Raw genomic sequence first — 58,349 nt, 5'->3', positions numbered from 1 at the left:
CTTTTCATCAGCTTCTTCAGATCTTACACAGTGGGGAAGGAGAAAAAGCATCGCATTCCAGTAAAGTGAGAAACAATTTATTCAAAATTACGACATACATGCACCACATTTTAAATGAGAGATACACTTGTTTAATCCTCAAGAGACTTAGGTTAACAGAATTTTAACTGTAAAATAAAGTTTTACTTTATTTCTTGTAGGAGGAAAGCTCTTAGAATAGAATCTATCATTGGCAGTAATCTGTCGAAATGGGTTTCACTTATGTACTTCTAAAAATATTCCTATAGACCAAGAATTATCACCCACTGCTGTTCCCCCTCCACCTCTTTGCTGACAACCTTGCACATGTTTCCCCATTGCAAATAACTTTGATTGATAATTTAATCTACATATTTTCAGAATTGTTGTCAGCAAATTCTCTTCTCGAAATGGAACTATAAAACTATAAAACTGGACAAGAAGATCAAAACCAACCATTTCAGCACTCAGGGAAGGACCAAAGGCGTACAACAATCTGAGAAGAAGCGCTTCTGCTTGAAAAACTGCGGAATTCGAGCAACAACAGTGGTGCTCTTGCCTGGAGCTGCTCTAATTCTTTTCCCACCTCCCAACACCCAGTTCGATTGGCATGAAGCTTCTTCCCATTTAGGGCAAGCCATGAAGACTGGCAGAAAAATTACTCAGTTAAAATGAGCTCACTTAATTTGGAGTGAGGAGTGATGTGATGGTGAACTGACAAACTCAGTGGTATGTAAGCGGGAAGGGCCAGAGGCTCTGCCAGTTTGAAGTTGTGGTCATGGCTGCAGCAGGCATATGCTTTGAAGCTGTGTGCATCCTTAGCATAGACACAAAAGAGCCCAAGCTAGCCAAACACTTCTTGTCAACCCTAAGGCTGTGAGCACTTGCAGAGGAGACATGAAAGGACTCAGCAAATGTACAAACTGAGGAAGACTCAAAATGGCTTGAAATTTGAATGTGCTATGCAATTCATACACATATCCATCTGGCAGAGGATGGGAGTCTTAATCAAGGTGCTTGAGCACAATCTCCATCCAATCACTGGCCACCACTAAGTATGCAGACACAGGCGGGAACCCTAGGGAGCTAGGATTAAAAATAAGTGAATTAGTAATTAAAAAAATAAAAAAAGCTGAGACATCGGCAGACACACAGCACAGAGGACATGAATTTTCAGATTTAGCTCACACAATTATCCAAGCGAACAAACAGCAAAAACAGCAACTTTATGGGGGAAAAATCAGAAGCTAGAGTTGCTACAATCTATGTTCAGCAAAATATTTCTTGCTAAAAGTTAGAAGACAGGCAATCAGAAAAGGGTGACTAGTCTTAGGAGAAAAAATAAAGCAAAACTCACAACTTAATATAAACACTTTCTGTATCCAGTTATTTTTTACCAAAGATTTCAAAGCAGTTATTATAAATATGTTCAAGAAATATAGAAAACTATGTTTTAAGAATTACGGGAAAATATAACAAATCAACAAAAAGATTCTCAAGGGCGCAGAAATTACAAAATGAACAGATGAAAGGATAAAATCTAGAATAGAAAAGTACAATAACTGAAGTAAAATATTCACTAGAGGGGGTTAAGAGAATATGCAAGTAATCAGAAGACAAGATCTGTAAATTTGAAAACACAGTAATACAACTTATCCAATTTGAATAACAGAAACCTATGAAAAATTGAATAAAGCTCAGAGACCTATGAGATAACATCAAGCATATCGACCTTCATGTAATGGGACTCTCAGAGTAGAAGAATGAAAAAAAATGAATCAGGAAACATGTTTGAAGAAATAATGGCCAAAACTCCCCAAATTTGTTGAAAAATATTAATCTACACATCTAATAAGCTAAACATTGATTAGGATATATACAAAGATATTCACAAGTAGATACATCATAGGCAACATGTTGAAAACCAAGGAATGCATGAAAACGCAATACGCCAAAATTTCTAAGATGTTGCTCAAGCAATGCTGAGGAAGAAATTTATGGCTTTAAATGCCTATATCAGAAAAGAAGAAAGATCTAAAGTGAATCTTGAAAATAAAGAGCAAGCTAAATCCAACCCAAGCAGAATAAAGGAAATTAAAAAAAATAAGAATGGAAATAATTGAAATGGAAAACAGAAAAATAGGAGAGAAAAATCCATGAAGACAACAACAGTCAGTTCTTTGAAAACATTAATAAATTTGACAACACTCAAGCGAGCAGCACCAAGACGAAATGAGAGGAGACGCAAATTACCAAAATCAAGTATAAAAGGAAGTACATCACCACCACGTCTGCAGAAATTCAAGAGAATACTACAAACAGTTTATGTCAGCAAACTAGATAATTTAGACAAATGGGTGAATTCCTAGAAAGACACAAATTACCAAAACAGATTTAAGAATAAGTAAAAAACTTTGAATACACCTATGTACAATAAGTAAATTAGTAATTCGAAATCTTCTCACAAAGAAAATCTCTGGCCCAGATGGTTTCATTGGGGAAGCTATTGAACATTTGAAGAAGGAATAATATTGATCTTTCACAAAAAGGATTCATTCAGAAAACAGAGGAGTTGGGAACACTCCCCAATGTGTTCCGTGAGGCGAGTATCACTCTGATATCAAAGCCAGAGATGTAAGAAGTTCACCAACCAGTAGGCACAAAATCATGTGCATAGGTAGAAGAATTCTCGAGTAAATATTAGAAAATCAAATCTAGAAACATACATAATCGATTATAAATATGATCGAGTGAGATTTGTCCTAGAAGTAAACAGTTTATTTAATATCCAAAAATCAATTAATATCATACACTATATTAACTAAATCTAGGACAAAAATGACATGATCATCTCAACAGATACATAAGAATCGTTTGAAAAACTCAATGCCGGTTAGTGATAAAAACTCTCCACACACTAGGAATAAAATGGGTAAAGGGCATCTGTGAAAACCCACAGCTATAATCACACTTCATGTTGAAAGACTGAATGCTTTTCCCCAAAGACCAGGAAGAAGACAAGGACGTCTGCTCTCACCACTTCTATTCAACAGCGTATTAGAGGATCTAGGCAGTGCAACAAGAAAAAGATGAAATTAAACATACTCAGTAGATTGAAAAGGAAAAGTTCAAGCAGTCATTATCCACAGATGACATGACTTCGTATGTAGAATATTCCATGGGATCCACACACATAAAACCAAAACTAAAACTAATAAACAAGTTTAGCAAAGTCACAAGCTATATATATACACAATATACAGAATATCAAGTGTGTTTCTATATACTAGCAATGAACCATTTGGAAATGGAGGTAAAAAAACCATTACATTCACAATAGGGCCAAAAAGAGTGAAATACCCAGGAATTAATTTAACAAAAGAAGAGCAAATCTTGGATGCTGACAACTACAAAACAATGCAGAGAAAAATTAAAGAATATCTAAATAAATGCATAGAGAGTGTCTGAAATGGATTAGAAGTTTCAGTATTGTCATGATAACAATTCTTCCCAATTTGATCTATAAATTGAATGCAGCAGGATTTTAGGGGAAAAATTATCAAGCTCCTCCTAAAATTTACATGAAAACACAAATAGCTAGAATAGCCAAAATGATCTGACAAAGTTGGAGGACCATTATGGTCACCCTGCAAAAGCAGTGGGGGGAGGGAGCCCCCAAATGAGACTTGGATGTTGAGACTGACGATGCCACACACCCCAGAGGGTCTGACAAGATTCATTACTTACAGAGTTGAGGGCTCAGGGGCCAACAGGGGAGGCCTTTAAGCAAGGCCTTACAGAACCTGATTTCAAAGATACACAAAAATAAAATCACAGTCATCAGGCCAGTGTGGTCCTGGGGCAAGGAGAGCACGAGGGGCACCAAAGAGAACTGAGAGTCCAGAAATAAACCCTTGTTTTATGGTCAATTGATTTTTGAGAAACGTGCTAAATTAATTCAAGGGGGGAAAGGATAGTCTTTTCAGCAAATGGCCCTGCCTCAAAACAATGAATTTAGTTCCTTAAACCTCCTCCATACACAAAAACTCACCCAAAATAACCCAGAGGGAGTCCTAGCAGGTGGTCTAGGTAATTAAATGCAATAAATATACTGTACTTTTTAAGCAGGAAGCAGGGAGCTGAAAAGTAATGGGTAGTATAACTACATCACATTTTGTATTCAAGGGCAACGGCCCATGAGGACAGAAGTTAACCCCTGAATCACGAACAGTCAACCAGGTTACTTAGGGCACAGGCCCTGGAGACGGGCAGACTTGGTTCAAATTCTTGGTGTGCTCTTTATTAGCTAGACAACCATGAGTTAAGTCACTTAACCTCTCTGATCCTTTGTTGCATCTGCAAAATGGGGCTCAGTAACACCTACTTTATGCTTGCAAGGAAGGAATGACTATGTACAATGTTTGAGTTCACTAAAGGGTATTTGTTGTCATTTCATGGATCGACGATTTGTTACGACTTACAAAATTAACTTTTAAAAAAGATTAACTCAATTCAAAAATCCTAGAAGAAACTTCTACTACCTTTTGAGGTCTGCCACTATTAATTGAATGACTGCTCTTCAAGAATATTTTCAGCTCTTTGCTTACTGGCAGGTGAGAGTTATTCTTGAGTTTCTGCAAACTTTCTGAAATTTTATTCATGGTCCTTACACTTTATAGTTTAAGAAGAAATTCTGTATATATATACTGAATTCTATTTATATTGAATGGATGGTGGCACAGGTTTTGGAATTTCTTAGAGTTGGTTTGAATCTAGGCTCCATAGCCTAATTCTTAAGTGATCTGACCAGGTGAAATTTTATAAGATTCCGATGAGCTCATCTTTCAAATGGGGTTGGTTATAACTACTGTGAAGTATTATTATAAAGATTAAATTGTTATAAGAATTATTGTACGTAAGACGGACTTAGACAGCATATATTTTAAAAAGAAACAACTTGACACAATCCCTGGCATGTGGTGGATGATGAATCCAGAGGAAGCGGTATTATTCCCACTTACAGAGACTTTCCCAGGACACATCCTCTGGGTGGCAGTGCTTGGACTCAAGCTGTCATCCTTTTTCAAAGCAATAGATCCTCACAGAGAGTGACAAGGTCTCACACGAAACTCTCCAAAGTGTCCTTTTTGGCAGCTCCATCCTGAGAAGGACCATCTCCCCTCAGCTCACTGTATCAGATTACATCATTGGCTGACAAGGGAGCTGGGTTCCCAGGTTGAGTCCATGACTGGATCATTCACAGAGAAAGGAACTCTGGAAGGCTGGCACCACGTGGAGCGGATCAGAACCTGGAGTTCCCTGAAGACCGCACGCACCTGGCAGCCACAAAGCCTGTGGGAAGAGTAGGCAGGATGCGAAGCTTTGGTTGAGGTTTCTGGGCTACAGTCAGCTTCCCTGGAAACTGTGCCTGCCCAGCCCTGCCCCAGCACTGGCAGGAGATGCTGCTGCTGTCTGGGAAGCTGCAGGGCGGCACAGAGCAGCACAGGGCCCGGGGACAGGAACCGGGCCCCTTTGTCCACCTAGTGTGGCTTCCTCTCTCCTCCACTGTCAACTCCTATTTTAGTTCCCTGCAATGAGGATGATGTGCATTAGAGTCACTGCTTCCCATCCATGTCCCAGCCCAGACTGACTGTATGAAGATGTTGTTTACTGAAAGCTGCTGTTAATCTTCTACGGAAAGAACACAGATTGTATAATTCAGCATGGTGCAAAAAAGACCAGGTAGCCTTCTACTTTGCTGTACACAGGATCACTAGGAGTTAGTGTTGGCTCCAAGGTACCAACAACAAATGTATCTACCTCTCTGTCTACCTATCTACGTATCTGTCTGTCTGTCTATCTATCTATATATCTATCTACCTACCTACCAACCTATCCTATTCCATAAAAATTCTGTATTACAAAGCCCCAAAACTTAGTGGCTTAAAACAAAATCACTTATTAATTCTCACAGTCTCATTGATCGGCTAGGCTGTTCTGCTGATCTGGGTCAGGCCCAGCTGATCTCAGTAGGACTCGGTCATATGCTGGTCAGCTGATGGGTTAGCTGGTCGAGGCAGCCTGGGTGGAATGAATCAGCTCTGTTCCACGTACTATTTCATCCTCCAGGAGGCCAGCCTGGATTTGTTCTCACGACAATGGTGTGGATCCAAGAGAGCTTGCTGAAGTGCATTAGGCCTCGTGAGGTCTAGATTCAGAACTGGAACCCAATACCTTTCTCTTATTCCAAAATGGGGAAATAAAATACACCTCTTGATTGAACAGAAGTGAATTCACACTGCAAGGCGTGAGCTCCAGGCTAGAAAATTTGCACACAGCACATTTGGCCCTGTGTCTCTCATTGAATGCAACTATAACCCCTGACTCTGAGGTCTCTGAGCATGGAGAGAATCCTAGCATCTTTATCCTCTCCCTGCTTGGTCCAGAAGGTAGACACAGTTGCAGGAAATGCACAGCAGAGCAAGTATGCTAAAGCCCTGCTTATCTGACAAGAGGATGGGAAGAGGGACCCCTGTGAATTGGAAAGTGTTGTAGAGATTGCAGAGAGGAGAGATTTTAAGAAAGAAATCTCATACAATAGTGTTTGAACAACTGGGTTTACCCCCTAGCTGCACAGGCATAGATATGACCCTAAACACCCTAACCCTAACCCTACCATTGGCTTTGAAAACTGATCAAGGGGTAAACCACGGCCCGGGTCCTAGACTGGCCACTGGGTGGTGCTCACACAGGGCGGATCTGAGTAGCACTGCTAAGGCTTTGAAAGCTGTGCTGATGGGAACTGCCCACCAAAAGCAGGTGGGAACTTGCAACCCCTAACTGGGTCAATTATCTGAGAAACAAAACACTCAGCATTCCCTATGGGGAATGTACGCACTGCCTAGAGCCCCTAACATAGCATTCAAAATGTGCAGGATACAATCCAAAATTACTCAATATATGGAGAACCAGAGAAACCTCACTATCTCAAAATGAAAAACCCAGTTACCAGATGCCAACCATGAAATGTCATAGATGTTGGAATAAGGGAGAATTTAAAGTAGGTGTTTTGACCATGGGAAGAAAGGGAAAGAGAGGTAGAGATAGAGATAGAATGTAACATAGATAAGAGAGATAGAAAAAGAGAAAGAGAAAAAGAAGAGTAGTAGAGATAGGCAGATAGAGAGATACAGAGGGAGAGATATATAGAGAGAAGCAGAGAGATAGTAAGAAAGAAGAGAGATAAAGAGAGATAGAGAAGGAGAATGAGACAGAGCTGGAAAGGGAGATAGAGATAAAAGCAGAGAGGGATGGAGAACAACAGGAAACAGAAAAAGAAAGGGTGTGGACCTAGAGATCAAGCGATGGAGGGGGGGAGGGACCAGCCCAGTGGCCCATTGGTTAAGTTTGCATGTTCCACTTCTCAGTGGCCCAGGGTTCGCTGGTTCGGATCCCGGGTGCGGACATGGCACTGCTTCACAAGCTATGCTGTGGTAGGCATCCCACATATAAAGTTGAGGAAGATGGGTACGGATGTTAGTTCAGCACCAGGCTTCCTCAGCAAAAAGAGCAGGATTGGCAGTAGTTATCTCAGGGCTAATCTTCCTTAAAAAAATAAAGAGGTGAGGGACATGAAGAGTGATGGAGACAGCAAGGGGGAGACAGAGACATAGAATGGTGGAGAGAGAGCCAGTGCAGGAGGCAGAGCTGCACAGCCATTGATGGTGGTCATCTAGTCCAAGACATCGTTAGGGTTGCAGGATGGTAATTTCCTAATTTAATACTTCTCCTCCATGTATGGTTGTAATACATCCATAAAGAAGAACTTTCATTCATAAGCTTGTGGTATCCTGAAGTACAATTTGTAGAGAAATGCAGAGGTAATATCTTTTCTTTCTTTATTTCTGTTTTTTTGTTTTGTTTTGTTTCTGTTCTCTTAGTGAGAAGTGGTATTTGATGCCACACTATGGATGGGAAGAGAGCTCATTACTTCTGTTTGTTATTGCTTCCTATTTTTCAGTAGATAGCTACCAAAATAAGTACTTTAGGGAAAAAAAGATTCAAATTATAGATCATAAGGTTTTTACTAAACTTCAAAATTTTATATTTGTATTTTCCTTCATACTGAAATCTTGACTCTGTTAGGAATCAAGTTAGGTATCAACATAAATTTATAAAAACATAAATATAAAAATCTTGTAACAACCACTAACAATAGATAATGCAATTTAAGATTTCTTTTTCCTCTTTCTTTCTCCCCTCCATCCTTCCTTCCTCCCTTTCTCTCTCGCTCTCTCAGGATACATTATGTTCTATGAATATATTCTGGTGCCAACAGTGCCCTTTTTTCATTACTTTAGCTCTATATTTCCTTTTAAATTCTGGTGGGGTAGTTTTATTTTATTACTGTTTTAAGAATATTCTATTGACTCTAGTGTGAAGGCATTTTCTCCTCTCTTAGCTGTAAACCATGATTCTGTCCAGCAGGCATGTGCTGGGACTCCGCAGCACCGAGCTGCTTCCTCCATAGGGACCTGGAACGTTCTCTTGCAGAGTTGCTGCTGCGACACCTCATGTCCCTGCATGTGTGGTCCCCGAGGCAGAAGGAAGAGCAGCCCAAGTCCCCTCCCTTCCTCCTTTCCCAGCTGTCTGTTAGGACGGCAGAAAATGAACCACCTGAGAGAGAGGCCGGAACAATGATGGAGAGGGGCATTTTTCTACATTCTACTATGAATACTGTAAACATGTATCCAGACACATTATTAAAAGTGGGGGTGAAATCTCTGTATGTACTTTTCAGTTCTCCCATGATTTCACTATACTTGTTTGATTGCTTATCTGACCATCTGTGAATCCAAGTAAATTGCAGATATGGCTACACTTCCTGAGGGGAGGGCTGCCTGATAAAACACAGGATGCCCAAGGAAATCTGAATTGCAAATAAACACATAATTTTTTAGTTTAAGTGTGTCCAAAATATTGACTAGCACTCTTCACTTTTTTCCCCTAAATTTAGCAACCCTATATTGAGCAGATTTATTACTTGAGGATGAACAGAATCCTCTAACAAACTGATTTGCTGTACGCACACACACACCCACACACATACATATCCTTTGACTTCCAGGAAAGTCAAATGTAGATGAATATGACCAATGCTAATTTCTGTTTTCTTTCTTTCTTTTCTTTTTTCTTTTTCTTTCTTTCTTATATTTTTGGTGAGGAAGACTGGCCCTGAGCTGACATCTGTGGCAAACTTCCTCTATTTTTTGTATGTGAGTTTCCTCCACAGCATGGCATGAGGAGTGGTGCAGAGGTCTGTGTCCCAGATCCAAACCTCAGGCCACCAAAGAAGAAGGCAGTAACTTAACCACTACGCCACTGGGCTTGTCTCCCCTAATTTCTTTTACTAAAGTCAGTTCAGTGCTCTCAGCTATGCTGTCGGTGCCTCAAATTTTACTGACTTATGTGAAAGGAAGGCAGTTCAGGATGAGCACACAGAAGCTGCATTGCAGGTCAAGCCCATGGCAACAGCATGAACACTGAACCCTGAGTTGCAGGGAAGTCCCCAGACTCAGGACCTCTCCCTGCACCAGGGAGCACGGAGCTGCATCCATGGCTCTCCTGCCCCCTCCATGGGCTCAGGCTGTCCCTCCCTCTGCTCTGGGCTCTCAGGGCTCCTGGCTCCTCCTCTTCTGCAGAGGGCCTGCTCTCAGCCTGCCCCAGTAGGCTCTCAGGAAATAGGCTGTGCAGAGAGGCAGGGCTCCTCCCCAGGCCTCCCCCAGCCCCACCCACTCTGGGTCATCAGCTGGGTGGTCTTCTAGGAGAGCCCCTCAGTCACTGCCCGCCTGTGACAGCTGTCCAGAGCTGGCTCTGGTCCCTCCTTGTGTCCTGGGCTCCCTGTCTTTTGAGCCGGACTGGAGTGTGAGAGGGTGTCTGCCCTTCCTGTCGTCTGTCCCTTTCCTTCTAAGGCCCGAGGAGGAAGGCATGCTGTGGGCTCTCACCGTCCTTCTAGCTTTCCTGGCTCCTGGTAAGTGTGCTGCCTCCATGCTCCCAGGATTCTTCTCTTTTTTGGGGGTATTGGGAGGCCATGCTGAGGAATTCCTATTAGCTCTTCCTCATTACTTTTTGTTGTTCCCATTGCAGCCACTCAGGTATCTTCCAACTTGGAAGGAACACAGATGTCAGTCACCAGACAGCCTGGATCATCTGTTGTAATCACTTGTGATATTAAACAAAGCAGTGACTATGTCCACTGGTACCGATACCAGGAGGGGATGGCCCCACAACGCCTTCTCTACTACCAGCTCTCTAGCTCAAAGGTTGTGGTGGACTCAGCATTCAGTTCGTGGAAATATCATGCTTCTAAAGACACAGGGGGGACCTATAAACTTTTAATCAAATTTCTGGATGAAAGTGATTCTGCTGTGTATTACTGCGCTGTCTGGGAGAGGCACAGTGATTCAGACTTCCCCCATCCTGCACTGAAAATTTTGCTTGTGGCTGACAAGAGCAGCCTTGACACCCAGGATAGACCAGCCCCCGCATCCCTTCCTGCCTTGACTTCACTGTGCTCTGATCACAAGAGATCCTGAGCTCAGTGGCCAATTCCCACCCTTATAGCCCACTGGCCTGCCCCCTACTTCAAAGAGACATGGCACATTCTGAAAGACCCACCTCCTATCCCCAGGCCTTAGACAAGCAGTCTGCAGACAGCACGTTCTTTCAGCTCTCCTAGTAGCTGGTAGAGTCCATTCAATCTGCTTCTGGGGACAGACAAGTTCACCTAGAGTTTATGTGTTCGGGGAGACATTTAGGAGAGCATTATGGGAAGGCTAGTGGTACCTAATCATTTATCCAATCATTATCCAGAGAAAATGGCTGGAAAAGGCGCTCCCACCTTACTCAGGAGAATGAGAAATGACGGAATGAAGACTTTGTGCTTCATTTAGCTTTTGGACAAACTGATATTTCCCTCCTCATAACCAACCATGGCACTTTTGAGACAGTGAAAGTGTAGGAATAAAGTGATTATTGTAGAGATGCCAACCATTGTGTTCTACTCACAGCTTCTTTTGAAGTTCAGCCACAGCCAGAACTGTTATGTCCTAAACAAGTGAGGCCAAAATTCCCTTCACCCCTCTTCCAACACTGACACGGCTAAGTCCTAAACTGGAATGAGTCTATCAGGTTTTTTTCCCCTAAATAATTAGATTTAAGGGGCATTTGTGGTAAGGAGTCAGACGTGAATGGTACATATTTGAACTCAAAAGTCATATAGGAAAGTGTTGTGACTACCATATTGGTCCAGGTTTAAGGATGTAAAGCTAATACTGAAGTACAGAAATGCCAGATTCACCTATGTATGGTGTCTTGTCTATTGGATGCTCCGACTTTCTGCCAGAACTCTTAGCCTTGGCGCTAGCTTAGAGTTTAACCTTCTAGAACAGTGTTTCTCAAACTGTGGTCCAGGGACCGCCTGCATCAAAAGCACCGGGGAGGTTTGAACAAAAGTGCAGGTTCTGGGTAACACTCAACAAAATATGTCAGAATCTTGGGATGAAGGCTGAAAATGTGTAGTTTTCAATGCCCTCTGCACTGGTTTTTATTCAGATTGATTTGTAAGAACTGATGTCCCAGCGGGAAGAGATAGGGTGACCTGTCTCCCTCTCAAATGGGCAGGTTCCCAGCCTGGCATAAGAATGCATTCTAGAAAGGTGCCCCTGGGCTTCCTCCCAACACACAAACCCCTCTGTCTTATCACACCCTGGATGCTGCTGCCCTAACAAGTCATAACATTTCTCCAGGAAAATCCCACCAGAACCACACGTGGAAACTCCAGTCCCTTCTCACTGCTGTGACCCCAGGCAAGAAGAATTCTATGCACAATGAACCAGCTGTAACTTGCTTGCTGCATCAGGGACCAATATTTCAAGTATTTTTCAGCTTTATGAAAGTTTACCCCTTATCTTGAAGCATAAACCGATCCTCATTTATATTTTTCTAATAGTGTTAGGCTTTGTTCTGCACATTTATTTCTTTGATCTGCTTTGAATTGAATTTTTGTGTATGGGGGTAAGGTAGGAATCCGAATGTGGAGATCCAATTTCTCCCCCAAAGTATTGACTAATCCATCATTTCTCCCCCTGTTCTTCATCGCCACCCCTGTGATAACTAAGGGTCCAGAGGCTCACACAGCCCTTCCTGCTCTCTCTCTTCTTTTCACTGTATGTGTCCACTTACATGTTACAGTTTCCCTAAGGAAACATCTAGAGGTGTGGGATGGAGATGGACCTGCAATTTCCTCCTGTCATCCATTCTCCCATTTCTTCAAGATAATTAAAGCCAAGAATTGAAAGAGATTCATCAGGGAGAGTAGGTAAAATAAGAAGAGAAATCTGTAAAAAGCTACTTTTGGTGGATTGGGGAAAAGTAGTCTGTAAAAACACCCTAGGAGAGATAGAATGTAACCTGAACCTTAAACAGAAGCAAACAAACCAGAACGTATAATTCAGGTCCCTGAAGGTGTCAATACCACTCTAAGCTGTAGGGTGTGGGTATCTGAACAGATGGAGGCAGACTGATGAACCAAACTCTCCAGCTGGTTGCACAAGTTCTCTGTGGGCCTAATGATATGTAATGCAGCCCAGACCACCCTCCATTCTTTTCACTAACTCTGGCCTGACTACTCACTGGGGTTATGAGGATTTATTCTGTGACAGGCAGTGGGAGAAATGAGAGAGCACCGAGATCACAGCATTACTTCATAGCCATCTCTGCATTAGACAGCTCTTCATGGTTGGTGCCATATCATTGCATCTTTATTCCACCCAAAGAACTTCCCACAAAGTTCCCACATGACGGGAGCTTCATGAACACTTTTTAGATAAACGAGTCCTCTCGGAGTTCTACGGTGGCCATCTGTACTATGTGGACTGATCTAAGGTGGAGGACCTTGCTCTGCTGTCTTCACATAGAGTGGAGGTGCTAACAGTGGTGAGGACGCTCCTTCACAATGAGTCAGGCGAGCCATGTTCACTGTCCGCAATGGGAGGTTTGACGTGGTGGACTCAGCCAAGCCATAGTGGTCTCGAACTCTTCTCAGCAGGGGTTGCAGGCTGCCCTGGAGGAGAGGACAGTTCATTCAGACATGCTGCCACTCATCCAAGCATTACCTCTCACAGTCCTTGGAGCTTGTAAGTTGTTTTCCTCCAAATTCCATTAGACAGACATTCTCTAATTTGGTAATTTTCTAAAATTTCTAAGTTTATGCTCATTCCTCTTCTCCTTCCTTTATATTTCAGTGTGTGTATGGTTCAGGTCATCTAGAACAACCTAGACTTTCTAGTACTAAAGAGCTGTCAAAAACAACCAACCTGGAATGTGTGTTATCTGCTGTAACAATTTCTACGATGTCCATATCCTGGTGTCAGGAAAGCCCTGGTCAAGCCCTGCTGCCCCTGCTGCACATTTCATCTGACAACACTGTCAGGATGGAGTCAGGTGTTCCAAGGGGCAAATGTGAGGTAGACAAGATACCTGAAACTTCTACCATCACCATTCACAGTGTAGGGAAAGAAGACTCAGCCACCTACTGTTGTGCCTTCTGGTTGTTGCACAGAGGCAGACGTTAGAGCCATGTCAGTCAGCAAAAGTTCAGTGTTTTTTCATTCACTGTTATGACGTTGGAAAGCACAGTGACCACCTGTATGCTTTTATGCAGCTTTCTAGATAAATGTTCCTGTGGGTCACTGTGTATGGAGTTGCCAAATTCTTTATTTCCTCCAAGAGGAAGCTTTGCACAAGTAATTGCAAATGATCAGCCTGGTCTTTTCCAGAATCTAATCTCTCCCCAACAGGCTTTCCCATGGCACCCATGTTTATTAATCTGGGTCAACCTCCCCGAATTGCTCTATTTTATTTTCTACCAAGATATGTATACCACATCATTTCTGTGCCTTCTTTTGTCTTAGTCAATTTGCATAACATTAGTGTTTTTATGATCCACCTTTCTGCTTTGATTAAAAACTGGATATTAGATTAAATGTCATTCATTCTCCTAGAGACTAAAATCTTACAAACACAGCATGATCTAATCACAAACAGGGCCAACTGCAATGAGAATATATCAGATGCATGCCCCGGAGTGGTGATATTTCATTTTGCACAAAAGTGTTAAACACTGCTACTTCATGAGTCCACATAAAAGTCTACTTTGGCTTGGAGTTTGAGGAGTAGCTCATTTTCTGGCTTAAGGTTCCATTCATCCAACAGTAAGCATTTGACTGACTCCTCAGAACCAGGCACTGTGCACAGCAGACATTTCAAATCTCATCTGCTCTGTCAAGGCTGCAGGTTGCTCGTGCAGAGCCCCTTTCTCCTGATGGGCTGCTGTTATCTGTCTACACATATGGTAAAGCAAAGTGGTTAGGACCCAGGCCTCTGGAATAGAGAGATCCAGATCTGACCTGGGCTCTGACTCTTACTAGCTGTGTGTCTAGCCAATAGCTTTTTTCTTGAAGTTGATTTCTAGTTTCATAGCATTGTGCTTAGAAAAGATGTTTGATACAATTTCAGTCTTCTTAAATTTGTTGAGATTTACCTTGTTTCCCAACATATGGTCTATTTTTGAGAATGTTCCGTTCCATGAGATTTGTATAAAAGATATGATAGATAAAGTACTCCATTTGTGATAGCTTCTTATCTCCATTAGCCTAAGCATGTTCCATTCCTTATCCTGTCTAAGTTATTGTTTTCATGAATTATTCTGTTTTGTGTGTTGAGTTTGTGACTAAAATAAAGTATTTATACTTGTTTTGGATACTTTCCTTCTCTTCATTTTTTATGTTATAATTGTTTTCTAAACTGTTCTGATAGAGAGCTATGATTTTCTGATTTTGTCTATCTATTTATCTCCTTACTCAAGACTTTGTAAACATTTTCCCTTTTGTTTCAGGTGTGAGGGCATCCTTGATCATTTTTGGTAGTAGGGTTCCAGAGGCAATGAACTCCCTCCGTGTTTGTTTATCTGGGAAAGTTTTCATTTCTCTGTTGTATCGAAGCATAGTTTTGCTGGATAGAGTGTTCTTGGCTGGAAGTTTTGGTTTTTCATTATTTTGAATATATCATTCCAATTACTCCTAGTCTACAAGGTTTCTGCTGAGAAATTCACCGAAAGTCTGATAGAGGTTCCTGTGTGGGTTATTCTCTTCTGCCTTGCTGCCCTTAATATTGTCTCTTTGTCATTTACTTATGACAGTTTTACCATTATATGCCTTGGAGAGTCTTTTTGCATTGATGTGATTAGGGGTTCCATTGGCTTCATATACTTGTAAGTCCAGTTCTTTCCCAAGTTTTGGGAAGTACTCAGCTATTATTTCTTTGGACAAGCTCTCTACTCCTTTCTCCCTCTCTTTTCCCTCTGGAATATCTATAATCTTTATGTTGCATTTACTAATTGAGTTGGAAATTTATTGAAGAATTTCTTCAGTTTTTTAAAGTCTTAGTTCTCTCTCCTCCTCCATCTGAAGAATTTCTATATTTCTCTCCTCTAAATTACTAATTCTATTCTCTATAAAGTCAGCTCTATTTTTAAGGTTTATAGTTTTTTTTTTCTTTTTGCTTATTATGTTCTTCTCCAGAATTTGTGGGGTTTTTTTTATAGTTTCAATTTCTTTTGTGAATAAATTGTTCTGCTCATTTATTTTATTCCTGAATTCATTGAACTGTATTTCTGTGTTTTCCTGTAACTCGTTGAGTTTCTTTATGACAACTGTGTTGAATTTTCTGTCACTTAGATTGTAAATTTCTACTACTTCAGGATTGATTTCAGAGACTTATCATTTTCCTTCTCTGGAATTTAAATGTAGTTCTTCAAGTATTTGTTGAAGTGATCCTTTGCTGGCACATAGTGGTAGTACCAGGTCACAGATCCCAACTGCCACCACTGGCATAAGACAGGAGCTGTGTCTTCTGAAACCTGCAACATGGGATGGAACTTTTTGCAATAGGGATGGTCTATGTCTGCCCTGGTGGCTGCCACCACTTCGTGGGTCAAATACGCATGTGCAGATCATCTGGTGCAGATCTGCTGCCTTGGCTGGGGACTGGCCAAGGTGGTGTGCAACACGGGGGAGGGGGGTGCTTTCTTTCATGAGTGCATGAGACCAGTCTGCACTAACAGGCAGTCTTCCAGGACTGCTGTGCCATGTGTTGGCACCTGCACAATGACTGAGCTTTGCCATTCAGTGGGGTGCGTTCCTGTGGGCCAGGTTACTGTTCCAAAAGAGAAAGGATTCATGCAGGCCTGCCTGCTCCCCTGCATCCTCTTACAGTCACATGTCAGCTGTGTGAGAGAACCTGTGACTTAGATTGCCACTGCCGGGGAGGGGCAGGGGATCTACTCCTCACCATCTGCAGCTTCCTGGTGATCCAGTAGCCCCACCTGCACATGTATGGAAGCATCTAACTCTCAGACATCCTGCTATACTTTGTACAGAATCTGCTGTTGGTTAATGAATGTCCATTTGGTTGTAAGCTTTGGGGGGAGAGACTAACAGAACAGCTCACTCTGCCATGAGGCTGACCTCACTCCACCAATGGTTTATATATGAGCAATGACTATTTAGAAAATGGAAATAAAAGAACAATTACATTCACAATAGGACCAAAAAGAATAAACTACTTAGCAATTAATTTAGCAAAAGGAGAACAACAATTGTATGCTGAAAATTATAAAACAATGCAGAGAAAAACTAAAGAATACGTAAATAAATAAATGTAGGGAGAGTCCATGTTCATGAATTGGAAGAGTCATTATTGTCATGATGGCTATTCTTTCCAAACTGGTCTATAAATTCAATGCAGCAGACTTTTGGTGCAAAAATTGACAAGCTCATCCTAAAGTCTACAAGAAAACACTAAAGTCCTAGAACAGACAAAATAATTTTGACAATGATCAAAGTTGGAGGATTCTTATGGTGATTCTGTAAAACGAGCTGGGGCGTGGAGCCTCCCAAATGTGATTTGTAACTTGAGACTGATGATGCCACACACACCAGAGGGTCTGACAAGGTTTATTACTGACTAAATTGAAGTCTCAAGGGACAGCAAGGCAAGGCTTTCAAGAAAGGTCTTATAGTACCTGATTTCAAAGTTACTTAAAAATAAAATCACAGTAGTCAAGCCAGTGTGATCCTGGGGCAAGGAGAGCACACAGGTCAATGGAGAGAATTGCGAATCCAGAAATAAACCCTAATATGTATGGTTAACAGATTTTTCAAAAGCTGGTGACTTAATTCAACAGTGAAATTTAGTCTTTGCAACAAATGGTGAGGCCTCAAAAGAATGAAGTTAGTTCCTTATCTCCTCCATACATGAAGATGAATTGAAAATACCCAGGAGAGGTGAAAGAAAGAAGTGCAAGTATCCAAATGCCATCAAAATACTGTACATTTTAAGAAGGAAGCATGGAATTGAAAACAAATAGGAAGTATAACAATATCAAATGCAAATTTTACATTCAAATGCAATGTCCCACTGAGGACAGAGATTAATCCTTGAATCACAAACAGCCAAGCAGCTTACTTAGGACACAGGCCCTGGAGATTGGCAGAGTTGGTTCAAAGTCTTACTGGGCTCTTTATTAGCTACGCAACCAGGATTTAAGTTACTTAACCTTCCTAAGACTCTTTCCTCTGCAAAATGGCAATAAGTTATATCTACTTAGTACTTGCAAGGAAGGAATGTGTATGTCCAATGTTTAATATTCAATGCAAGTCATCCCTTATCCTTTCACCAATAAATGACTTCTGTTATGACTTAAATTTTTTTGCAAAAGGTGATCCACTTTTAACTCAAAAGTGCTAGAAGAATTTTCTACTATCTTTTGAGATACACCACCATTAATAGAATGATTGCTCTTCAAGAATATCTTCTGTTCTGTGCTTGCAGGCATGTGAGAGTTATTCTTCAGTTTCTGGAAACTTTCTGAAATTTTCTTCATGGTCCCTTACACTTCACAGTTTATAAAGAAATGCTCTATGTATTTAATTGTGTATATATTGAATGGATGGTGGCATAGGTTTTGGAAATTAGTAGAATTGTCTCTGAATCCAGGTGTCATGGCCCACTTTTTAAGTGACCCTGAGCAGGTGAAACCTTTTAAGATTCAGATGGTCTCACCTGTCAAATGTGGTGGATTATAACTACTTTGAAGTATTATTATAAGAATTAAGTTGTACCTAAGACTGACTTATATAGCATTCATGTTAAAATCAGACAACTTGGTACAATCCCTGGCACGTGGTGGATGATGAATCCAGAGAAAACGGTATTATTGCCACTTACAGAGACTTTCCCAGGACGTATCCTCTGAGTGGCAGTGATTGGACTCCAGCTGTCATTCTCTCTTTTTCAAAGAAATATATCCTCACAGAATACAAGCTGTCACATCAAACTCTCCAAAGGGAACATTTTGGCAGCACTGTCCTGAAAAGTATCATCTTCCCTGAGCTCACTGTATCGGTTTACATCATCTTTGTCCAGGGAGCTTGGTTCTCAGGCTGAGCCACATGACTGGACCGTTCACGGGAAGAGGCACTCCGGAAGGCTGGCACTGCTTGGAGTGGATCAGAGCCTTGAGTTCCCTGAAGACCTCATGCACCTGACAGCCACAGAGCCCGTGGGAAGAGCAGGCAGGGTGTGAAGCTTTGGTTGAGGTTTCTGGGCTACATTCAGCTTCCCTGGAAACTGTGCCTGCCCAGCCCTGCCCCAGCACAGGCAGGAGATGCTGCTGCTGTCTGGGAAGCTGCAGGGCAGCACAGAGCAGCACAGGGCCCAGGGACAGGAAGCGGGCCCCTTTGTCCACCTAGTGTGGCTTCCTCTCTCCTCCACTGTCAACTCGTCTGTTACTCCTTCATGATGAGGAATGATTTACATTAGAGTCACTGCTTCCCATCCATGTCCCAGCCCAGACTGACTGTACGAAAATGTAGTTCACTGACAGCTTCTTTTAATCTTCCGTGGAAAGAACACACACTATATAATTCAGTTTCACTGACATTCTTATAAGAATCTTTCAAAAACACAAATGCTAATTTATCCCATAATCATAAGTTACATGCACAGGCTTTGCTCCAAATGCTCTTGATACAGAGATGTGTGCCCTTGTAAAGCTCATTAGACACAGTATTGATGTGCCTCACTGGGGTCACCAAAGGATATAAAGAGGTGAGACGCCCGTTCAGATGTCAGGTAATCATAGGAAACTATAATAATTCATGACAAATAGACTATTTCCCGTATTGCTGCTAGAAGACGCCTCACAGCCGATTGAAATAGAAATACCAGCAATAATCTGATTGCTAGACCCTAATCCCTAAGGTGGTAATTTTTTGACAGCTCTTCTATCATCACCATAAAAATTCTGATCTCTTGACACGTGACAGCTGCAATTAACAGGAGAAGAAGAATAAGTAACCTTACATTTGTGAGCTTGGACTCATTCTGTGTGAACTGTGTGTGACTCCTTTATGGACCCATCATAGTGAGCTGCCAGACCCATTGCCTACATACCACAGGCTCCCAGGAGACCAGAGAAGAGAAAAAGACAGAAAAAAAGGGAGAGAAGGAGGAAGGAGATCAATATGAGAGAGGGAGGAAACTATAGACACTGACAGAATCGAAATTAGTAATAAAAACCTAGAGAAAGAGGCACACAGAACAGAGTGGGAGTAAGAAAAGAAGAGAGAATGACTGAGACAGTGGGATACAGAGATAAAAAGAGTTAGTAAGAGAGAGACTTGTACCTACGCTAGTGTACTTTTCTGTGTACTGAGAAGGAGAGAGAAATAATACAGAGAGAAGTAAGATGGAGAAATATGAAGACTGAGAGGGATAGGGACAGAGAAAGAGGGCTAGAGAGATGGAAATAGAGAGAGGCAGAGAAGGAGGGAAGATGGATATGGAAAACAAACAAGAGAGTAGAGAGAGATTTTGGTATAAACATAGCGAATAGAGAGTGAGAGAGTGAGAGGTAGACATACAAAGGCAAAGATAGAGAAATAAAGAAAGGCGGAGTAAGAGAGATAAAAGATATATGTGGCACAGTGAATATGATGGAGTTAGGAATATAGAGATTGACATACAGAAACAAAGGAAAATATTGACAGGGAAAGTTAAACATATATGTGTATTTATATATCGTTACAAATTGGATATTTATATATTGTTACACATTTCTTTACAATCATATGCATATATTTCTAACTTCTTTTTCATTTATATCTATTATTTTTCTACCCTTATCTATCTGTGTATCTATCTATTTATCTATCTTCTCTGTCTCGATCATCTATCCATCTCTATCCTATTGCACAATAATTCTATATAAGAAACACCCCAAAACATAGAGGCTTGAAACAATAATAATTTATTAATTCTCACAGCCCCATGATCAGGTAGGCTGCTCTGTTGATCTGGGCCAGGCTCAGCTCATGTGGACTTGGTCACATGTAGGTCAGCTGATGGGTTGGTCGGGGGCTGGCTGGTCAAGGCGGCTTACGCTAGAATGAATCAGCTCTGTTCCACGTGGTCTTTCATCCTCCCGCTGGCCAGCTGGGATTTAGTGTCATGACAATGGTGGGGGGCCAAGAGAGCTAGCAGAAGTGCATGAGGCCACTTGAGACCTAGACTCATAACTGGAACCCCGTAACTTCCTCCCATATTCAAAAATGGGGAAACAAACTGCACCTCTCGATTGAGGAGCTGTGAATTCACATTGCAAGGAGTGAGTGCCAGGCTGGAAAATGTGCAGTGAGCAGATTTGACCCTGTGTCTCTCATTGAAAGCAACTATGACGCTTGATTCTGAGCACGGAGAGAATCGTGGTGGCTTTTTTCCTCTCTTCATCCTCTCCCTGCTTGGCCCTGTAAGCAGACACAGTTGCAGGAAATGCACAGCAGAGTAAGTATGCTAAAGCGCCACTGATCTGGACAGAGGACAGGAAAGAGGGACCCCTGTGAATTGGAAAGTGTTGTAGAGATAGCAGAGATGAGAGAGTTTAAGGAAGAAATTTCATACAATGGTTTTTGAACAAACGAGTTTGCCCCCTAGCTGCACAGGCATAGATATGACCCTTAACAGCCTACCACTGGCCTTGCAAACTGATCTAGGGATAAACCATGGCCCAGGTCCTAGACTGACCACTGGGAGGCGCTCACGCAGGACAGATCTGAGTAGCACTGCAAAGGCTTTGAAAGCTGCACTGATGGGAACTGCCCCGCAAAAGCAGGTGGGAACTTGCAACCCCTTACTGGGTCAATTGCCTGTAAACAAAACACTCAGCATTCCCCATAGTATGCAAACACTCCCTAGAGCCCCTAACGTAACATTCAAAATGTGCAGGATTCAATCCAATATTACTCAGTATACGGACAATCAGGAAAATCTCAACATCTCACGATGGAAAACCATTAACAGATGCCAGTCCTGAAATGTCACTGATGTTGAGATAACAGAGAATTTGAAGTAGGTGTTATGACCATGGGAGGAAGTGGAAAGAGAAGTGGAAACTGAGACAGACTGTAACATAGATAAGAAAGATATAAATAAAGAAATAGAAAAAGAAAGATAGGTAGTAGAGATAGGTAGAAAGAGAGATTGAGAGGGAGGGAAATAGAGAGAGTTAAGGAGAGAGCTGGTAAGAAAGAAGAGAGAGGAAGAGAAGGGAAGAAAGAGAAGGAGACAGCTGGAAAAGGACATAGAAAAGCAGAGAGGGATGGAGAACAATAGGAAATAGAGAAAAAGAAAGAGTGTGGACATAGAGATGGAGAGATGGAGGGAAATGAAGAGTGATGGAGACAGCAGCGGGGAGACAGAGACCTAATGATGGAGAGAGAGCCAGTGCAGGAGGCAGAGCTGCACAGCCATTGATGGTGGTCGTCTAGTCCGGGACATCGTTAGGGTTGCAGGATGGTAATTTCCTAAGTTTAATAGTTCTCCTGAATTTACTGGTTGTAATACTCCCGGAAGAATGTTCATTCATAAGCTCTGTGATATCCTGAAATACAGTTTGTTCAGAAAAGGCAAGGTAAATATTTGATTCTTTTTTATTTCCCTTTTCAGAATAATGAGATTGTGCTTTAGCAATCTCCACAGGTGACATATTAATTTTGAGTTACATCAGTGAGCCTGTGTGTTTTTTTATATTATGTCTTTAACATATTTGCATAGCTGTTGCTTTTTTGGTGCTCACATTGTCCTCTCTGTGGCCAGTGAGAGACTCTGTGAGTTGGCTTCTGTGTCCTGTGACATGACCTCCATCGTCTCTCACAGCTTGCTTGCTTTTTGAATGACATGAAATGTCATTGACCTTGTCCATCTCCTTCTCAGTCCTTGATTCAGCCATTTCTCAACTGAGCCCTATTCTTTCAGGGAGAGACGGTATTTGACGCCATAGCACAGACCCTGGGAGAGCTCGTTACAGCTGGATGGTTACTGCTTTCTACATTTTTCAGTGGATAGCTAAAAAATAAGTGTTTTTCAGAAACAATGGTTTGAAATTGTAGTCTGTTGGGCTTTAATTAAAATGTCAAAATTTTTTATGAGTGTTTCCCTTATACTGTAATCTTCATTTCTAACAGAATCAACATAACCACACTATGCCCAGAGGATGTCATTTGAGAGTTTTTTACCTTTTTCTTCTCTCTTTCTTTCCCTCTATTTTCAATCCTTCCTTTGTTCATTCCTTCTTTCCATCCTCTCTCTCTCAGACTATGTTATGGTCCATGATTATATTCTGGCGCCAATAGTGCCCTCTTTTCATTACTGTAGCTCTATCGTTCTTTTTACATTCTGGTGAAGCACTTTTCTTTCATTGCTTTTCTTAAGAATTTCTTTCCACTCCAGCGTGACAGCATTTTCTCCTTTCTTGGGTGTAAACCACGATTCTGTCTGCAGGGATGTGCTGGGACTCCGTGGCACTAAGCTTGCTTCCTGCATAGTGACCTGGAAAATTTTCTTGCAGAGCTGCTGCTGTGACATCTCATGTCCCTGCATGTGTGGTCCCCGAGGCAGTAGGAAGAGCAGCCAAGTCCCCTCCTTTCCTCCTTTCCCAGCTGTCTGATGGGCCGAAAAAGTGAATCACCTGAAAGAGAGGCCAGAACAATGATGGAGGGGGCCTTTTTCTACATTCTACTATGAATAATGTAAACATGTGTCCAAATACATTATAAAAGCGAGGGTGAAAATGTGTGCACACACCACTTCAGTTCTCCCATGAATTCACTATTTTTGGTGGATTGCCTATCCACCCATCTAGGAATCTGAGTAAATCACAAATATGGGTTCACTTCCTGAGGGGAGGGCAGCCTAATAAAACACAGGGTGCCCAAGGAAACCTGAATTGCAGAGAAACAATAAATACATTTTTAGTTCAGGTGTGCCCAAAATATTGCATAGCACGCTCACCTTTTTATTTTTTACTATATCTGGCAACCTTATGTGAGGTGGCCTTTCTACTTGAGAAAGAACAGAAATTGTCTAAAAATTGTCCTGTCTCACACACACACAGATACAGACACTCACACAGACACACACACACACACACACACACATACATTCAACCTGGAGAAGAGTTAGATGTAGACCAACATAACTGATCTTAATTAAAAACCAAGTTCCGTGCTTGTCAGCTTTGCTGTGGGTGCCTCACAGTTTGCTGACAGATGTGAGAGGAAGGCGGTTCAGGGTGAGAATACAGAAGCTGCATCGTAGGACAAGCCCATGGCAGAAGCATGAACACTGAACCCTGAGTTGCAGGGAAGTCCCCCGACTCAGGACAGCTCCCTCCACCAGGGGACATGGAGCTGCACCCATGGCTCTCCTGCCCCCTCCATCAGTTCAGGGGGTCCCTCCCTCTGCTCTGGGCTCTCAGGGCTCCTGGCTCCTCCTTTTCTGCAGAGGGCCTGCTCTCAGCCTGCCCCAGGAGGCTGTCAGGAAATGGGCTGAGCAGAGAGGCAGGGCTCCTCCCCAGGCCTCCCCCAGCCCCACCCCCTCTGGGTCATCAGCTGGGTGGTCTTCTAGGAGAGCCCCTCAGTCACTGCCCAACTGTGACAGCTGTGCAGAGCCCGGCTCTGACTCCCTCCTTGTGTCCTGGGCTCCCTGTCTTTTGAGCAGGACTGGAGTGTGAGAGGGTGTCTGCCCCTCCTGTCATCTGTCCCTTTCCTTCTAAGGCCTGAGGAGGAAGCCATGCTGTGGGCTCTCGCCCTCCTTCTAGCTTTCCTGGCTCCTGGTAAGTGTGCTGCCTGGATGATCCTGGGATTTTTCTTTATTTTGGCAGTGGGAGGCCATAGTAAGGAATTATTGTTACCTCTTCCTCATTATTTTGTGTTGTTTCCATTGCAGCCACTCAGGTGTCTTCCAACTTGGAAGGGACACAGATGTCAGTCACCAGGCAAGCTGGGTCATCTGCTGTGATCACTTGTGATATTAAACAAAGCAACAACTATGTCCACTGGTACCGATACCAGGAGGGGACGGCCCCACAACGCCTTCTCTACTACCAGCTCTCCAGCTCAAAGTTTGTGATGGACTCAGGGTTCAGTTCACAGAAATACCATGCTTATGCAGGCACAGGGAAGACCTGTGAACTTTTAATCAAAATTCTAGAAGAAAGTGATTCTGGTGTGTATTACTGTGCTGTCTGGGAGAAGCACAGTGATTCAGATCTCCTCTATCCTGCACAGAAAATTTTGCTTGTGGCTGCCGAGAGCAGCCTTGACACACAGGGTAGACCAGTCCCTGCCTCCCTTTCTGCCCTGACTTCACCATGCTCTGAACAAAGATAGACCCGGGGCTCAGTGCTCAATCCCCAGTCTTTTATACCACGGGTCCCCCCTCTCCCCTATGAGCCGTAGCACTTTCCTAAAGACCCAGCTCCCCTCCCCAGGCCTTAGGGAAGCAGTCTGGCAGACAGGGTATTCTTTCAGCTCTCCTAGGAGCTGTGGGGTCCATTCAGTCTGCTTCTCAGGATAGACAAGGTCACCTAGAGTTGATGTGTTCAGGGAGACATTTATGAAAGTGTGTGCCCACACACCCAACTGAGCAAGCCGTGTGGGAATAGGGTGTGGAGAGAATGAAGAAGAGACCCAGAGACAGCATACAACACATGTAGTTTTATCGGGACTTACGCACAGGGATTGTTCAGGGGTGGTTGACTGGACAGAGCTGTGTACCCCCTACCGGGGGCAGAGAGGGATTAGCTTATATAGGCAATGCGCACAGTCTATGTGTTTGCCAAGTGGGACTGTCCTTGGTACAAGCAGCATTCCCAGAAAGAGCAGGTCATGTGGAAGGGCTCTGTGTTCCTTTAAGATGTGGTGTTCTTTGAGTGAGGTAAGTTAAGATCCAGGTTTGCCAGGCCTTGGATCATTACAAATCCCAGAGCTTTGGTGTCCCACCCAGTAGTGGCCAGAAGGACACATGACTCTTAAAGGGCTCACAGGATGTTGCTCAGTACATGAGACCTTGCACTCCAACCCCCGTATGTTCAAGAGTCCCTTATGATCTTATTGTGACATTCTTCCTCAGATCCCCTTGGGTCAGACACCTACAGAAACATAACCATATACCACAACATCAATAGAGAGCACAGGAAGAAATTAACAGCCATAACAAAAAAGCAGAAAGGCCAAAGAACACTTTCCACCATGGTAACCCCGTGGTTGAAGAGAGAAGCAGCTCAATGCATACCAGTAATTCTATAAGTCAGCAATGGTGTGTGCCCAGTCAGCAAAGAGGCTGGCAGACATTGTCCTAAGGAAAAAAAGTACGATGTTTTAAGGGAACTAAAACAGGGAGGTCATGACTGTCCAAAGACACGCCATTGCAGTGTCCTGTGTTAGTATAATACCAGCCTGTGGTTTTAGACTAGGATGGAAAATATCACACTGTTTGTCCAGTTGGTGTGGGCACTGTAGGGCCAGTGACATAAGACAAGGCAGGAAGAATAGCACACCAGAGGGAAAGGATGAAAGTGCCTTGGGGAATTGGAGGCCCTGGATTAGTAAGTTCAGAGGTTTTGTGTGGTCTCCCTGTGATAAAGGGTGTTAATATGATATCTTGCTCTAATCCTGTCCGCCATGGGGCTAAGAGCCCACACCAGCGGGGGCCCCATCTGCCAGTACCAGGGCCAAGTGACCGCATGGGGTCCAGGTAGGGAGTTCTTCCACCAGAGGCAAAATCAAGATTTTCTGAGTGCCTATTTGTGGTTGTAGCTTTTCTTCTCAGTGGGCTCTTGTCTGTAGATGTCCTATCGGGTCCTTGTGTCGACATCTGATACACACTGGGCTGGGTACGTCTTTCATGTTCATTTAGTTGACATACAGCAGTTGTCAGGTGTCTTGTCCGGTGGGCTAGGGTCCTGTCTTCTGTCCTTAATTGTTATTTCAGTGAGCCGTTCATTCGTTCCACCAGCCCCGTGGCTGTGGGGTTGTATGGCAGGTGGAAATGTCAACGTATGTTCATTTGATCAGCCCATGTCTATACCTGGTGACCACTGAGATGTGTGCCTTGGTCACTGTGGATGTCTATGGGGACACCATAAGTGGCAAAGAAGTGTTGTAGGTCTCTTATGGTAGTGTTTTGTGTGACCTTCTTGCTGGGGTATGCTTGCAGCAGTCTTGGATATGTGTCCACACAAGTAACGCCATACCGGCAGTAATCAGAGAGGCAAAGGCCCAATGTAGTCCACCTGCCAGCATTGAGTGGGCTGGTTGCCTCTGGTGATTTGGCCTACATCCTGGGCAATGGCCCCGGCTCTCCGCAAGGAATAAGAAGGCCACACCTGGAAGAACTGTACTATATCAGCATAGAAAAAGGGGAGGCCCCAGGCCTTGGCAATAGCCCATAGGGTCCTTTTTCCTTTATGTCCAGTCTTCTTCTATAGTCACTCCACCCCTCTCTTGGATGGTACTTCTTCCAGGAGATGAATCCTAGCTAACTCATTCACTTGTTGGTTTCCAGGTGATGTTGTCACCTGATGTGCAGAGACATGGTGCACGGTTATTGTCATTCCCTGGATCGACTGCCAGGCATCATCCCAGAACTCTGCCCTCCACAACTGGAGACCATTCAAAGTCCACTTTTGTTGTGCCCATTGGACCATCCACAGGGAGAGCCATTTTAGACGGCCCAGCTGTCTCTGCACAGCCTATTGGATCAGGCTCTTGAGTCAACACCATCCAGGCGGCATGTAAGTCAGCCCATTGGCTACTGTACCCAGAGCCAGAATCCAACCACACGCTGTTGGTCAAAGGCTGGATGGCCACTGTCATCCACTGGTTGGGGGGAGTTGTCCCTTGCAGAGCCATGCATATACCAGGCCTCTTCTGGAATTGGTCCTTCTCCTTCCTGTGAATTTGACAGGGTTTCAGCCATGGGCACCTCATCCAACAGGGTTGTTTCTTCTGTGGTAGATGTTACTGGTCCTAGAATGGCATGCAGTTATGCACTTAAGGGACTATTGTGGGTCCCCTCCTGTGTGGTCAGGGTCCCTCATTGTTCTAAGTATTTGTGCCACTTTTTCAATGTCTGTGTTTGGGCTGTTCCCACATGGGGCTTTTGGAAAACATCCCCCGGCCACCCTGTAATGGGCAGATGGGTATCGACTGTGATTGGCAGGGAACAGGTTATGGGTTCCACCTGCTGGAGGGCCAAGTAAGCAACACAAAATTATTGTTCCAGGGTGCTACACCAGTTTTCAGCCCCTTTCCATAACTGGGACTAGAAGCCAAAGGGAACTTGCTTATTGCCTTGCATCTGCCAGAGACCCCATCCGAACCCCTGTGGGTAACTGGAAACATCCAATTCTCATGGTTGTCCCTGTGTCACAACACCCAAAGACTTAGTTTGTTCTATTGCTATTTTACCTTGGGTGTAGGCCTCCTGTTGGTGGTCCCCCAGTCCCCGATGACACTCTTTCACACAACTTAGAAAGAGGGCAGAGCAGTTGGGCTAAGTGAGGAATGAAATGATGCCAATAACCTAATAAGCTCAGAAAAGTCTGTAGTTGTTTGTGGGTGTTGGGTGTAGGGAAAGCCTGTATCTTATCTATAACAGCAGTAGGAACCACTTTTGTCTTACCCGACCAGACAACACCCAAGTATTTGACAGATCCCCCAGGTCCTTGTAATTTGTTGTCATTCACTGCTCACCTTCATTGGCATAGGTGGTTGACGAGGAAGCTGGAGGCTTCCTGGAGGTCTTCAAAAGACTCAGAGATTAACATGACATCATGAATTTAATGGGTCAGGCCAGCGAAGGCATCCATACCTAGGATGCACTCAGGTATGGGGGCAATATATACCATACACCATTTTGGCAGGAGACACCCTACCTGCAGCACCAGCAGCACTGGTTTCACCCTAACTGTGCCCCCACCATAACCCTCTATGACAGAAATAGGGCCATCAAAATGGGATGCATTTCCATGAATCAGAATGCATTCTGCTCCTGTATCTGCTAACACTAAAACCATTATTTCCAAACGTGGCCTCCTGCCCCTCAACATCTGGGCCACCTCCAAGGCATTGGGGGAGTGGGTCAGGGTCCCTTGGCCATCTTCCTAGGAATGAGAAGTAATAGAGCTCATCTGCAACCCTAACAGCAAAATACCTTCCACACCAGTATCCCAGAGATGCAAAGCCATCTCAGGATGCTTACTGGACGTGGCAGCCGCTTAAAACTCTAGAGGCAGGTGCAGAGTGAGGACTGTCAGCCGAGCAGGCAGGGAATGAGTGAGGCTGGAAGCTGGAGTGGCCCAAGAGCTGGCAGCAACCTTGCTGTGGGACCAGTAGCCCTCAATCCCCTCCACCTGACCTTCTTTCTTCCCCCATGTGGGTGGTGGCTGTTCTCCAGAGGAGGGCAGAGGGCAGCGTGCCTAGGCTGCTTCGTTTCATTACCTGACAACTGGCCTCAATGCCCCTCCAACCGGGCTTGCTTCAGGGGCTTCCAAAGAGGGCCGATTGGCAGGTGCTAAGCAGGTCATTCAGCTGGCGCTACTCCTGGAGTGAGCACTTCCTCCTACAACTGCCTTACTGTTACTTTTCTTTCCATCTCAGCTTCATTGTGAGCTCTCCAACAGTGAGGAGGGGCCATCCCACAGCTGCAGCAATGGCCTGGGCTTCTATCATGCCCAGCACTTCTCCTAGGCCACTGGCGTTTTGAAGGCATCCTTGTACTCATGCGTTGGGCCTCATCCATCTCGGATGGCAGCAATCAGCCCCCATGTTGAGGACACCAGCCAAGTCGAGATTTCCCCTGCAGATTTCATCTTCCCATTCCCCTATAATTTCAGCACTCATGGGAATTTCCCCCATCTCCTGGCTAGCTCACCATGTGTCTGGCCACACACCCAGTTGAACAAGCGATGAATGGCAGGGTGTGGCGAGAATGAAGAAAAGACCCAGAGATAACGTACGAGACATATAGGTTTACTGGGACTTATGCATAGGGAGTGACCAAGGGCGGCTGGCTGGTGGGAGTTGTGCACTCCCTACCGTGGGCAGAAAGGGGGTTGCTAAGCTAGGCAGGGGCCAAAGGCTAAAGGTTTGGCAAGGGGGACTGTCTTTGGTATAGCCAGTATACACAGGACCAGCAGGTCATGTGAAAGGTCTCTGTGTTCCTTTAAGCCTGATGTTCTTGGAGTGAGATAAGTTAAGATCCAGATTGGCCAAGCCCTGGATCATGACAAATCCCAGAGAGTTGACCTCAAGCCCAGGCGGAGCCCAGAAGGGCACATGGTTATTAAAGGGCTCACAGTTTATTGCTGAGAATGTGAGACCATACAGAAAGCAATATGAGAAGGCACTGAATCATTTATCCAATCATGGCACAGAGAAATGCCTGGGAAAGAGGCTCCTGCATTACTCAAGAGAATGAGAGAAAATGGAATGAAAACTTTGGATTTCACAAAGACCTCAAGCTGGTATCTGGTTTATCTCTTGGACAAAGTGATATTTCCCTCACTGGAACCAACCATGGCACTGTTGAGACAGTGAAAGTGTAGGAATAAAGTGATTGTTGTAGAGATGCCAACCGTTGTGTTCTACTCACACCTTCTTTTGAAGTTCAGCCTCAGCCAGAACTGCCCTGTCTTAGACAAGTAAAGCCAAAGCTCCTTTCCACCCCTCTCCCAACATTGACATGGCCAACTCTAAACTGGAATGAGTCTATCAGATTATTTTTTCTCAATAATTAGAACTAAAGGATACTTTCAGTGAACAATCAATAAATAGTATATATTTGAACTGAAAAGTTGTATAGGAAAGGGTTCTGGCTGCCATCCTGGGCCAGATTTAAGGCATAAAACTAATACTGAAGCACAGAAATGCCAGATTCACATGTCTATGCTCTCTTGTGTATGGGATCCTCCAACTTTCTGCCAGATCTGTTAACCTTGCCTCTGGCTTAAAGTTTAAGCTCCTAGAACGGTGTTTCTCAAACTGTGGTCCATGGACCACCTGCATCATAAGCACTTGGGAGGTTTGAATAAAAGTGCAGGTTCTGGGTAACATCGAACACAATAAGTCAGAATCTTAGAATGAAGACTGAAAATGTGTAGTTTTCAATGACCTCCACAACCAATTATTATTCAAACTGATTTTTAAGAGCTGGTGTCCTAGCAGTAACAGATAGAGTGACACAGTCCCTTTGAAATAGACTGGTTCCCACCCCGACAAAGACTGCATCCCAGAAAGGTGCTCATGGGCTCCCTGCCAACACACGAACGCCTCCTATCTTACCGTAGCCTGGATGTGTTAGCCTGGATGCTGCTGCTCTAACAGGTCATAACATTTCTCCATAATTCCACCAGAACCACAAGTAGAAACTCCAGTTCCTTCTCACTTCTGTGACCTCAGGCAAGAAGAATTCTTCACTAAAGGAACCAGCTCTAACTTGCTCTACTGTAGTAGGGACCACATATTTTAACTATTTTCCAGTTTTATAAAAGTTCATTCTTTATCTTGAAGCATAAAAATATTCTCATTTATATTTTTCTAACAGTGTTAAGGCTTTGTTCTGCACATTTATTTCTTTGATCTGCTTTGAATTGAATTTTTGTGTATCGGGATAAGATAGAAAGCTAATGTGGAGATCCAATTTCTCCCCCAAATTATTGACTAATCATCATTTCTCCCACTGTCTTTCATCGCCACCCCTGTGATAACTAAGGTTCCAGAGGCTCACACAGCCCTTCCTGCTCTCTCTCTTCTTTTCACTGTATGTGTCCACTTACGTGTGACAGTTTCTCTAAGGAAACAGGTAGAGCTGGAGTCACTGTGTATGCGCGACTTCACCTTTACAAATGGGGCCAAATTCCATTTTTGTCTGTTCCTGAGCGAGGAACACCGTATTCTAACAAGTACAGCTATGTAACAATTATTGCCTTTTGGTAAGTAAATTGTCTTGCATTAGTTTTTCAAAGTTTTCTTGGCTTTATCTTATGCATGAATAAAACCTCCATATGTAAATTTACTTACTTATAAAGTAATAAGTTAGATGAACTATGGTATAAATCCAATGTGTATGTTACAAAACATACACAGAATAAAAAATTTAAAAATGTGATAAAAGTAAATAAAAATACTAGTTCTAACACTTTATTCCCACATACCCATGTGCTGTCGTGCATCTCACTTTGTAAACCACAGCACCACCAACACAAAAGCCTATGCCCTCCCCACGTGATGAGGAGTGCTATGTCCAGGCTCCCGTCTCATTTCATTCTAAACGTTTCCTCTTTCTTGACTTACCACACATCCCTAAGACAAATCATACTCAATGTCTTCTTTTTTCTTGGAACCAAGTTCCCACAATCACTTTATACCATAGCTTTGTTTCATTCTCTGAATTACTTCTGGGCCAATGACACTTGTGTCTTTTCATGTTCTTTAAAAAGAACTACCCCCAAACCTGATAAATCATGGGCTTGGTCAGCTCTTTAAAAGAGTCCTACTTGAGGAATGTCCGAGAAGACCAACTTTTATCATCTGTTGACTGAGAAAACTAGTGTGGCCTCATAGAGTTTCGCTATCTTCACTGGTTGTAAACATGAGGTTAATGTTGTGAAAGGGCCTGGCCCCCGCCTGACGTGTCCTGGGTGCTCTGGATGACGTTGTTGAATTTGAAATGACAGGATAACTCCATGAAAGATGCACACACTAGAAAAGAGGGAGGGGTGTTCTGATCCTGCCTCAGCTGCTCATGGTCCTGCAATATTGAAGGAGTCACCTGCGTTTTCGGAGCAGTTTCGTCATCTCTAAAAATGAGAAGCAACAAGGCTTCTGATAGGAAGTGTTCCCCTATCATCTTTAAGTGTGTAAGCTTCTGTGTTTCCTTAGCAAACCTATTACGTCATTTTAAAAATGGGGTTACTAATTGTAATAAAATATAAATGAATTTTTAAGAAAAATATTTACTCAGCACAGTGTTAAAAAGTGTAAATTGGAGATTAAAAGAAAGAAAATTGTATCTATAATCCTCTCATCAAAATATGTCAATGGCTTTCTTCTTTTTGGTTTTCCAGGCTTGTCCATTTCACTAGTAATTGCCTTCATATGTACATCTGATTCCATATGACTAACATGAAGAAGTCAGATAAGATGAGTTCTCAGATTCTGTGATGGCCAGAACAGCACTGTCCCAGGTCAGATAAAGTCGCCAGGGTCTCAGAGGTTAAATTAAAAGTCCAAACTTCAACACCTGGATCTCTGCTCACCCCTCTGCCTGAGTCTGATCTGCTTTCCCCACCCCCTTTTTCCAGGCTGGCTGAGCTCAGCTCCGTCAGAGCGGTGTCAGTCCTGGCAGCAGCAGGAAGACCCGCATGAGAGGAAGTCCTGCTCCCTCAAGCCACACCTGCTCCTCTTTTCCTGGAGACCAGGGGGATCTTAATGAGAACCCTCCTGACTCACCATGAGGGCTGAAAGGGAAGGCCCTGGCTGCTCTTTGACTGAGTCCTGAACAAGAGTTTTCCTCTATTGTTTTTTAAACATGTGTCTCTTTTGGACGAGTATAACATTTCGGTGCCCCTTAGAGAGGAGCACAGACACACTACAGCACAAAGAGAAGTAGAAGAAAGGAGAACAAATGTCACCCACCAAAATAAATGTCTAAGCCCAAGATGGAGTTGCTCGTGCTCAGGGTGCATGTCAGGAAACTGAAACTTCAATAACTTTCCTGTCCCTGTAAATGCTGTGCTGGACCAGAAACACAGTCTATCCAGCCAGCCAGGCCCCACCTGCCAAGGATCTGTGATGATTTCCCTGTTGTAAATAATGTCACATATGCAACCCCAGCCAATCATTGTAAGTGATATACTCTTTCTCTGTTCCTTGATTGGTCTGCTGGCCTTCTACGGAAATACTGAGCTCCTGGCTAATCCTGTGTGTTTGCATTGCTCTTCCAGAGGCTCCATAGAGCTCCTCTTGCCCACAACCCTGGGAAGAGGGCTCCACTGCTCGTTGATTCAGGCCCTGATATTGGTTCCCCTACATTAACCCCAGCATATATGGGGTTAAAACCAAAATCACCCATCCTTTTCCCCTGCATCTTTAGTTATGTTTATATGTAAATATCCATTTCTTTAATATTTGTATCCCTGATCTTCACATATGCATGAAACCGGTGTTGAGATTAGAGCACTGACCTGCCCCTGCTTAAGAGACAGAGAAGCTACAAATTGTTAAAACCCAGGTGGGCTCATGCTGAAGTCATGGCTACTTATGGGTCCTTGAAGTTTATCATAGGAAAATTGATGTCCAGAGAATGTCAAGAAATGAAAGCTTCCCAGAATCCTACTCCTCGGCTTCGTGACCCCAGAATCTACCATCCATCACAGAAGCAGACAGCCAAGGACACCCACCTGCAGACTCCCTTGTCTCCCCACCCATTTCCCTGCACTTAGTCATGTTCCTCACAACCTTCACAACCCCTTGCCTCCTGTCTTTCAGAGAGATGGATCTGAGTGCTGACTCCTATCTCCCAACTGACATCACCCAAAATAAACTTCTTTCCTTCCCCACAATCTGGCGTCAAGTTTTCGGGCCCCTCTTATGACTTAGGTAAACAAATCTGTGTTTGTGTTGGTAACACTGTGAGGCACTGTGCTCCCCAGTCCATAGATTGTATCCCCTTGAATAAGGTCATCAAACTCATTAACATATTGCATTATGTTAATACCCTGAAAAGAGTATTTGGCTGGAGGTTGGAGGGAAGCCTTTATTAAAATCTATGACTGGTTATTGTCAATAGTTGTTGAATCTTTAATTTGAGCAGTAACTGAAAAAAAAGTTATATTAATCCACAGAAAAATAGTATTCAAAGATGACAATGTGAAGTAAAATTTATTTTCATAAAAAAATAGATCATTGTATATTTTTTCCCTTAAAGTAGTATTTTCTCATTGGTGAAAACCTAGGAAATAGAGAAAAATAGAAAGAAAACAGTACAGCCAACTTTTCCCTACCCAATTTCTCACCAACTATATTGAGATCTTTCCACCAATCCTTTTGCTATGCAGATGTCACCACAGTTGTCATTTTCTTTTCCGCTTAACATTTTACCACAAATGAGGTGGACATCAGTAGAAGGATTATGTAATAGCCCTGAATATTCTTTTAACAAAGTTTTCTATTGCTTTATACCTGGACAACAGCTCAGCAGCTCAGCACAGCTGAAAAGCCTGCATCTGGGGACACTTGAGCCTGGAATTTTCAGTACAGCTGAGCAGGTCTGACTTTCAGTTTTTACTAAAGAAGAGGAGCTCAGGAACAGGGTCTGGTACTAGGTGCCAAAGGACCCATAACTTCCCTTCCCAGGCCAAGTCTCCTTTCCAACTGCTTCCTTCACTTGGCTACCAGCGAATAATTAGCATAACTAACTAGCATTACTATACCAAGGAGACCCTGTGTATAGTTAGTATAACTGGAAAGAATCCTTCCTTTCAGTTAAAAGTCAGGGCTACTTCTACTTCTCAAAGGTTCATTTCAGATGCATTCCTCTCCGATCCTTCACAATACCGTCTTACCATTTCAGAGGATATGGTGCTGGAATGGGAGGACCTGGTCCTGCCCCAGAACCTGTTGCCCCTGATTCAATCTAGGCTTCCTCCTTTGGTTAAGCACACACCTCTGATTCCCCAAAATGGTAATATTCTCTACAATTTCTACTTTATGTGGACCCCGGACATTGCCTATGGCAACTTGGCAGTGTCAAGATGAAACAATAATCCCACTGTGTCCTGGGCATTTCTATGCATCTGGGACAGGGCTACAGGCTTTGCTCACATCATCCTGTTTACTTTCCAGTAAACAGTTTGCTCTCACTTTTTTTTTTCAAGGAAGCTTGGCTCTGATCTAACATCTGTGCCCATCTTCCTCTACTTGGTATGTGGGACACCTGCCACAGCATGGCTTGATAAGTGGTGTGTGTAGGTCTATGCCTAGGATCCAAACCGCAGACCCCGGGCCGCTGAAGAGGAGTGTGTGAACTTGACTCCTATGCCTGTGGGCTGGCCCCTACTTTCCCTTTTTATGGAAGAGAAAGAGGAGATGACATAATTTGCCCAAGACTCAGAGCTATCACTTTATTTTAGAGCATTAAAAATCTCCTTCAATGGGACCTCTGGGTGAAATGCTCCAGTGCAGCTCAGATGGCAGGCATGTGTTTCTGGCAGGGATTGCTGTTGTGTGCTTGTGCCTCCCTCCGAGGCGAGAAGTACACTCATTGCTCTATTGGTATCTAGTGGGAAAGGAAGCATGAGTTTTGTCTCCAGGCAGACCTGGCTCCACATTCGTATCTCATTCTCTGCAGGTATAGTCAACCTATAAAAACAGAAAACAGTTTAAAAGAAAAGTGTTTATTTGGGATCCAAGAATTGCAATTCAGAGTACAGCTTCAGGTAGAAACCCAAATAGTGTCCTATTTGCAGGAGAGGACTTCAGGATTTTTATAGGAAAAAGGGAGGAAGGAGAGGTAAGGCGAATGAAAGTAGGGTTCATTGGTGCTAGTTGAGGCAAGGCTAGGATTGTACTTCATAGATTGGTGTGAGATTCATTCATCAGGCAAAAGGCTAGACTTCTACTTCCCTGGTTGGCTAGCAATTCAGTCATCAGCAAAGTCCAACTTCATCTGTTCTTGTAAACAGGATATTTTTGTCTTTAGTGACTGCCTGGAATGCTGGTACTTTGGTCCAGTTTAGAAGATAAAGAAAACAAAATGAGCAAGACAATTCCTCTGACATGGCAGCTCAGCCTCTGTTTCAGTATGACTCCTGTCATGTCGTCTTTCACAGTGTGCAGCTTTGGGAAAATGATTTAGTGTACTTTTGGGTTTTTTTTACTAGCTCCACTTTCCCTACTTCTAAACTCAGTCTGATAATATTTATCCCACAGGGCTATTTTCAGGATTTGGTTAAACAATGAACACAAACCAATTAGTGCAGAGCTATAGCGTAATCAATATTCAATCCAAGAACGCCAGCATTGCTGTTATTTTTCCACCTTTTTTTTTTTTTTTTTTTTTGCTGTGGAAGATTAACCCTGAGCCAATATCTGTTGCCAATCTTCCCACTTTGTTTTTTTTTTTTCCCTTGAGGAAGATTATCCCTGAGCTAACATCCACGCCAGTCTTCCTGTTTTGTATGTGTGTCGCTGGCACAGCATGGCTGATGAGTGGTGTAGGTCCCCACCCAGGATCTGAGCCCTAGAACTCAGATCACCAAAGTGAAGCCACAGAACTTAGCCACTATGCCATGGGGTCAGCCCTCTCCACCAACATTCTCTAGGCTTCTCAGAACTCTCATCATTCATCGTCCCTCCTTTCACCTTGTGGTCAGAATTCTGTCTCTTCTCTCTCAGACCCCTCCCTCCCTCATTTCTCACCAGTCACCTCCTTGTGCCCCCAGGGAAGCAGCACCGCAGGGCCCTAAACTGGCCTTCGCCACCCACCAAGGCATGGATCCTCTCACAAGGTAACTCTTCGATTCTCCCCACCAGGGCAGGACACAGAGACATGCTGGGCTCCATGTCCTGCTGCGGGCCCTGCCGTTCCCAGTAAATCTGGCCCCCTTTCCGGGTGCAGGGTGCACAGGAAGGGTCTCAGCCCCTTGCTGCCCCTGTTTTACTGATGTCTCCGTAGCAGGTGCTGGTCAGTGTGCAGGAGCCGGCCACAGGGGTGGGGGTGAATGGTCACCCTGGCTCAGCTTGGCCATCTTGCCATGCATGGCCCACATCACGATCAGCTACATCCACTCTGTACCACCACCAGTGGAGGGCAAGGATTCTGAGAGACTCCTCTGACTGGCTATGTTCACGGCAGATATGCAGTGGGATTCGATCCCAAAAGCAGATAAAAAGTCGCAGTGATGGAGGCTGAGGATGGCACCAGGCATACCCTGTTGGTGCTGAGGTGAAGGTAGAGAAGTGCAGTGCAGGCATGTGCTGCTGCGCTGCGTGGAACCAGGACAGCCCCACCAGCCTCACTGCCCCCCAGGCAAAAAGCTCTCAGACTCCCTACTCTGTCCTGGCCTGGCAACTTCCACCACCTCCAGGTCCTTTAGGTTCCCCTGGCGTCATGTCTCAGCATCCCAGACTCACCTGGATGCCATATTTGCCAGTCAACTGCAGATAACAGAAGAGACTAAAGTGCCAGACCAACAGTACAAGCTGAGATGGACGGCATGTGTAAATCATGAACTGCATTTTGAACTTAAAATAAGAAAAGTGATATATCTCATTAGTAATGTTTTATAGTGACTGCATGTTGAAATAATATTTGTATATCTCAGACTAAACAAATATAGTCCTAAAATTGATTTTAAATGTTTATTTTTATTCTTTATAATGCAGCAACTAAAAAAATTTAATTTGTGGCTCAAATTAGTGAGTCACTTTTATTTCTATTTAACTGTTACAGACTAACAATCAAGAATCTGAGTGAAGATTCTCTCGAGTGAAGAAGGCATAAACAAAATATTTCACAAACAATTTCAAGGGTAAAAACTCTGCAGATTTACCACAAAATGGTTAAAGCTAAGACTGGAAGTCAAATCCCAACTCCAGTCTCTAGCTTGTTGCCCCACCATCCATCAATCACTTTGCAGCAGAGGAGTCAACAGTTAGAGGCACAGGAGACAATATTGCCACTTTCTCAGCCCCCTTGTCCATTAGCAGGCCCACCACTCAGATCACGGTGATAGATAACATTCCTCACGCAGGGTGATGCAATCAGCCCTGGGGAGACATCAGGCCCTCCAACTTCCACTTCCCCCTAAGGCCAACCCATGTGGGAATTAGCGTGGATCTCCAGCTGCTCTGCACCTCTGTTCTCTCATCTGCAAAATGATATGGTTGAAGCTGATAGTATATGGTTCCGATTTCTGTATTAAAGCAGAATCATAAAAAAGTGATAACTGTGTTCACTACCTTCTTACAAAGGCACTCAAATTCTTGGGGAAAAAAAAAACAACAAAAGAAAGGAAAAGAAAAGAGGAGAGTAACCTCTCCTCTGTGTTACTGATCTTCCAGCCCCACCAGGAAACTCCTCCGCTGCTGTAAGTGAGGGAAGAAAAGAAGCTCTTTGGGATCTAAGCTGAGTTAAAATACCTTTTCAATTGAAAATTCAAGTTTATGTATAATTCAATAGCACGGTAAAATGATTAATGAAAGGAAAGTCTAAATGATCTGAAGGAAATGAGTTCCTTAGATTATTAACTCACCGTCTATCATCCTAAACTTCTGTTTTTGTGATTAGAAATTTATAATTCAGACATGCCTCTCGTGAAAGAGCCCAGCACCCCCACCCTCTCCTGAAGGCCTAGGTCGAGGCTAAGACCCCCCAGTATGTGGGAGAAGGGGTCGGGGTAGAGGGGGCTGATGTTAATTTCACTCTGTTTACAGGTTGTTCCTTCATTTCATCTTCCCCGTTGTGCTAATAAAACAGAACCCTTTCTTCTTCTTGCCCCCATCTCAGTGTCATATCATTGCATCTTTATTACACCCACAGAACATAGCACAATGTTCCCACATAATGGGAGCTTCCTGAATACTGTTTGGATAAATGAGTCCGCTCAGAGTTCTCTGGTGGCCATATATTCTACGTGGTCTGATCTAAGGTGGAGGACCTTGCACTCCTGTCTTCACATAGAGTGGATGTACCAACAGTGGTGAGGACGCTCCTTCACAATGAGCCAGGGCAGCCACGATCACCCTCCCCAATGGGAGGTTTGACTTGGTGAACTCAGCCAGGCCACAGTGGTCTGAGACTCTTCTCAGCAGGGGCTGCAGGCTGCCCTGGAGGAGAGGGAAGTTCATTCAGACATGCTACCATTCTTCCAAGCATTACCTCTTGCTGTCCTTGAAGCCTGTAAGTTGTTTGCTTCCCCCAATTCCCTTTGACAAGTTTTCTCTAATTTTGTAATTCTGTAAAAAATTCTAAGTTTTCCCCTTATTTTTCATCGGGTGTATGGTACAGGTCGCCTAGAGCAACCACAACTTTCCAGTGGTAAAAAGGCTGTCAAAAACAGCCACCCTGGAATGTGTGGTGTCTCATGTGACAATTTCTACGATGTCCATATATTGGTGTCAGGAAAGCCCTGGTCAAGTCCTGCAGCCCTTGCTGCACATTTCATCTGACAACACTGTCAGGATGGAGTCAGGCATTCCGACGGGCAAATTTGTTGTTGAGATACCTGAACCTTCTACGTCTACCCACACCATTCACAATGCAGGGAAAGAAGACTCGGCCACCTACTATTGTGCCTTCTGGGAGGTGCACATTGGCACATTGATGTTAGAGCCACATCAGTCAATAAATGTTCAGTGGTTCTTCCTTCAATACTATGAACTGGAAAATCACAGTGACCATTTGTATATTTTTATGCAGTTTTCTAGATACACGTTCATGTGGGTGACTGTGTTTGGAGTTGCCGAATTCTTTATCTCCTCAAAGAGGAAGCTTTGCATGAATAGTTGCAAATGATCAGCCTGGTCTTTTCAGGAATTTACTCTCCCCCCAACAGGCTTTCCCACTGCACCCAAGGTTACTCATCTGAGTCAACCTCCTCCACTTGCTCTATTTCATTTTCTACCAAGATATGTACACCACATCATTTCTGTGACTTCTTTTGTACTATCAATTTGAATAACATTCGTTTTTTTTGTGACCCACCTTGCTACTTTGATTAAAAAACTGAATATTAGATTAAATGCTATTCATTTTCCTAGAGGCTAAAATGTAACAAATACAGAATGATCCAACCACAAGCAGGGCTGACTGCAATAATAACATCAGATGCACGCCCTGGATTTAAATTAGCACAGAAGCTGTAAACACTGCTGCTTAATGAGTCTGAAACAAAGTCTACATTGGGCTGGAGTTTGGGAAGTCATTCGTTTTCTGGCTGAAGATTCCATCCATCTAACAGTAATTGTTTGACTGACTCCTCTGAGCCGGGCACTGTGCACAGCAGACATTGCAAGTCTCATCTGCTCTGTCAAGGCTGCAGGTTGCTCCTGCAGAGCCCCTTTCTCCTGCTGCACTGCCGTTATCTGGCTACACATATGGTAAAGCAAAATTGTTAGGACCCAGGCCTCTTGTATAGAGAGCTACAGGTCTGACCTGGTCTCTGACACTGACCAGCTGTATGTCAGGTCAATAGCTTCTCTAGCCCATCTCCTCACCTGTAAAACAGAGGTCCTGTAGTTACCTCATGGGCTGTTGTGAGGGTTCCTGAGATGATGCACACTAAGCGTTTGTTCCAGTGCATGGCACACTGTGAGAGCTCAGTAATGTTAGATGATAAAAAACAAAGAAAACAACAACTAGCATACATACACATAGAGAAACACACACACACACATACCACACACCCTTGCATACAAAGGCTTAGCACCACATCTGTCAGAGTGCGGCTGACTGTTACAGTTTAGTAAAGAGAGATTAGCTGGATATGAAGTGACTCCTGGGAGTAGTCAGCCCAGATCAATTTAATTCTAAGTTTTCAATCATGGTTCTATAGTCCCCTTGACTTACACACATTGGGGAGGACAGTGGCCTTGGACTTGGAGCAGACCACCTCTACTGGGGGAAAAACAAGTCCATATTTGGAGTCACTTCGTCCTCCTGCCCTTCTCCTTGAGGCTGAGGTAGCTTCCCCAAGGATATTTTGACCACACCCACCAAAGGCAAACCAGCCAGAGGAAACCAGCCCCGTCTAAGTGAACATTTGCCAACTGAATGGTGGTTTAAATTGCTGATTCATAGAAACCCTGAAGATGTCTACTGGAACGTACAGCACCAAATATAGTGGGGAGTCAGGTAATGTCTGTAGAATTGAGATGAATATGTTGATTATTACTGTGGTGCTCACATTACCCAGTGGGTGGGGATTGTGTGTACTTGGATGCCTGAAAGATCCTGATGATTTTCGCTCAATTTATTTTCCTTCAGACCTGAAGTGGGTGAGATGCAATGACTCTGAGTAATAGAAGCAACATTATAGTGTCTAATGAATGTCGTTGAGAATCCAAGAAATTCTTCAGGATCACGATTTTCATGGAACATGTCTATCACCCAGCTCCCCACACACCCTAGTACAGTGGGAAAGTGATGCCTGTAACCCAGGAGTTATCTTGTAAAACTCTCAACTCAAACAATTGCCAGAACCCCCTGCAATCCATGTTGACTGCTTTGTCTTGGGGTCTCTTTTTATTCAGCCCCAAGACTGGGTTCTGAGGACAGGGCACAATTTTGGAGTGGTCATCCCTTGATATCCTGGATAGTTTTTTCTGTGACATTTCCATAGTCCTCCAATTGTCTATTAGAAAACACTTATGACTCTTGAATTTTATTTAATTTTAAAATGTATTTGAAAAATCATTCATGTTTCATGATTTTAAATTGAGCAGAGGTGAAATTTGGTGATTAGAAATTCTTGTGCTGAGCTTTGTCTTGACTAAGTTTTCTCCTATTTTCTCCTTGTGGTCAGAATTCTGTCTCTTCTCTTTTGCCTTCTTTACAAAGCAAAATCTGATTTCTCTCCTGATTGTTACTGATCCTGTCTTCCAAGTCAGAGACAAAGTTCATGGTTGGGTGCTCATGGTGGTTTATTGGGCTTGAAAACCTCTTTCTCCCTACATTTTACAGATAGAAAGTATTACAGATAGTGGTACAAATACTCAGTTCTTCTCTCTCTCTCTTTTTTGACCTTTTACTGAGATTTATTTTTTAATTATTTTTGTTATTATTATTTCATTGAAGTCACCTTGGTTTATAATATTGTGTAAATTTCAGTTGCATTTCTACTTTTATATTTCTCCTTTTTTTTTTTTTTTAGATTGGCACCTGGGCTAACCACTGTTGCCAATCTTTTTTCTTTTGTTTCTGCTTTATCTTCCCCAAACTCCCCCTGTACACAATTGTATATCTTAGTTGCAGGTCCTTCTAGTTGTGGGATGTGGGACGCCGCCTCAATGTGGCCAGACAAGTGGTGCCATGTCCGCACCCAGGATCCGAAGCCTGGGCGGCAGCAGCGGAGCGCCCAAACTTAACTACTTGGCCACGGAGCCAGCCCCAATATATATTTCTACTTTTGTATAGACAGCATCATGTTCAGCCCCAAATGTCTAGTTTTCATCGGTCACCATATTTATGTGTCCCTTTACCCTTTTGCCCTGCCCGCACCTCCTTCCCCTCTGGCAACCACCAATCTGTTCTTTTTAGCAATGTGTTTGTTTCTTTGTTTAACTTCCACATGTGAGTGAAATCACACAGTGTTTGTCTTTGTCTGACTTTTTTCACTTTGTATAATACCCTTAATGTCTATGCATGTTGTCACAAATGGCATGATTTCAGCCTTTATTTTGGCTGAATATTATTCCATTGTCTATAAGTACTACATCATTCTTATCCATTCATCCACTGATGGACTCTTGGATTGCTTCTAAACCTTCACTATTGTGAATAGTGCTGAAATTAACATAGGGGTGCATACATGTTTTCAAATTAATGTTTCCATGTTCTTTGGATAGATAGCCAGGAGTGGAATAAATAGGTCATAAGATATTTCTAATTTTAGTTTTTGGGGAAATCTCCTTCCTGTATCTATACTGGCTGCCTCAGTTTGTATTCCCTCCAGCAGTGTATGAGGGTTCCTTTTGCTCCACATCCTCTACAGTACTTGTCATTTCTTGGCTTTTTAATAGTAGCCAGTCTGACAGGTGCGAAATGATATCTCCTTCTAGTTTTGATTTGCATTTCTCCAATAGTTAGTGATGTTGAGCATCTTTTCATGTGTCTATTGAACATCTGTACATCTTTGCAAAAATGTCTGTTCATATCCTCTGCCCATTTTTGATTGAGTTGTTCATTCTTTTGGTATTAAGTTGTATGAGTTCTGTATGTATTTTGGAAATTACCCTCATATCTGATATATGATTTGTAGATATTTCTTTCCCAGTGGGTGTGTTCTTTTGTTTTATGATGGTTTCTTTACCCGTACAGAAGGTTTTTAGTTCAATGTAGTCCCATTTCTTTATTTTTTCTTTTGTTTCCCCTGCCTGAGGATCCATGGAATTCAAAAAGATCCTGAAAACATTGATGTCAAGGGTGCACTGCCTATGCTTTCTTCTAGGACTTTTATGGTTTCAGGTCTTACATTTAAGTCTTTAATCCATTTTGAGTTAAATTTTGCATATGGTGTAAGATAATGGCTTACTTTCATTCCCTTTTATGTGGCTGTCCAGTTTTCCCAACACCATTTATTGAAGAGACTTTCCTTTCTCCATTGTATATTCTTGGCTCCTTTGTCAAAGATTAGTGTTCATAGATGTGTGATTTTATTTCTGGACTCTCAATTCTGTTCCACAGATATGTGAGTTTGTTTTTCTGCCAGTACCATCCTGTTTTGATTACTATAGCTTTGTCGTATATTTTGAATTCACAGGTGTGATACCTGCAGCTTTGTTTTCTTTTCTCAGGGCTGCATTGGCTATTTGGGGTCTTTTGTTGTTCCACATAAATTTTAGGATTCTTTGGTCTATTTCCATGAAAAACATCATTGGGATTCTAATTGAGGTTGCATTGAATCTGTAGAATAGTTTAGGTAACATGGGCATTTAAAGTGTGTTAATTCTTCCAACATGTGAGCACAGAATATCTTTGCATTTCTTTGTGCCTTCTTCAATTCCTTTCAACAATGTCTTATAATATTCAGTGTCCAGGGCTTCATCTCCTTGGTTAAATTTATTCCTCGGTGATTTATTCTTCTTGTTACAATTGTAAATAGAATTGTATTCTAGATTTCTCTTTCTTCTTGGTTGTTTTTAGTTTATAGAAACAACTCATTGATGTGTTTATTTTTTTGGTAAGGCAGATTGACCCTGAGCTAACAAATATTGCCAATCTTCCTCTTTTAGCTTGGGGAAGATTGTCACTGGGCTAACATCTGTCCCAATTTTCCTCTATTTTGTATGTGGGATGCCACCAGAGCCTGGATTGATGAGTGCTGTGTAGGTCTGTGCATGGGATCTGAATCCATGCACCCCAGGCCATGAGAACTTAACTAATCTGAGAACTTAACCAGCATGAGAATTTAAGCACTATGTCATCAGGGGGCCCTGAAACAACTGATTTTTATGTGTTGATTTTGTACCCTAGAACTTTGAATTTCATTTATAATTTCCAACAGTCTTTTGGTAGATTCCTGTGGGTTTTCTACATAGAAAATAGTGACAAATGGTGACAGTTTTACTTCTTCCTTTAGAATTTGGATAGTTTTAATTTCCTTTTCTTGCCTAATTGCTCTGGCTAGGATTTCCAATATGATGTCAAATAAGAGTGGGTAAAGCGGGCCTCCTTATGTTGTTCTTGTTCTTGGGGATAACTTTCAGGTTTTCACCACTGACTATGATGTTACCTATGATTTTATCTTGTAAGGTCTTTATTATGTTGCGGTAGTTTCTTCTATACACATCTTATTGAGAGTTTTTGGCATAAGTGGGTGCTTAATCTTATCAAATGCTTCCTCTGCAACTATTGAGATGATCATGTGATTTTTACTCTTCATTTACTTAATGTGGTGTATCACATTGATTGGACTGTGGATGGTGAACCACTTGCATCCCTTGAAGAAATTTCACTTGATTGTGGTATATGATCCTTTCAGTGTACTGTTGTATTCAATCGGCTAATATATTGTTCAGAATTTTTGCATCTATGTTTATGATCGATTTTGGCCATTAATTTTCTCTTTTTGAGTCATCCTTATCTGTTTTTGGTATCAGGGTAATGTTGAACTTGTAAAATGAATTAGAAAGCATCCCCTTCTCTTCAAATTTTTGGAAATGTTTGAGAAGGATAGGTATTATATCCTCTTTGAATGTTTGCTAAGCTTTACCAGAGACATTGGCTGATGCTGGACTTTTCTATTTTGGGAGGTTTTTGATTGCTGTTTAAATCTCCTTGAAAGTCACTGGTATATTCAGATTCTTTATGTCTCCTTGATTCAGTTTTGTAATGTTGTATTATATTGGGAATTTATCCCTTTCTTCAGGGTAATTTCCTTGCATATAGTTTCTCATAGCACTTATAATCCTTTGTATTCCTGTGGTATCTGTCCCACTTTCTCCTCTTTCATTTCTGCTTTTATTTATTTGAGCCTTCTCCCTTTTTGTCTCAGTGAACCTATTAAAGGTTAGTCAATTTTGTTTATCTTTTCGAAGAGTCAGCTCTTAGTTTCACTAATCCTTTCCATTTTCTTTTCAGTCTCTCTTTCATTTATGTCCACTTTGATTTTTATTGTTTCCTTCTTTCTACTGATTTTGGGCTTCATTTATTCTCCTTTTTCTGGTTCCTTTAGGTGTAATGTCAAAGTGTTTATTCGAGATTTTTCTTGCTTTTAGAGGTAGACCTGCATTGTACTAACTTTCCTCTTAGTACCACTTTTGCTGTATCCTATAGATTTTGGTCTGTTGTGTTTCATTTTCATTTGAATTTAGGTGCATTTTTATTTATTCTTGGAATTGTTCATTGATCCAATAGTGATTTCGTAGCATATTTGTGACTTTTCCAGCTTTCTTCTTATCATTGAATTCTAGTTTCACATTCTATGATCACAAAGCATGCATGATGTGATTTCAAATTTTAGCTGAAACAATCTGTTATTTCATAGAATATAAAATTCTACAGATTTCTTATTTTATACCCTGGAAAGTAATGCCATCCCATAGATTATTTTCTCTTTTGGCATTACCACGTAAAGAATTACATTGTCAAATGGTAAATGTGACTTTATTAAAACTGTAGAAATTTGTTCACATTTCTCAAGTACATGTATTGGCATATTTCCATTTCAGTTACTGAAAAGTTTCTCCCTTTCAGAAATACATTCTCAAATTGCTAACGAAGCAACTCTAGTGTTTGTGAGAACAAAAGTGCCTTTCCTTTGATGTATCTCTGAGCACTTTCAACACAATTGAACACCTGGAAATAAATAAGTATTCTTAAATCTCTGAATGCTTTTCTTAGTAATTTATAAAAGTAGTTAGTTGGCCAGTGGGCCTGATCTCTTCTTCTTCCTCTCTTATTTTTTCTGTTTTCCATCAATGTTTTTCAATGATTAGTGCCTTGTAGGAAAAAAGATATTTGGGTCAATTTATCTGAGGACAACATACAAAATATCTGATGTCACAAAACTTATATTCAAGGACTTCCAAAGAACCCAGAAGATCAAATTGCCAGTACAATCTTTTCACTGCTAGTTACATCATAAAGCTTAGGAGGAGGCTGAGTTTTTGTAGAAGCTTTAACCAGTGTGATAGATCAAACTGGATCAAGAAATTTGGAAAAGGAACTAAGCTCATAGTAACTCCATCTGGTAAGTAACTTTCATCTATTTTTACTCTAGTAATGAAAAAGTGATATATGCTTTTTAGAAAAAGCAATTCAAGATTACTCTTATCTGACTGCCACATAGTTGGTCTCAGCATATGAACGGCATGTTTGCAGCTACTGGTCCATGTACACAAAAACAAAACTGTTTTTAAATGGTTTGTTCATGTCCCTGCTTGTAAGCAGACTGAAATTCTTCTTTTAGAATACATAGACAAAAAATGATCAACTCAAGCTAAAAATTAAGATATTTTGAGGAGTGTGTCTGTTAACCAAAAGTTATTGGTTCAAGATGCTTTTCTCCTAGATTGTCTTTTAAGTGAGAGATACTTTTATTAATTACCTCTTCTCTATATTTTGAGATAAAACATAGTGCCCCTTTCGCACAATAACCTGCAAAATCTATAGTATTGATCATCTCATTCTTGACAGCAGTGAAAAACATCAGTTCTTAAAGTAAATGAGTATAGAATATAGATAAGTCTCATTTCTTATTATTCTAGCTTCTAAGAGGTAGACTGAGATCAGTCCAAAGTTATGCTATCACAACTTTTGTAGTGTTGCCTAGAGATGGGCCAGTTTAAGGCAATTTGTAAGCCAAATAAGCCATTTCAGCTCCAAAGTCCATTAAATGAGTCTGCCTGGTTTTACATCCTCATTTGCGTGTTCATTCTGTCAGCAAACGTTCATTGAAGACAATTTCTGTGTTGGATGCTGGAGATAAGTGGGGGAAGAAGATCAAGATAGAACAAGTCTCAATATTCCAAAAGTTTCTGGTCTAGTGGATAAGTGTTCTAACTCCAACCAGGTCCTTGGAGACACTTTTCTGCCTCACCTATCGAGGAGGACATTCACAAGGAGTCAACTAGTTAGAACAATTGTGGACCCCTAAGAAGTTGAGATGTTAAGTCCATTTGGCATTCCTATGTTCAAAATTTCATCATGAAGTTTATATATTTTACTTACTTTATTCCAAAAATAACCAATGGGATAAGATGAACACACATTGATAAACTTGTCATTTGGTGCGAGGATGATTAACACCAACATTTAACTGGGCAGCCAGATTCGAGAATGTCACAAGATGGTTTGTTTTTTCTAAATTCATCCTAATAAATTTGTTCATTCCTCATTAGCCTTAAATATGAAATTCTGCCTTAATGCGGGAGAATATCTCACAAGCGTGTTCCTAGCCTACTAGATCCACTGAATTGAAACTTGTCAAATAATTTTCCAGAGGTGCTAAGGCATTGAAAGAATTTATATAATTTGATTTCCATAGTCATTGTGATCATATAAACAAAGAATTCACAAATTGAAAGCCAAATTTTCAGTCCTTTTTTCCCAACTGACTGCGTATTCATTGTAAATTCTAGCAATCAAATTAAATAATGGTGACACAGATATAAGTCATGTAAAATGTCAGGGAAGCATTTCTTAATCTAGTCTGTTATTCTATAAATGTGCAACGTAAGCATGAACTGTAGAGCTTTATTCTCAAGTAATATTTACCAAATCCATGGTACGTTTTTACATTTTCTTTCACCAGTGCTAGCTCCAAAACTAGCAGTAATTGAGTTCATTTCATGTAGAGATCTTGCACAAGTAGTAGTTTTTAATCACAGCAGAGTATCAGAAGAATATCTTTTTATATGGGAAGTAGCACTCGGACTGCAACATATGGTGACCCCTGTTTTCTGAGGGGATATTTTGGGAAAGAGAGCCTCACTTTATGTTCTGGTGCTGTCAGTCTATTTGAATTCTGCACGTTTTGTATCTATATCACAGAACTAGAGTTTGCAAACATATCCCTCACCTCTCATGTCATATTCAACTTAGACCTTACTCAACTATCAACTGCTGGTTCACAAAAAGAAGTGCTATAATGCACAAACTATTTGTCATTTATTTCAACTGCCTATTTCCAAAATCTATATAAGACCTAAAATCAAATACACAAGTACAGGCATATCTCACTTTGTGGCACTCTGCTTTACTGCACTTCGCAGATACTGCATTTTTTAAAGCTTGAAACTTCCTGGCAAACTTGCGTCAAACAAGTCTATCAGCACCATTCTTCTCAAAGCTTTTGCTCACTTCATTTTTCTGTGTCACCTTTTGGAAATTATTCCAATATTTCAAAATTTTTCATTTCTCAAGAATTTTTTTCTTTTCTTCTCAAAGAAGAAATTTAATTCTTCTTTTTTAAAGAAATTGTCCATTGAATTACACAACTCCAAGCTGGCACAAAGACCATATTAGTAAAGAATTTGTGTGTCAATTGGAAATCAAACTGAAAAGAGTTTTAATATTTATGATCCCCATCATTAGATTATCAGTAAATGTATAGGCAACTGACACTCCAGCGTCCAAGTGATGTGTCTTTGTAAACTATGATTTTTTTGTGATATACTTTGACAAATATCCGCAAGAGACTCTGGAACTGTGACATTTCACATTACACCACATATATATATATATATATATATATATATACTTTATTAAACAGGTCAAAACAAAGGAAATATTGGAGCTCTAAAACTGTTCAGCAGGCTTATAGGATAGATACAAGTTTTGGAAGAGGCATTGAGAGACATAATGTTGTGTATTCTTCATCACGCTTAAACAACAAGAAATTCCAAAATAAAATGTACTTTTGATGAGCATATTCTAAAGTGAAACAAAATTCTGATGAGTGCCTTTACTTGATACGATTACTGTAATGTCATTTCTGAAAACAATCAATTAATTTATTAATAGGAGTTTTAGAAACATGGCTTTTTGCTTCTAAATTCAAGGCATTGTAAATAATTTGGAGGTTCATCTTAAATACTGCCCTACTCAAAAATCTTGGATGGTTCTAAAGTGAAATTGAGATGTTTTATAAAAGTAGGCATCACGTAGGAGAAGTCCATCACCTCAGAAGTGAGCATGAGATCCAGATTTGAAACTAACAAGTCAACTTGATTGTCAAGTAGATGTGGAAATGAATACCCATTAACAAGTGATGGTGCATTGTTTTAAAAAATGAAAACTTTTCTCTGATACTCATTTACACAGCAAATAAGACAAATATGGTGCTTTCCAGAATGTGTTAAATCAAGAGGGAGGTTTCATAGAGTTGCAGGATGTGAGAATGTATTTTTTGGCCATACATAGCATGGGTTACAAAACTCATGGGATGGGAAAAGGGAAGTACTTTAGAAAGGACCAAACATTCTCATGTGTGGAGACATCATCTAAGTTGCCTGGTCTCCTCCCCCATCGCCGCCACTTCCCCATTCACCTTAACACATGCTCCACTATGATAGAAAAAAAGAGATTTAAAAAAATAAACATGTTCATGAGTGTTAGATGCCTTGAAATGGCACAGTTACAAGTCATACCCAATCTTAACACGTGGAGAAAGAACAAATGCCATTTTTTAACCCAGGCTCTGCCACTTAATATCTGTGACTCTGGGCAAGTTACATAACCTCCAGAACCTCTTTTCCCATTGAAACTAAAACCAATAAGTACCTTGTAATCTATAGTGGATGAAAGGCCATGGAAAGCACTAATCAGTGGGATATTTTCTTCCTTTTTTTATCCCTTAGGTTGTTACAAATCAAACAATGTTTGCGCTTCTCTAGTGATTCTTTTTAATTGCTGTTCTACTTTCCCCCACAGGCAGACGCCTTCCTGCAGACATTTCCCCCAAACCCACCATCTTTCTTCCATCAATTGCTGAAATAAAGCTCCAGAAGGCTGGGACATATCTTTGTCTTCTTGAGGAATTCTTCCCTGATGTTATCAAGGTATTTTGGAAAGAAAAGAACAGCAATACAATTCTGGAATCCCAGCAGGGAAATACCATGAAGACTGATAACACTTACATGAAACTCAGCTGGCTGACCGTGACTGGAAAGTCAATGGATAAAGAACACAGATTCATTGTCCAACATGAGAACAATAAAGGAGGGGTTGACCAAGAGATTCTTTTTCCTTCAGTCAACAAAGGTACGTATATATAAATAAAACCTGCCAAAACACTTTTTTTCAAAGAGAGCATCCCATCTTTTCTGTCAAGTGTTAATGAAAACACAAAGAAACATAAATCTTTTCTTAAACATTGTTCCCTTTGTTGGTAGGAGAAATGTCCTTTCATATCCCCAGAGAACAAAAATAGAATAGGCTTTGGAACATAAAAAAGCAAATTTCCTTCACTTTTCTCAGTCGTAGTTTCATCAACCAAAATATTAAGATCTCAGTGATGTTTTTAGGGTTGTTGTGTGGATTAAATGAGATAACACACATGAAAGCATCTAACAATTTAGCACACAAAACATGCTCAGAAAGAGATTCCACTTTTGATGATCTTACTTCATCAGGAAATAAGAACACGTATACATCTTTCAGGAATGTTCTACTCAGGAAACAAAGTCAGTTTCAAATTCATCTTGCTATACTCAGAGTATAACGCAAACCATTGCTATTAGGTGACCAAATGGTGTGCATTCAATGGAGCCAAATCGCGATGGAACGAAAAATAGAATAGTGAATAGTGCCTTACACAGCAGTAATCACTCAATAGCTCCTAGTTTTTATTCATATTGCTGTCATGTCCAGAAACACAACTCCAGAAAACCCTGTACAGGAGTTGGGGTTATGGGGCTATGCGTGCTTTGGAAAAATCTGCATGCTTCTTTTCCTTCAGTGGGAAATTTGCCTAAAGCAGATTCTTTCAAAGGTGAGATTCTGTTGTGGATACTAAGATTTGATGAACTGATTTTTGTAGCAACTCTTCATGTTAGCAGCGTGTGCTGAAGTCTGTAGAGTAGCCGTATTTTCTGTTTATTTTTCCATTCAACAAGTGTTTCTCCATCACCTCCTTTGTGGCAGTCACTGTGCTAGGAGCTGTGAATACAGATGAAAAATAAGATAGCCTTGGATATTACCCTCCAGTTGTGATAAAGAAGAAAAATAATGTATCCTTCATCAAGGTCAATGTCTCATGTGCAGAAACACAATACCTGAATGAGATCTACTGGATTACATAGAATTAGATGAACTAGTCCTGGAATCGTAGGGCTCATGTTTTTAAGGACAGTCTTTCTGTCAGCAGATTATGTGTGTGTGTGTGTGTATACACACCTACTCATATAAAGACATAACCAGACTACTGAGCAACGGGCATGAATAATTGACTAATCTTGGTCTCATTTCTTCTAGTTGTCACCTCAATGGCCACTACTACTGGTCCTACAAAGGCTTCTCCGACAGAGGAGAGCAGTAAGTTGTTGTCTATTTTTGCCCCTATGTCATGCTATAGGCTTTTTCCCCCTTCTGGTCAACTTAACTTTTGTACTTCTCAGGCTCAAAGCAGAAAAGACTAATTGTTCCTAGAATTGTGGGGCTCATAATTTTCATATTTTTAATGACTGTTCCTCTTGGCTGCCAGCACATTCTATGAGTACAGATACTGTTAAAAAATGGACCTGGAAAATTGACTAAAACTTGGTCTCATTTCTTCTAGTTGCCACTACTCCTGATTCTACAATAGTTTCCCCAACAGAGGAAAGTGGTGAGTTTTTGCATATGCCTGCCTTCCTGTTAACGTTATAGCAATTTTTTCCCTTACGATCAGAATACCTTTTGACCTCCCTTGTTCGTAGTAGATAAGATCATTTATTCCTGGATTGGTGGAGCTCATATTTTTAATGAGTCTCTCTCCTGGGTCTCTGTTGACAGATTTTATATATTTGTGTGTGTGTATGTATATATATAAACATATATATTAACTGTCAAATAGCAGGCATGAACAGTTGACTAATACTTGCTCTCATTTCTTCTAGAGCTCGCTGCTCTTAATTACACACAAGCTTGTCTGAATGACGAAAGCGGTAAGATCTTGTACATGTTTGCCTTTATGTCATGCTATAGCAATTTGTTCATCCTGATTATCTTAACTTTTAAACGTCCCTGACTTAAGGTGAAAAAGTAGAATGGCTGAATGTTTAAGAATAGGCCGAGAGGTAATTTAAGTCAATCCATTGTTTCCTAGAGTCATCTTAACACAGTACATGCTGATTTCATGATGACATTACTATAAATTAGACAGTGCTATGTTAGGCTCTGAATTATTTCAATAATGGACTTCATTCATTTGTGTGGCTTTTGTTTTCTGATGACTGGGGAATACGAGATATCAAGGTGCTTCTAGGTTTCTTTCTTTCATTTTTCTTTTTAAAGATTTGTACCTGAGCTAACAAATGTTGTCAAGCTTTTCTTTTTTTCCATCTTCTTCTCCCCAAAGACCCCTGGTACATAGTTGCTTACTCTAGTTGTGAGTACCTCTGGCTGTGTGACGTGGGATACCGCCTCAGCATGGCCTGATGAGCGGCATCATGTTAGCCCCTGGGATCCTAACCTGGGAAACCCCGGGACACTGAAGCAGAGCTCACACACTTAACCACTTGACCCTGGGCGGGCCCCTAGATTTCTTTTTAAGTCTTTGGTCCTTGCTGGTAGCTAATAACATGAACGGACATGTACTGAGAGCAGCCTACACCGAAGGCATTGTGCTGGGTTTTACAGGCATTTTCTTGTTTAATTTTCATAATAGTCCTGGGAGGTGGTATCATATTTTACACCCATTTTATTCATGAGGACAATGAGTTAAAATGAAGTCCCTTGCACCATGCGACACAGCTAGATCTCAGGTTTCAATCCGGCCATCTGAATCAAGCGTTCATACACTTATTCAGTTTTCTCTTTTTTACTCTAAAATATACTTATACACAAGAAACCCAAAACCACAGCCCAGAGACACGATGGACTCATGGTGAGGGGTGGGCAATACCATGGGCTTCACAGTATCCTAGACTGGACTTGAAGCTAGTTTTTTCACTTTTTAGTTATGTGAATATGGGTAAAATACTTACATTTTCTGAGCAAGACTTTCCTCATCTGCCAACTAGCAATAATTACAGTTATTGAAGAGATAAGGTCACCTGCGTGGAATGGCTAGCATACGATATCTCGTTTAGCTGGCACAGAACCAGTACCTGCTTCTCGTACTGTCTCCCAGCAAATGTATAAAGAAAATGACTAGAAGCATTGGCTCCAGCCCCGTTGATCGTCCCTCCATTTCCAATATCGAGGGGGTTCTGGACTTCAGCTAACACCTAACCTGGCCAAGGGCAAGGAGTTATGACCACATTGCCTCTGAGATCCCTTTCCACAGCAAGTGCTAATGATTCGGAAGTTCTGACCCGTGATGATAAAACACGTAAGGGGAAATTTTCACAGGAAGAGGCTCAGCAATGTGGTTCATTGAATAGCCAGTCTGGTTCATCATCGTTGTCATTAGTTATTTCTTGACATCATATATTTCTTGCCAAACTTCAAAGGGTATTAAGTGCAATTGTACTCTAATATCATAGCCACAATGAGACACATTTAGAAAGAACAGGTGAGTGAGTCATGACCTCCTAAAGTTTCTGAGAATTTGGATTAACCACTCTCTTCTGTTTTCTATAATGCCCTCTTTACTCAAACCTCCCACCCACCCCACGGTGAACACCACAAAATTTCCGTGGACGGTACTCTTGATAGGAATCTCATGGCATGCACAACATGCAATGGTTCAGATCATTCTAAATAGAATTCAGCTTTATATTTCTTTCTAAACTTTTGATGTCTGGCGTATTTATTGCACTTAGACGTAGAATTACAGAATAGCTCAGAATGTGTTCTCAAAGTCATGGTACTGGGATTGAAATCTGATTTGTGGTACTAAATGCATGACACCAGTCAAATTATTTCATTCTGTCACTATATTTGAAAAATGGGAATAAAAACAATAATCGCATACAATAAAGCTCATAGCTTATTGTAAAAATTAGCTAAGATTAAAGCTGTGCATTCAAAGCTCTCAGAACAAATGTTTGGCCTTTGGTTAATGGTTAACGGATATCAGCTATTACTTAGGGACATAGCGGGGGTGAAGAAACGCTAAAATCTATTTTTCACAAACAATGTTTCCCATTGGACTCACGCATTAAAATGTAAACCTTATTTTTCATATTTTGTAATGGTCTAAGTGAATTTAGCAGAGGCTGCTGATTGACAGCTGTTGTAAACTGGACTCTGAGTGGTGGTGTTGTTGTCCGTGGAGGTGGTGGGAGGAAATGTGTGCCTTCCTGTTTTGGTGGTGCAGGGGTATCACTGCAGAGTCTGTCGTGAGAAATAGAGAACTGTGACCACCCTCCTTTTATATGTCCATTATTGCAAAGAACAGTCAAAACTAATCATATGACTTCTCTTAGACACCCTGCGGCTGCAGCTCACCAACACCTCTGCCTATTACACCTACCTCGTGTTCCTTCTCGTGAGCGCAGTCTACCTTGCCACCGTCGCCATGTGTGTGTTAAGGAGAACAGCAGTCTGCGGCAATGGAAAGAGTTCCTAACAGATGGTGACCCAAGAAATCAACTTTCCTCCATTGTTTATATTCCCTAAAACTTTCTGCTGAGGATCTAGTCGGACTTTCTCTCTGGGTTTGGGTTATTTCAGTTCACATGCGTACTTTTCTGTTATGTCATTATTGTGTAATGGTTTTTCAAATCACTGGACAAACAGAAAATCCTACTCTGTAACGATGCTGAATACTGCCACTACTCAGGGGCAGGGCCAAGCGGTAGTCCTTTAGCACCACTCTCTCCATGATCTCCATCAGCTCCTCCAACAACCCCAATAACCATGCCTTCTGAGTACAGACAGCATGCAGCTCTAGTCACGTCGCTTAGGACCTTTTAACCAGAACCGCCTTGAAGCCATCCATTCTACACATCCTAATCTAACATCACTGGTACTTAAATTCTATATTTTGTTTTTCATACTAGGATTAATAAAAAAAATCAAAAGTCTACCTCTGTCTCTGTGTACTTTAATTTGATTAAATCTAACTGAAAGTCCAAGATAAGAAGCAGCATGACACCTGAGCCATCACATCCAGTGCTGGGTTTGATGATGCCAATACCACAGTTGTAATTCTTTCCCTGAGGTAGGGGTCATGATGATTTCTTTGGGGCACTGGCTCCAAGAGGAGCCACAGTCACATGAAGGCACCCAGGTTACTTCTCTTTCAAAGGTCACCAGATTCACACTCATTTGGTTTGGGACATTCCAATGGTGTAAGTATAATGTCTTGAATGACTTGCACTGTGTGTGCTCAGCTCCGCAACAGTGTTTAAAAGCACCGTGATTCCTGCTCCTCACAATAATCACCTTAGACCTGCACTCATATCAAGAGACAGCGCAGTAGAGGGGTTAAGCCCCTGGACTCTGAGCCCAGAGTACCTGGGCTTGAATGCTGTGTTTAGCATTAGCATCTGTGTGACCTCAGGGAAGCTATTTGAACTCTCTGTGCCATCACTTCCTCATCTGTAGAATGGAGTTACAGTGCCCTGTCTCCTGGAGTTGTGTGGATTAGATGAGTTAATAATGCCTGGTTCTTGCAAGTCCCCAGTAACATTAGCATTTACTGTTGGCAGTTCTAATGTAGAAGTCATAGATCAACACAGAAACACTGACAGTCATCTGTAATCTCATTTCCCCTCAGAAAGTTTTGTTGTGGGTGGGATAGCGAGTTTAAGTTTCTGCTATAGACCAGGCAACCCTACTAATCCCCTAGGAGCCCCCAGAGGTAGGTACAATTATAGTCCACACTGTAGATATTGGAGAGATTAATTTTTCTGCTCAATGTCACTATTTTGTAAGTAACAGTCACTTAAATCCAGGTCTCTTTGAACTCAGAGCCAGTAGTTTCTAACCTACTATCAGGTGGCTTTCCCTTCAAACACTGTCAACTGGGAAAAATGAAACAAAACCAAACCTGCATTGCTTCTTTACCAAGAGCATCCTCCAAGGAGTCAGTGAGAATTTTCTTAAGGGCTTGTGGTGCATCTCTCTTTTCTCCTCATGTATATACGCCGTTATTCCCATAATTGCCCCCTTTGAAATCAACAGTATGGAAATCCTACTTTATACTGTGAGGGTTGGTCCTAGATTTGCAACTGCTGTTTGTGGGTTGCTAATGAAACGGACTGAGAGACTCAGGCTCAGCCTGCCCATTAATGGTGCTCTCTGGGCGGACTCTTCTGATACCTCAGCTGCTCCCCTAGACAGAATGGGCCCAGGGCTCCTCAGAATCAACTGTGGAAGTCTCTGGTAGGTCCAGGTGCATTTCTGAGGTAGGAAGTAGGCTACACATCATTTTTAGTCCAGTACTTTTCCTTCACAGCATGACTGCCACATAGTGTTGTGGGAGAAACACTGGCCCAGCGGTTATACCTCAAATCCCATAGTTAGAGCCTCAGCTTCTTGTTCTACTGCTAACTAGTTATTTTGTTCTTGACCATGTCGCATTGTCTAAATTTAACCAGCTTTAGAAGAAAGTGTTCAAATAAAATAATAGCAGGTTTACTGTACAATTTACAAATTCAATGATTAACATCTGAATGAAGTGTTAGTAGCAAATGTTGATATGGTGCTCACTGATACTGGTCTAAGTACATGTTAAATTTTTACTCTCATAAGCACCCTAGGAGATAAGTACAATTATCTCTGTTTTTAGATGGGGAAACTGAGACAGAGAGGAGATATAAAGAATGTCCCATTCGTAAGATAACTATCGAGACACAGAGCTGGGATTGGAACCCAAGGAGTCTGGCTGCAGGAGTTCTGCTCTTAAACGCTGCATTATCTGCTACTAGAGTAGAAACAGGTTACTTTTAGTTTCAATTAAAACGGGAAAATTTTCTTCCTTATTGGGCTGAAGCTGGTGGAGGGAACTGCCTCTTCACCTGTCCACACTTCCTCTCCTTGCTCCTAGGCTCTTCCTACATTTCGAGGGTCATAGGCCAAGCTGCCACACAGTTTTTCTGCCGGGATGACTTTTATACACTGTCCTCCACCCACCAATAGGACTTTGTGATTAAGGCCCATGGAACCTGGGTGGGTAAAATAGATACTAAAACAACAGGTTGCATCCACATGTGTGCAATGGAAAAACTAGGCAAAGATTTACACAATTCCACATAAAAACATGCATCTCAGTAGTGTTTGGAAAGCTAAAGTCTCCATATAATTCTCAAGGATGACAAAGGGAAACCTCAAGGCAAATTTCTCAAAATTCCCCCATGATTAATTCTCTCTACTGCTTCAGAGATTTTTTTCCCCTGATATATCATTTTTGAAGGCTTTCTGTAAATCAAGCAGGTCACAGTTTAGTAATATTTCATTTTCTCCTCTACATTAATCAAAGTCCCATGTAACTGCTAATTAGAAAATCTGAGTAGTAAGAGCTAACCAGAGATACTGTACCAACATGATACAATTCA

General features: G+C 41.9%; 1 long non-coding RNA gene and 1 gene segment (V, D, J or C); both read left to right on the top strand.

The window, feature by feature from the left end:
• The first annotated feature begins 9,638 nt into the window (after positions 1-9,638).
• On the top strand, positions 9,639-11,380 carry LOC139082754 (uncharacterized). The gene is made up of 2 exons (XR_011538959.1): positions 9,639-10,048; positions 10,165-11,380. It is a non-coding gene; the product is annotated as an uncharacterized lncRNA (long non-coding RNA).
• A 12,603-nt stretch (positions 11,381-23,983) lies between these two features.
• On the top strand, positions 23,984-55,876 carry LOC103545172 (T cell receptor gamma constant 1-like). The segment is given in 8 exon segments: positions 23,984-24,310; positions 24,424-24,719; positions 46,888-46,951; positions 50,635-50,964; positions 52,177-52,236; positions 52,481-52,528; positions 52,800-52,847; positions 55,275-55,876. Coding segments are annotated over 8 exon segments (1,032 nt in total).
• The last annotated feature ends 2,473 nt before the right edge of the window (positions 55,877-58,349 follow it).

Source organism: Equus przewalskii, chromosome 4 (assembly GCF_037783145.1).
Source record: "Equus przewalskii isolate Varuska chromosome 4, EquPr2, whole genome shotgun sequence".
In the NCBI taxonomy this organism is placed as follows: Eukaryota; Metazoa; Chordata; class Mammalia; order Perissodactyla; family Equidae; genus Equus; species Equus przewalskii.
Note: the sequence above shows the minus strand (reverse complement) of the source record. Positions and strands in the feature narration are given on the sequence as shown.